A 69316-nucleotide genomic window follows, 5' to 3' on the forward strand; every position below is an offset into this window, starting at 1 on the left:
TGCTGCGGTCCGGTCCCTGAAAACAGGACCGCAACGCTGCTCGGTCCGGTCCGCTCCGGACCGCCGACGGCCGGTCCAAACGACGGCTCGGTCAGGGACCGGACCGGCCCGAACCGTGTCCACCCTGAGATATGGTGAAGAGCATGTTGCCGCGAAGCTGAAGGTAATGGCAGGGAAGGGAGATGTGCCACTGACAAAACCACCTAAAAGATCTCATTCCGGGACAGGATTCAAAGTTTTTTATACGGGATGCTTTGTTCTTCATTCATCTCAGGGATTTCACACATAATTACATGGCTCTCCATGCGGATGCGCGCACCGGGAGAAAGGTATGGTTAAATAAAGAAAGGCCTGCTGCACTGTTGAAGGTATATTCTGCTCTTTGAGAATTTCAGTCAAGTAGGAATGTGGGTATTTTTGCTTCAACGATTGCTAGAAACAAATTGTCATTATTATTGGTGACCTGTCGTGAACTGTATTTGAGAATGTTGAGCTAATAAACAACCGGAACCTCAGACTCGCTAGAGAATTATGTAATGGGTGACTATGAGTCTATGACCATACGATTGACGTCACTCGCGGTTGAACAGTTCATGAGAAATGAACACGTCTTCTCATCAACTCGACCACCTACAATGAACCTACATAATTCCAATACCGAGAATTCTAAAGTTCAGAAACTAGCAGCGATCTTGACCGTCGGATGCCACTTGCGACCTGGGAAAAAAAGAGACCCAATCAATAGATGTGATAGGTTGGCACATGCTAGTTGAGGACTCCCAATACTGTGTACGCGGAAGTTGACGGAAGAATACAAAAACAGGCATGTATCGTGGGGTCATGGCATGGGTAAGAGACTTGCTCTCAGTTAAGAAACAGGTTTGAAATTGGATGATTAATACCCCAAATTTCTCAATTGGCTGCCTACTTAATTCTTTCCCCTCCTGTCGATTGTACTGTTGCCAGGCTGCAGTTGTTGACGTTATTGTTGAAAATCTCGGCCCCAGATGCCGCCGCATGATGCAACGATGTCGACAGAGGAATCAGTATTGTAATTTATTTGATAAAAAAATCATAAATATAGGATACTCGGTACACATTTTTTTCTGCAACGAGGTTAATTATCAGCAAAGAAATTCCAAATTTAATTGTTCATAGATTTGACTCCTCAACTCTGCCTTAATTTTTCTCTGAAGAAGTGTTGCTTTCTGATCTGTACTTATCCTACCACGAGTCTAGGACACTTGCATGTTAGGAAGCCAACAAGGGCACAGCTAATCTCCGATGCTAGCGTAAAAAAATTAGTTCATGTCACATAAGCATGACATAGCTTGGGCGTCAACTTGAAGCTTCCCTCTCATCATTGTTGTCACTTACTGAATTAATTAACTATCAAGGACACGTTCTTTCTGTCATGTCAATGTGCTCGTGTGATCAATCTGTTCTCCATAGACCCAACCACCCTATGGGTTCTACTTGCCAAACTCTTGGTGACCTAAACAATATATTTTATCCAGATCAACTAAGCTAGATATAGGCTCCTACAAGATCACCATGTAAACTTTCTCATATGGTGACCACCACTCATATATGTCACCATTTGAGTAGCCGACTGAGTTGTAGTATAGGCATCACCAAAACCATTTTAATCTTAACATGCACACATTCTTGCTAGCTTTCATTTGATACCATGTGCATTCAAAGAAAAAGAGGCAATAGCTGCATCTGAACAAGCAATCAGCCGTCCTAACTTTATGTATCTCATACCTTACTCCTGATTTTGTTTCCTCTTCTTTTCAAATGCATGCGTCTCACGGATCAGGGTTTCTTATGTAAATATACACAAGTAGCTAGTCAAGTACTCCCTCCGTCCGGAAATACTTGTCCTAGAAATGGTTGTATCTAGACTTATTTTAGTTATAGATACATCCATTTTATCCATTTCTAGGACAAGTACTTCCAGACGGAGGGAGTACAATGCAATTCTTCCTTTAGAATAACTACAAACTAGGATTCATTCGCAGAAGAAACATAAGTAGTCCCTTGTTTCATGTGCATAAGGACTAGGCTCTACAGGTATCTAATATATGTAGATAAGCAGGTAGTTAGATACTTGGTGAAGTCACATACATAGAAAACTGAAACAAAAAGATACAGTCAACTTAAAGGATGAATCTGCATTCAATTGAACATGATAACCGTACAATTGGTACTCTAGGTCTACAGGTCAAATTGTTGCTGATTGTACACAGCTAATCACCATGTTCACCTCTAACCTCAAGATATTATGAATTGAGGTTCCTTTATAAGGAAAGAAGAGTTGACTTCTGAATTATGATCCATACATAGGCATGAATGCATACTACCACAGTGCCAATTTTGTATGTCTCATTGTAACACTTGCAAGTTAGCTTTCCTTCCTCCAAGTCAAACAAGTATATATGCACATGTGGCTATAAGAAAAATTGGAGACTAAGACAATCAACCGACTATAAGTATGAAATAATAATGGTTGTAAACCGAAAGATCCAACCAACTGATGTATTCAATTAATAATGCCACTTATTACCTAGGGAAATAGAAGTCACCCAAATTTTCTTTAGGAGAAACAAAGGAGGAAGCAAACTTGAAAAGACCCATCACATACACACACATATATTGTTCGGTGGAAGCCATCTATTTTTTGAAATCCAGGTTTTACCCACCCTCTTGAATTGCTGCAAATTTCCGCTGAGCCATCTAATTAATTGAGTGTGCAAAGTCCGGTCCATGTGCAAAAATTCAAACACCAAGCTTGAACGGCACTTTGGCCCCCAAATGGAAAATTAGGTAAATTAATTAAGCTTATATTAACAAGACAAAATGTTATTCTCTAGTTCTAGCTGGGTAAATGCTGGGTGCAATTACTGAGAATTTTAGCATAGAGATCTGTTGCAAATGGATGACGAAAGCCATGACAGATATCCATCGGTACCCCCGCCTCGCCTCCCCGACCGGGGGCTCCCGCCCTGCCCATCCCAGCGCCCCCCCCCCCCCCCCCTTCCCCTTCTCCTCCTCCCGCCGCCGCCGGCCTGGGCCACCAGGCCTTGCTCGTGTGGTGCCGGTGGTGGCGGCCCCGTTCTTCCCCCCGCGCAGCTCCACGACTCGGGCGGCTGGCGGCGGCGCACTTCGGCGGCAGCGGATCCGGCGGCGGCGTGGCCCCTTGGGTGGCGCGGTGTCGGGTGGCGAGGTGGTGGCGGCATGGCTTCTTGGCGACGGGGCGTCGCGGTGGCTGGCGGCGGTGCCCTCCTGGCCCAGATCACGGTGGCTGGCAGCAATAGAAAATGAAGGCTTCAACACATTGGGATCTAAAAACAAGGGTGACACTAGCTAGATCCATGATAACTGTACCGGTAACAGAGAGCACCAATGGGATCACCAGCCAGAGCCTAAAAGACCACCCCAAGCTGAACTATATAGTTACTAGACTCAGTTACTCACACTGTATTCTAGGAAAATGGTGCAGCTAACCTTGGATCACAGCACCACACTTTTTCTTAATCCCCATGAGATTAGCCATGATTAAGGTCAATGGTCTTGCATTTGTTTACTGTGTTGATATGTTGATTTCCCAAAGAATTCCATGCAAGTAGTCCACTACTGAACGTGCATGCCTGTGGAAGAGGGAAACCTTGGATCTAGGGGGGAGATATATCTAAGTCATGGTCCAAGCTTTGCAGGCCTATCCCAGTTTTTGATGATAGATCTGACTAACTAGCAAGAAATTATTGGCTTTATTAAACTTTTTTTTAATTCTGTTTAAAAATGATTTTTGTTGAATAAATTCTCTTTCTAACCACTCTGACTACTCTAATTCATTTTTCTGTGACATAATTACATAACTACTAATTAATAACAAGTACACTGCCAAAATTAAATGGACTTCTTTCTGGCAGGAAATTCTGACTTGTGTAGAAGACACATGGGGCCGCCATGTCCTCCACCTCTCACCAAATCTCATTACACGGATTCAAAGACATATATATGTATGAGCGATTATGACTGAACTTCCTCTGACGGACGGCCCTACAGGACTCAAATTTGGTCTGAAAGCGATTCCTTGCTTGAGGACAGTCTCTCTATCCATAATAGTGGGCGGAGGCGACGACGCCGACGACGAGGACTAGCAGGAAGCTTCATCAACGTCGGACGTACGCGTTCGACGACGTCCATAACACAGTCTGGACGCGCGTCCTAGTTATAACTGGCCTCCAGACAACAACAGCATGTTGCACACGTTGAAGCCTATTCCACACACATAAATCTGAGTCTCCTGTCCTCTGATATATGATTTTTTCTGGCTCTCTGCAAGTCTTCACCAAAGAGTGCGGCTGTGTTTGACATTTCTGACGCTGACCGCCTAATCAGCGTAGGTAAGCACCGGCGTACGGCGTTTGTTTATGCCAAAATAAATCTAGTCCAAACAGGAGGGGGTGGAAGAGAAAGAGAAGGTCGAGGCCATTGTCTAGGCATCTAGCTAGCTGCCTCTCTCCCTATATATACAAGGCCATGCCAAGGCTGGTAAAGGGCTAGAGAAGAAAGGGTTGGAAGGCTACGGAAGCTAACTGGAGAGAGAGGAGGAGGAGAGAGACCTTTGCCTTGCTCTAAGGAGAGCTAGCTTGTCTTCTGTGAAAGGAGATCGAGATGATCAAGGGAGACCAGCGGCAGCTTGGAGGTCATGAAGAGCGGCTGAAAGATCAGGTTTGGAACTGATTAATTTCTTCTCTTGATTTTGTATTTGTGCTGTCACATATGCTTCAAAGAGTTTGATTTTTTTTTCTTGAATGCTTGCTCATTTATTTGGATAAGTATGGTTAGGACTAGTGGTTAGGATTTGGCTGAGTTTCTCTCTTCTTGGGTTGTGGTTCTTGATCCATGAATGGAAGTCAGGGACTTCTCTTTCTCATGTCAAAATCAGTCAGGTGATCATCTTTAGGGACCACAGATCCTGGTGCTAGTAGAACAGTCAAATTAAACATGTGGATCAGCCAGGAATTGGATTTTTCAACAACTAGCTGCTTTCCATCCAATAAATTCATGGTGTTATTAATTGTTTGCTCATCGTATGATAATATAGACTTTCATGTTGGCGTTGCAGATGAGAGATGATCATCGGGCCTCTGATGGCAATTTTTTCAAGTTCTTGCAAAACCAGTCAAGCACAAAAAAAGAGGTACATAATTATTAAACGCGTTCAACAAACATAAACAGCACAACTTTTCTTAATTCGTTACGTAAGGCAGGGCCTGGTAGGCAGTAAAAACTAGTAATAAGTAGCCTTTAAATTTCTTAACTATCCTGAAATTCCTCAACTTATTCACGAAAAAGTACCTAAATCCATTAGCTATATATGTATATTTTCCTGTAGTTTTTTTCATCTTCCTAGGTGCGAAACTAGTTAGCTCCCAGTAGTCAAATATACATATGTATACACAAACCCAGCCAACTAGGCATTATCATATGTGATTTGCTTAACTAATGAGAAATGACTAATTGAAGTATCTCTGATGTGATGGTTTCATTGATTCAGGCTCAAGAAGACAAGATTGCGTCCACAAGGGCAGAAATGGGCGAAGTCAGAAAAGAGAACGAGAGGCTGAAGATTATGCTATCACGGATGGTGGAGGACCATCGCTCGCTTCAGAAGCAATTCGACGTTCTCCACCATCAAGGGCGAGGCAAGGACATCGCCGTTGGCTCACCGGAGCATACATCAGCAGTCGACGGCCCCGGGTTCGTCTCTTTGCACCTTGGAACGAGCGCCGGCATGAGCAGGCAGAACATGGGAGAAGAGATCAAGGGCAGCACTAATAATCCAGATGACAAGGGCATCTTTCTTGGACTTTCATCAGCCTGCGGAGCTGTTGGTGCAAGAACTGATGGAAGTGAGACGAAGGTGCGGCCAGATGTGGTGACGTTGAGCCCCGGAGGCAGCTCCAAGGAGGAGGCCGCGGAGACGACAACGTCAGCCACAGCAAGCAAGATGGCAAAGAACCCGAGAAGCACCGGCAGCGGCGCGGTGACAGAGGAGGTGGCCCAGCAGCCACTGGCCAAGAAGGCCAGGGTGTCGGTGAGGGCAAGGTGTGACACACCAACGGTACGTACATCTACATCACTCTAGGGTACCTAATTAAGAACTTGAATGGTAAATGCATGAGTGGGATGTGGAAACTCATATGCGTATATGATTTGAATGTATGGCTTGTTGGCGATCGATCAGATGAACGATGGGTGCCAGTGGAGGAAGTACGGGCAGAAGATATCCAAGGGGAACCCATGTCCACGCGCCTACTACCGCTGCACCGTCGAAACAGGGTGCCCCGTCAGAAAACAGGTTTGTATATTCACTGCCATACATCGCAAAATAACCCCAACACATGGTACCAAAGAAGCTGCGGCAAAGTGTGTTTCGCAAACCAAACATGACGAAGAACTATACATATGTTGGTTCCAAACATCGCAGTGCGACTTAATTAGCACTCCCTCTATTTGTAATTAACCCTAAACCAAAAATGCTTTTATGTTCCGCAAACCAAACTTGACCAAGACCTATACACACGTGTTGCTTTAATGTCAGGAGGTTGGCGCCGGCTAACAGATGCATTATACAGTTCATAAAAAAAAATTCAATGCTGAACTGTTGAAGCTCGACACTTACAGATCAAAAATGTCCCCAGATAACCCTTTTGTAGAAATTCAGGGAGATCTTTTTTTATACATTGCTGTCCAGCGAGATCTAATTATGCCATATTGGCAGAGCCATAGTATTATTATGTTTGCCCAAAAACTAGCATGATGTGTTCTCTTTTCTCGTATATTTCTCAAGTGGATGCCTAGTACAGTTCATATTTAGAGTATCAGGTTCCCCTAAAAAAAGTACTAGTACCAAGTGGCACGATCAACTAAATTAAGCCGCCATATGCATGGTCACAAATCCGGCGTCCAGACTCCATTAAACAGAAGAGCACGTAGCCGGAGATCAGAGCCTGACCTGATCACGAGGGAGGGCCGGAGCCGCCGGGGCGGTGATTGGGTTCCCTCCCCTGGCTTGCCCGGGCGCAGCTTCTCTGGCAACGGCAAGGGTGCCATTGGATTTTAGGCTGATCGCATCGAAACAAACTGGTCCAGGTCCCACATGCCAGTGGCCGATGGGGGTTTAGTATGCTAGAGCCTGGAAAAGACTCTGATGGGCTTTGGGTTGGGCCAGCTTTGCCACATGTGTGTGTGCGCGCGCGCGCGCTGCATGCCATTTCAAGCAAGTCCAACCTTTTTTCCCTAAAAAAAAGCAAGTCCAACCTCCCCTGAAAGTAAAAGGAAAAGAAACAAGTCCAACCAAAATAGAATCCCTAAAAATGAACTTATTTTTTTTATACTCCCTCCGTCCGGAATTACTTGCCGTGAAAATGGATGAAAGTGGATGTATCTAGAACTAAAATATGTCTAGATACATCCATTTCTCCGACAAGTAATTCCGGATGGAGGGAGTATATCTTACATAAAGCATACATGCCTTTTCAAGAAAATGTCTAATAATTCAGCAAATGTCTTCTCGGCGAACCAGTGCTATGCATCCGGAGCCCTCTTGCGATCAGTGTACTAATGTCGAAAATATATCCATGGTAAAAGTTCCCAAAAAAATTGAAAACAACTGAGTTCATAGACATAGCATATCTCTTTTTCTTTTTGCGGGTGAGACATAGCATATCTCTAACATGGCACAAAATTTCAAATATAAGTTCAGCTTGCGCAATAAATATAACAGATTCAAATGCGGTAGCATTAACATGCACAGTTCACATCTGTATGTGAATTGCTTACTATTCATAGCATGATTTGTATTTTTTGTTTCTCAGGTTATGAGTTCAATATATAATTGAAAATTCATGACATGATAGACGTAAATTGTGTCTACGTATGTACTCAACTATTTAAAGGATTTTCAATAACTTTTAGCATGGGTTTTTCAGCCAGTTGCACAAAAATTTCATGTATAAAATAAGTGTGCACATTGTGCGCTCGGTATAAGAACAAACGATCTTCTCACCATGCATTGGATTTGCACTTGAATTAATCAAGTTTTAAAGTAAAATTCTTCACTAATCAAAGATGCTTTAAAACTCACGCTCATATTTCTTCAGTGGCGCCATGCACACACACTACACACAGCATCCTTCCTTGCCATGATGACCAACTGACCATGCACTCTTTTTTCCTAGGTGCAAAGATGCGCGGAGGACATGTCGATCCTGATCAGCACCTACGAGGGCGCGCACAACCACCCGTTGTCCGCCTCCGCCACCGCCATGGCATCCACCACCTCAGCCGCGGCATCCATGCTCGTGTCGGGCTCTTCCACCTCGCTCGGCTTCCCCTCTGCCGCCTCCAGCCTCCACGGCCTTAGGTTCGGCATCCCGGGGGTGGCCAGTAGCACCTCCACTAACGAGCTGGGCGGCCGACCGTTCTTCCTCCCGGCCGCCGCCGGCGCGTCCATCAGCGCCACCCCGTCGTACCCCACCATCACCCTCGACCTCACCTCGCAGGCTGCCTCACAACAGGCCTTCTCCCTCAGCAACACCAACAGGTTCTCCTCCAGCTCCACCGGCTCTTACGGCCACAATACCAGCGCTGGTAGGTACCCTTCCACGAGCTTCTCCTTCTCCGGCTCCGGCGCGAGCAGCCTACCTGGCGCCACCCCCTGGCCGGCCGGTGTTGGATCGTACCTGAGCTACGGATCCTCGCCCAGCGCACCCTACAACGGCGCCGGCAAGAGCTCATTCGAGGCCGCGCTCAGCGGCATCAATGGAAGGCAACAAGGATCGGCGGCATTCCTCTACCAGCCGGTGCAGCAGAGGGCGGCTCCCGTGAGCGGCGGCAGCACGGCGCCGACCGTGCTCACCGACACGATCGCCAAGGCGATCACGTCGGACCCGGGCTTCCACACAGCGCTCGCGGCCGCCATCACGTCGTATGTTGGCAAGCCGGCTGCAGGAGGCAGCAAGGGGCTCGAGTGGGGTGAGCACCTCGGGCTGGGGCCGTCCAGTGCGGCAGCCGCGGCGTGCTCGTCGGCAGTGCTGGCACGATCGTCATCAACGGGGGCCGCACAGAGCAGTTCCCCAAACGGCAGGATGACATCGCAGGCGCTGTCGGGCTCCACGAGTGCTACTGCTTCGACATTGTGAAAACATGGAGCACATTAATTAGTTGGCTGAAGGTTCTGAGTTCTGTTTGTGGATTGATTTGAACATTTTGTGTAGATATATACTGACTATAGATTCATCATTCACAGCCTAAACACACGCCAAGAGTTTTTGTCTGCGACAAGTTATTTGCATGTTGCCTGGAAAAAAAATCTTTGCAGTGATCATAACTAGGCCTGCCGATTTCCCAAGTGTCCCCCATTGCTTACAGCCCTCTGCCACTGTCGATCTAGTCTCCTGTTGAATTAACACGCATTGTGGTATTCCCTCAGTCCCAAAATTCTTGTCTTGATACATCCATATTTAGTATCTAAGACAAGAATTTTGGGACGGAGGGTACAGCGGAAAATAAAGTAGTCTCCGTTTGGTTCATGTTTGGGATCTGAGTTATACTGTCAAAAATTCACGCCAGCGACTTTAGCACAGTGTATTTTCCACAGCTGCTCGACGCTTGCTACCACCACTGTGAGGGCATACCTTTTACGAAAATTACCCACCTGCCATTCCATTAGTCATTGCTCAACATGAATTCAGCTATTTAAGGATCATTGCTCAACACGGAAGAAACCATATGCAGCAGCATACATAGAGATAGAGGAAACAGTTGTGGCAGTACCCCAGACGCTCCTTAGAAGAAATCTAGATGAGGAGAACCTTTGAACTGGATAGTGACAAACAGTTATACCGTGACAGTACGTCTGATTTCATATTCAGAAACAATCTTTGTTGCTAGTGCAGTAAAAACTTGGTATGTTTCTGATTGATGCATTGCCATGTTTCTTTCAACTCATAAATGCTAGTGGAGTAATATATGATAGAACGGGACTTTTCTTACCATTTGACATCTTACAAATTCGTCATGCAGAGTTTAGTATTGAATTGTTAGACATTAGAAAGTGACACTCACACGGTCCTATCCTCAGAGCCTGATAAGTACGGAAATTCTACAGCCACAGGGCAACTTGCAATCTTATTTCATTGGTCTGCCGTGCCGTACGTTGCTTGATTTTCTTATCATTAGAGGCTGAAACTTGGTGGTTCACAATTACTAACCCCTAATTAGCAGAGATATAATTTTGGGAATCATTGACATTTTGTATTAGCTGGCATTTTCCTGCGAGGATAGGACAGGACAGCTCAGTATGCTGCAATGTGTAGGTTCGGTTTACGAAATTCAAAGAAGTGGTCCAACCAAGGATACACTTTGATTAACAAAACTCTGTTTGATGATGTACCTCTTATGCTTTCAGCTTCTGATGCTAATTCAAATAACAGCATCCCTGCTAATCAATCAATTGAGAGGTTTTATCTAGCTGGTAGTCTTAGGCCCTGTTTGTTTGGGCTTTTGCTTCTGCTTTTGCGGTTTTTCCACTTTGGCCAAAATGCCATAAAAGCTCCTAAATAGGTGCTTTTGAGCTTTTATGGCTTTTGGTAGCTTTTTCACTTTGGCCAAAAAGCCATAAAAGCTCCTAAATAGGTGTTTTTGGGCTTTTATGACTTTTGATATAAAAGCTGTAAAAGCAGAAGCAAGAGGCCAAACAAACAGGGCCTTAACATGTACCATATGCACAGCTTCTGCATGGTCTTGATGGGTTCAATCTATTGCAATATGCCACGCTATCTATTTACTACAACATCAAAGACTAAACCGATATTGATGTTCTTCAAACGAACAAGAATATAGTTACAGTACATGCATTTTCTAGTCCGGGTTACACAAATAATAAGCATGGTGCAAAAAAAAGAAGGTTTCCTTCCAGTAATAATACTGAACATTGAATATGTAAATTTGTATTCATTCATGATGTGCTTTTGAACTAGATCTGTTTGGGAATTAGGATTTGCATTGTCCCCATCAAAGGAAGCAAACCATCTTCAGTTTATCCCTTGTCTGGAGGCTTGAGATAAGCACATGGAGATGGAGATGATCTTTAGGTTTGTCATTTTCCGTTGAATAACACCCGATCGAGAGGCTTCCATGGAAAGGGTTTAAAGATATCTTAACTGGTTTATGCTTCGATGCCGTGGTTATAAGTTGACTCCTTTAATGTTGAACATCCACTTGTCATTTTCATATATATTATTTATAGAGCCGGTAAGTTTTCAACTTTGATAATTTACTTTAACCGTACGGAATCAACTCTAACATATAGGTCTCATGCGATGCAACCAAGAGATGACTAAAGAAGTTTGTCTTGATGACATCTCAAAAAATTCAGTGCTTAATGGAAACATTGACCTTCGTCAGTATAATAGCTGTTGCGTGTCAGTGCAAACTACTGGGATGATTTTATTAATGAATCCTAATCGTCATTACGGTTTAGAATTATATGAGGGCTGCTGTTTCATTTGCTCACTTTTTTTAACGTCATTTTACCACTCTTAACTTTTAGGAAAACTGCAGCCTTGTATACTTCAGGGAGGTTTAAATACATTGTGTGAGAATGAACCTATTGGATGTACAGTTAAACTTTTATTCTTGGAATAGATTAGACATGACTTCCGATGAGTCGTATTCAGGGTATGGTTCAGTTTGCGCCACATTGCTGTATATGTTTGTAAAAATGTACTAAATGCACAGGCATCCTTGTCATGCACAAAGTAATCAGCAGCTATATATGTATATCGATTCCTTTCTTTTCTTACGAGGTTCAGGTTACGTATTGTGGTCAGGATTATGCTTTAATCTTGTCCATCATGAGCAGCTTCTGTTACATAACTCTATTTAGTTAAAAGTAATTTGGTGGACACTAAAAAATGAATTATGTATACAACTGGCCTCCATTCCAGTAAAAAAAATGAGTATCAGCATGAGCTGTAGCTTTGTTTTCATACTGTACTACATAGTCACCTTGGCCACTACTCTCTGATATGCAATTCCCACATATTAAAAGTTCAGAACCACTATAAGTGGCAGATACTAAATTTCGCTAAGGTCACGAAATGATCGATGATCGAAAGCAAGACTCCCCTTGATATATTCCCAGAAAAAATAGAAGGATTGAAAAACTAGACTCTTCTGACTATGTATACAACTGGCCCCCATTTGGTCAATGATGTGAGATTCTATCATGGACGCCACTAGATCTAGTCTATTCAAGACACATGATGTAGATATATAGTCGAATATGACGTTTGTATATATAGTCTCCGACTGCTACCAGCCAGAGCATCAAAATTCTACATTAAACTCTGTGGACTACCAAGTCATGCATACCAACTCTCACATGGATCTACGGAGACGATTGCAAGCCCAAACAAACATAACCATCGCCATCGCAGCCAACTCAATTGCACAAAACTCTTAACAGAGAAAGAACATGAAGTAGGAACAGGGTCTGCATGACCTAATTACCAGAAGAAGATACAATTTCCCTAGAAAAGGGCAAAGAGCTTGTTGCCGCGAAGCTGAAGGTCATGGCAGGAGGGGAGATGCACCAATGACGAAACCACCTAAATGGTCTCATGCCCGGACAGAATTCAAAGTTTTTAGACGGAATGCTTTGTTCTTCATTCATCTCATGGATTTCACACATATACATGGCTCTCCATGCGGATGCATGCACCGGGAGAAAGGTATGGTTAAGTATTGAAAGGCTTACTGAACTGTTGAAGAAATATTTTGGCTACGAAGATCACCAATATTATCTGTCGAGGAAACAAATTGTCATTATTACTGATGACCTGTCATGAACTGCATTTGAGAATGTTGAGCTAATAAACAACCAAACCTCAGACTCACAAGAGAATTATGTAATGGGTGACTATGACCATACGATGGGCGCCACTTGCGGTCGAGCAGTTCATGAGAGACGATGAACACGTCTTCTCATCAACTCGACCACCTACAATGAACCTACATAATTCCAATACGTACTCCGAATTCTAATTAAGTTCAGAACTAGCAGCGATGATCTTGACCATCGGATGCCACTTGCGCACACTTTAATGGAAAAAAAATAACTCAATCAATAGTTGGCACATGGAAGTTGACGGAAGAATACAAAAACCAGGCATGTGTCGTGGGGTCATAGCATGGGTAAGAGACTTGCCTTCAGCCAAGCAACAGCTTTGAAACTGGATGATTATTACCCCAAATTTCCCAATTAGCTGCCTACTTAATTCTATCCCACCAGTGGCAATGAGTAGCCTTTCCCTTGTCTCCATGTGGATTGCACTGTTACCAGGTTCCACTTGTTGACGTTATTGTTGAAAAACTGCACCAAGTGCCGCTACATGATGCATCAATGTCGACAGAAGAATCAATATCATAAGTTACATGATAAAAATCTACATATATATGCAAGTGTCCTTGATGCACATATTTTTCGCAAGGAGGTTAGTTATCAGCAAAGGAATTCTCAAGTTAATTGTTCATAGATTTGACCCGTCATCTCTGCATTAATTCTCTGAAGAAGGGTTGCTTTCTGATCTCGATTTATCCTACTAGCTAGGACACTTGCATGCATGTTGTGAAGCCAACAAGGGCACAGCTAATCTTCGATGCTGGCATAAAAAATATTGGTTTATGTCACATAAGCATGACATAGCTTGGGCATCAACTTGAAGCTTCCATCTCTTCATTGCTGGTGCTTACTGATTTAATTAATTAATCGAGGACACGTTATTTCTGTCATGTCAATGTGCTCGTGTGAGAGATCTGTTCTCCATGGAGGACCCAACTACCCTATGGGTTCTACTTGCCAAACTCTTGGTGACCTAAGCAATATATTTTATCAAGATCAACTAAGCTAGATATAGGTTAGCTAGCTCCTGAAAGATCACCATGAAGTAATTGAATGATATGTACACTTTCTGATATTATCATGACTACTATTCATGTCACCATGCCAGAGAGTAACCGGCTATTTTGCAGTATGATTATCATCAAAACAATTTGACTTATTGTGTGCACATATTGTTGCTAACTTCTATTTGTGACCATGTACATTCCATGTACATAATTGCTGCATCTGAACAAAAGCTATCAGCCGTTCTAACTTTGTGTATCTAATACCTTACCCTGATTTCTTTTCCCATGCATGTGTCTCGTGAATCATGATTTCTTAAGTTAATATACACAAGTAGTTAGTCAAGTAGCATGCAATTCTTGCTTTAGAACTACAAACTAGGATTCACTTGCAGAAGCAACATAATCCCTTGTTTCATTTGCATACATAAGGTCTAGGCTCTGCAGACTGCAGGTATATACTATAGGGATAAGTATATTTTTCGTCCTCGAACTCTTCCGAGAGTTTAGAAGTCATCCCTCAACTCCAAACCGGATAGTTTTCGTCCCTCTGGCCGCTTCGGGCAGTTTTAGTACGCAGTGAATAGTAACACAATGAGCAGTAAAATTGAAAAAAATATCAAAAAAAAATATGAAATTTTACAGCATCGAAGATACTCTAGTGCGCAAGACCCGTGCAAAATTTCGTGGTGTTTCGACATTCGAGCAGCTCGTGACAAACAAAAAACTGTAAATATGTACATCGGTGAACAGTAAATTCAAAAAAGTAGCAAAAAAATAAAAAAAATATGAAACTTTTTGGCATCAAAGATGCTCAGGTACATAAGACGCGTGCAAAATTTCATGATCAAATGACATACGAGGAGCTCTCGCCAAAAAAACTAAATAGCGCACTTTTCCAAAAAGATAAATTTGAGCCAAATTTTGTTCTTGTTTTGCCACGAGTTTGTACAATGCCCAAATACCACGAAAATTTGCACGCATGTTGCGCACCCAAGCCTCTTTGATGCCAAAAAAATTCATACTGTTTTGATTTTGTTTGCTATTTTTTGAATTTACTGTTCACCGTATATATTTACAGTTTTTTTGTTTGCCACGAGCTGCTCGAATGTTGAAACACCACGAAATTTTGCACGGGTCTTGCGCACCAGAGTATCTTCGATGCTATAAAATTTCAGATTTTTTACATTTTTTTGCTATTTTTTTATTTTCACTGTTCACCAAGTTACTGTTCACCGCGTACTAAAACCGCCCGAAGCAGCACGAGGGACGAAAACTATCTGGTTTTGATAGTTGATGGATAAAAACTATCCGGTTTTGAGTTGAGGGACGATTTCTAATCTCTCGGAAGAGTTCGAGGACGAAAAATATACTTATCCCTATACTATATAATATATATAGATAGATATGTAGGTAGTTAGATACTTGGTGATCAGTCACATACATAGAAAACTGAAACAAAGTGATATGGTCAACTTGAAGGATGAATCTGCATTCAATTGAACATGGTAACCGTACAATTGGTACTTTAGGTCTACAGGTCAAATTGTTGCTGATTGTACACACAGCTGATCACCATGATCACCTCTAAACTCAAGATATTATGAGTTGAGGTTCCTTTATAAGGAAAGAGAGTTGACTTCTGAATTCTGATCCATACACAGGCTGACAGGCATGAATGCATACTACCACAGGGCCAATTTTGTATGCCTCATTGTAACAACTTGCAAGTTATCTTCCCTTCTTCCAAGTCAAACAAGTATATATGCACATGTGACGATAAGAAAAATGAGAGACCAAGACATAATCAACCGGCTATAAGTATGAAATAATAATGATTGTAAACAAAAAGATCGAACTAACGACTGTATTGAATTTGGAATGCACTTGTTACATAGGAAAATAGAAGTCACCAAAATTTTCTTTAGGAGAAATAGAAGAGGAAGCAAACTTGAAAAGACCCATCACACGCACATACTGTTTGGCAGAAGCCATGAATTCTTAAAATCAAGGAACCACCTACTCCTTGAATTGCCGCAAATTTCAATCTCTGAGCCACCTAACTAGTAGTGTGTAAAGTCTGGTCCGTACGTGCGCACAATTTCAAACACCAAGCTTGAATGGCACTTCAGCTCCCAAATGAAAAATTAGGGAAGTCGATTAAGCTTATATTAATAAAAAACAATGCACTTTCTCTAGCCGGGTAATGCAAGATGCAATGAGTGAGAATTTTAACGTCGGCTCTGTTGCAAATGGACGGCGAGAGCCATGAACTGTTGCATATATACGGGGGCAAGTAAGCAATTAATAATGAAGGTTTCAACGCATCGGGATCTTAAAAGAATGGCGCACTAAATCCATGATAACTGTACCGGTAAGAGAGAGCACCAATAGGATGACCAGAAGAGGCAGCCAGGGCCTCAAAGACCATCCAAATTAAGCTGAACTATATAGTACTTCACGCGGTATTCTAGGCAAACGGTGCAGCTAACCTTGGATCACAGCACTGTGCTTTTGTTAACCCCCATGATGAGATTAGCCATGATTAAGGTCAATGGTTTTGCATTTGATTATTGTGTTGATATGTTGATTCCCCAAAGAATTCCATGCAAGTAGTCCACTACTGAACGTGCATGCCCTGTGGGCTGTGGTATGGGGAAACCTTGGATCTAGGGAGATATCTAGTCGTAGTCCAACCTTTGCAGGTCCAGCCCAGTTCTTGATGATAGATCTCGCTAGCCAGCGAGCAATAATCATTAGTTTTCTTAAACTTCTTTTTGTGAGTAAATTATTTTTCTTATCATTCTGACTCCAATACATTTTCCTGTGACATATACTGTACTTACATAACTACAGTACTGACAAGTACGCCGCCAAATTAAATGGACTTCTTTCTGGAAGGAAATTCTGACTTAGACTAGGAGACACATGGGGCCGGCCGTCTTGCCCTCCCTCTCACCAAATCTCATTACATGGATCAAAGACATATATGCATGAGTCATTATGACTGAACTTCCTCTGACAAACGGCCCTACAGGACTGAAATTTAGTCTGAAAGCGATTCCTTGCTTGACGACAGAGTGTCCCGCTCTATAATAGTGGGCCGAGGCGACGCCGATGACGAGGACTCGCAGGAAGCTTCATCGATCAACGCCGGAGGGGGACGCGCTCGACGACGTATGTAACACACAGTCTGGACGGCCGCGCGTCATAACTGGCCTCCAGACTACAGCAGCATGTTGCCCACGTTGAAGCCTATTCCACACACGTAAATGGTCTCAGTCTCCTCTGCCGATATATGTACTGTATTTTTCTGACTCTCCGCGAGTCTTCACCAAAGAGTGCGGCTGTGGTTTGACATTTCTGATGACGCTGACTGCCTAATCAGCGTAGGTAAGCACCGGCGTACGGCGTTTGTTTAAGACAAAAATCTAGCTCGTCCAAACTGGAGAGGGGAAGACGGAGAGAAGGTCCAGGCCATGGTCTAGGCGTCTAGCTAGCAGCCTCTCTCTATATATACAAGGCCATGGCAAAGCTGGTGCAGGGCTAGAGAAGAAAGGGTTGGAAGGCTAGAGAAACTACAAAGAGGAGGAGGAGAGATAGCTTGTCTTCTCTGAAAGGAGAGCGAGATGATCAAGGGAGACCAGAGGCAGCTTAGCGGCCATGAAGATCGGCTGAAAGATCAGGTTCGGAACTGTTTAATTTATCACCTCTCTTGATTTTGTGTTTGTGCCTTTATATGCTCCAAAGAGTTTGATTTTTCTTTTCTTGAATGAGTGTACATTTATTTGGATAAGTATGGTTTGGACTAATGGTTAGGACTTGGCTGAGTTTCTCTCTTCTCTGGGATGTGGTTCTTGATCCATGAATGGAAGTCAGGGACTTGTCTTTCTGATCGATGTCAAAATCAATCAAGTGATCATCTTTAGGGACCACAGATCCTAATGCTCGTAGAAAAGTCAAATTAAACATGTGGATAAGCCCAAGAAATGGATCTTTTCCACAGCTTGTCATCCAATAAATTCACAGTGTTTATGAATTGTTTGCTCATCTTTTCGAAATTGTTTGCTCATCTTATACTAATATAGACTTTCACGTTGGCGTTGCAGATGAGAGATGATCATCGGGCCTCAGATGGCAATTTTTTCAAGTTCTTGCAAAACCAGTCAAGCGCAAAAAAAGAGGTACATAATTAATTATCAAACACGTTCAACAAACATAAACCGCAAAAAAATTCGTAATTGGTTACATAAGCCATAAGGCCGAGTCTGGTACTACATATCCCCCCTTCTATTCTTTTTTATTTCAGAAGCGGCAGTAAAAACTATAGCTGGCCTTTAAAAAATTAGTTACCCTGAAATTCCTCGATTAATTCACGAAAAAAGAACCTACATCTATTAGCTATTTTTATTTTCCTATAGTATTGTTCATCTTCCTAGTTGCAAAACTAGTTAGTTCCAAGTAGTCAAATACATACACAGCAAGCCAAGTAGCCAACTAGCCATTATCATATGTGATTTGCTTCACCAAATAATGAGTATGTAACTAATAACAGGTCTCGCTGTTGTGATGCTTTCATTGATTCAGGCTCAAGAAGACAAGATTGCCTCCACGAGGGCAGAGATGGGCGAAGTGAGAAAAGAGAACGAGAGGCTGAAGACGATGTTGTCACGGATGGTGGAGGACCATCGATCCCTTCAGAAGCAGTTCGATGTTCTCCACCAGCAAGGACGAGGGAAAAACCTCGCCGTGCTCTCACTGGAGCACACATCACCCGCCGACGGCGTCAAAGACCCCAGATTCGTCGCATTACGCCTCGGAACGAGTGCGAGCGCTAGCACGAGCAGGCAGAACATGGGAGAAGAGATCAGGACCGGCAGTAATAATCCAGACGGCAAGGGCGTCTCTCTTGGACTTTCATCGGGCTGCAAAGCTGTTGGTGCAGCTGGTCAAACTGAGATGAAGGCGCAGCCGGATGTGCTGACGTTGAGCCCTGGAGGCAGCTCCGAGGAGGACGCCGCCACAGAGACGACAACAACATCGAGCAAAGCAACGAAGAACCCGAGGAGCACCGGTGGTGGCACGGAGGCCGAGGAGGAGGTGGCCCAGCAGCCACTGGCCAAGAAGGCCAGGGTGTCGGTGAGGGCACGGTGTGACACAGCAACGGTATATGTACATATACGTAAACAACGTACACAAGTGAATAGAAAATTAAATGATTGGGATACCCATATATATGTGATTTGTGGTTTGGTGGTGTTCAGATGAACGATGGGTGCCAGTGGAGGAAGTACGGGCAGAAGATATCCAAGGGGAACCCGTGCCCGCGCGCCTACTACCGCTGCACCGTTGCAACAGGGTGCCCTGTCAGAAAACAGGTATGTATATTCACTTTCATACATCGCAAAACAACCCAAACACATGGTACCAAAGAATCTGTGGCAAGGTGTGTTCCGCAACCAAGCATGACGAAGAACTATACATGTGTTGCTTCGGAACATCGCAATGCGACTTACTTAGCACTCCTTCTATTTGCACACACTACTTGATCGTTACTTTGATAAGCAAAATATGAGTCGAATGTCAAAACAAAATGATTATCAAGAAAAGTCAAGCTTATACCTGCGAGAGGTTGGTGCATTATACAATTTCTACAAGAGATTCAATAATAAGTAAACATAGCTTACAAAAACATCTTATATTGTGGTACGAAGGGAGTATCAAGTGGCACCTGTGACCAACCAAATTAAGCCACCATGCGCACGATCCCAGATCCGGCGTCAAAACTTCATAAATCAAGCGCATGAGCACTGGCGCCACCAGGGAGGGAACCAGCGGATCAAAACTGGTGAGCACGGGGGGTCGGACTCGGAGATCGGAACCTGACCTGATCGCGAGGGCCGGAGCCGCGCCGGGAGGTGGGCGCCTCTCCTGCCTTGGTAACGGCGTCGCCGTCTGGCTCTCTCTGGCGGCGATGAGGTTCCCTCCTCGGCGATGGGCGCGCTGCTTCTCGATCGGCGGCCGGCAACGTCAACGGTGTTGTTTGGGTTTAGGTTGATCGCATCGAATTAAACAAACTGATCCCACATGGCCGATGGGGGTTTAGAAATGCTGGAGACTATGATGGGCTTTGGGTTGGGCCAGCGTCGCCACATGTGTGCTGTCTGCCCACTTGATCCAAGTCCACTCAAAAATAGAAAGATCCTAAAAAGAACTCGAAATAGAAACTTCTCCTAAAAACACTTCTTATTCTTTTTTAGGGGAAACACTCATTATTCTTTTAACTTATACAAAACCGACTGGAAGCATTACATGTCTTTCCAAAAATGACTAATGATCCATGCTCAATGTTTTTTTTTTTTGAAATCTGAAAACAGCTATGTTCATAAACATAGCATATACCTCTAACTGATAACAAAATTTTAAATATACCTTCAGTGTTTTTTGGTGCATGAAATATACCTTTACATTTAGAAATAAATATACAAAATTCAAATGTGGAAACGTTAACGCGCAATATTCATATCCCTCGTTTGAGTAATTAAGTAACTTTTCTCTTTTTTTCTTGTTGAGAGTCGAATTTTTAATTGAAATTTTTGATAGACGTATATTGCGTATGTGTACTAAATTATTTTCAGGATTCCTAATTGGTACACCGGTTGCACAAGAACATGTGTAAATGCGTGTGTACATATGTTCGCTCGGTTTACAAAAAAAAGACAATCTTCTCTTTATTTTTTGAGGGAAAAGACAATCTTCTCTTTAATGGCAGTAGCGGGGGATTTGCACTTGAACTAATCAAGTTTCAAATACTCCCCCTGTAAATAAATATAAGAGCATAGTATTCTAAATGCTTTTATATTAGTTTATAGAGGGAGTAACATTCTTGACTAATCAAAGATGCTCTAAAACTCACGCTCATCTTTCTTCAATGGCATGCGCGCGCGCGCACACACACTACACAAAGCATCTTTCCTCACAATGGTGACCAACTGACCATGCACGTACATTATGTTCCCCAGGTGCAGAGATGTGCGGAGGACATGTCGATCCTGATCACCACCTACGAGGGCGCGCACAGCCACCCGCTCTCCGCCTCCGCCACCGCCATGGCCTCCACCACCTCCGCCGCCGCGTCCATGCTCATGTCAGGCTCCTCCACCTCGCTCGGCTTCCCCTCCGCCGCCTCCAGCCTTCACGGCCTCAGGTTCGGCCTCCCGGCGACGGCCACGGACGCCTCCTCCAGCCAGCTGGGCGGCCGGCCGTTCTTCCTCCCGGCCGGCGCCGGCGCGTCCATCAGCGCCACCCCGTCGTACCCCACCATCACCCTAGACCTCACCTCGCAGGCCGCCTCGCAGCAGGCCTTCTCCCTCAGCAACAGCAACAGGTTCTCCTCCAGCTTCACCAGCCCTCACGGCCACAGGTACCCTTCCACGAGCTTCTCCTTCTCCGGCTCCGGCGCGAGCAGCCTGCCCGGCGCCACCGCGTGGCCAGCCGGCGTTGGATCGTACCTGACCTACGGATCCCCGTCCGGCGCGCCCTACAACGGCGCCGGCAAGAGCTCGTTCGAGGCCGCGCTGAGCGGCATCAATGGAAGGCAGCAAGCCTCGCTGGCGTCGCTCTACCAGCCGGCGCAGGTGCAGCAGAGGGCGGCTCAGTTGAGCGGCGGCGTCACGGGCACGGCGGCGCCTATCGTGCTCACCGACACGATCGCCAAGGCGATCACGACGGACCCGGGCTTCCACACGGCGCTCGCGGCCGCCATCACGTCGTACGTCGGCAAGCCGGCTGCAGGAGGCCGCAAGGGGCTCGAGTGGGGGGAGCACCTCGGGCTGGGCCCGTCGAGTGCGGCGGGCTCGTCGGCGTTGCTGGCACGGTCGTCGTCGACGGGGGTGGCACAGAGCGGTTCCCCGAACGGCAAGATGTCGTTCTTGCAGCCGTCGCTGGCACTCTGGGGCTCCACTAGTGCTACCGCTTCCACCTCACCTGTGAAAAGCAGGGAGCACATTAATTAATTAGTTAGCTGAAGGTTCTGAGTTGTGTTTCTGGATTAATTTGATCATTTGGTGTACATATATACTGACTGTAGCATAATTACTGAAAATGTGTCGATTGATTCATCATTCTCACCCTAAATACGCCCATAATTGCTGAAAATGTGTCGATTGCTAAAAATAACTTAATTCAGATCTCCATTACTTTCAGAAAAGAATATGAGACTATGTACAATAGCTTTGATCCAGTTACATAACTACAAATTGCACGGCCATATGATGCGTGTACATTATGCAGACACGGTTGTAACCTTCGCTAACGACCAAGTGCGTGCAAACCATTGTTCTGAACTTCTCTGATTCCTGAACAGCAGTAGCGTGTAGCCCCTGCCCACGCATGAAGTTGCCCAAGCACCGCCATATCCGCCGTGCGCCTGAACCAAATCCTCTTTGGAGGTGCTTACGATGGCTTCAAATGTGGAGAGAACTGCCTGGGATTTTCACTTGGAGATGACCCTCATAAACCGGCTCACGGAGCTAAACGCGGCCATGACATTGGTCATCATTGAAGGCTCCTCTTCAGGTTGCTCACTGGCGCCGCCGCCGCCAAATATTATCTGCAGATTAGAATGGTGTCACTAATCGTGAAGATGTAAATTATGGACAGCACTAGCACTTGATGAAATGGGTTTTCCAGAACGAGGTTGTCTAACTTGTACTATCAAAAATAATGGCTGATCCTCTAGCTAGTAGGCCCAGGGTGACTTCTTGTTCTCTGTCTTGTATAGAGTGTCAGTTGTTTGACAGCTTAATGTGTGTGCGGTCGGTCGCACAATGTCACAATGATACCTAGAATTCGAGAAATCAGTTTCCTCTTGGGTGCTTGCAGCTTCTATAGTCTATACACGGTCCAATAGCAGACTCGTTTTTTCGACAGTACTGATTCAACTTACCAAGTAGTACTAACAGGCACACAAACGCAGCATGGCGATGGAGAAAAAACTAATCATGAAGATAAAATCAGCTATACAGTGTCTAACCTCAATATCTGTTGCATCAGGACGACTTGAAGATTCTCTGGCGAGCAAATACCGATTGGGTCTTTTTGGATCATCATAAAACACTTTCCACTTTCTGAAACATGAATAACAGATATCTTCAGCCTATTACTTTACTGAACATTTAATTGGATTGTAAGAAAAAGGCAACAAATATCGACGCACTCAGGATAGCATCTGAAGATTGCACCGGTAGGCAACGGCCTCATCGAGTAAACAGTGGTAAAAGTACTGCAAAATGGGTGATGGATGTTAGAAAAAGACAACAGGGAAATACAGTGGACAAAAGAGGGAAGGAGATATGCACTAATACTACCGTTAAACTGCTTAATGGATTACCATAAATATTTTAATAAAATGAAATTTGTACAGATGACCATCATTTATAGGTATAGTATATAGTGGACCATACTTCAGAGCATTTCAGTATGGTTTCATGAAGATGCATCACTAATTCACTATTCATAACTCTTTGACGAGATCTGTTTCTATAACTTGGTACTTATTTATGTTGAGGCAACTAGAAACAGTTACATATAGTGGTAGAGAAGATGTTTCTCAGTCCATAGTCTGATACTTCTCAAGCCACATCCATACTCTGATATCCACAATCAACAACTGTTTATATCTCGGAAAATACCAATAGCACATATATAGAGGCAACAATGTACAGATGTTTCCGTTCACTTACCTTAAGAAATTTCTGCGTAGATTCCGAACATTATATCCCACTCCAACATCTCCACTAACAAGACGTGGGTTCCACATGACAAGAGGTCTTATCTTCAGTGGATTAAAACTGGAAGTTATTTCAAGATACCATATTGAGTGGAACATATATACAAATGATAATAGTGATGTACAGACTGTTAAAAAAATTATACAGGATGTGAACATAGATGGATGTGCCTGGGAAAATGAAAAATGGCATGCGATGGGTATGCTAAGCTGATGTGCAAATGAATATAGATCCTACAAATATACATGCATGCCAAAATGACCTGTAAATACACATGCTGATCCTATCCTACCAACTTTGCTTGGGACACAAAAGATGGAATTCATTTTCCTTACTATAAAGTATAAACTAATGCACATGTATCTGCTGAAATTGAAATTTTGATCAGGCATTAGTTACATACGGGATCATCAGCGAGTTGAGATGCGATGCGTTCAACAGATTCAAGCATCTGGTGGTCAGGGATAATCATAACAACAACTCCGTCATCAGTATCAACTGGCTTTCGGTCGCTAAGACTGCAATCAAGATAAGAGAATAGACAGATTTTAGATTCACAAGAAATGTCATGGCAATCATCTTTTACGCCTTCATGATAGAAGCAACTAATAACATCTACTTCTCTAAAGAAACTCAAATTGGTCCACATCTTGTCCTATCCTGTGAACCAGTCAAGTAAAATATGATATCCACGCCACAAATCATTTGGAGAGAATTTACTGGAGTAAATAGCATAAAACTACTACTTTACAGGCTAGGGTTCCAAAAAACTACCGGTTTTCAATTTTTCGCTGATAACTACCAAGTCAGGGGTTGGCTGTTTCAAAAAACCCTAAACACTCGTTGCTAGCGATTTAAACCGTTTTATGACAAGTCGGGCCCACTCCTAAACAATCCGTTTGTTTGACCGTTTGCTCTGACCGTTAACTTACATGTGGGACCCACGTGTAAGTTGCCTCTTCTTCCTCTTATCTTCTCTTCTCTCCTCCTGTCTCTTTCTTCTTCCTCTCCTCCTCCCGACAAACACCACCCACCGGCGGCCACCTCCACCATCCGTCGCGCGCCAGACAAGCTCGACTGCAGGAACAAACGCCGCCTGGAGGGCAGCCGCATCGCAGGGGCACGGGCCGTGGCATGGCCAGGGCTCGGTCCGTCGCGAGCCGCGCACCATGGCCAGGAGCAAGGGCGCCGCTAGCCGCGCCATGTCCGGTGCTTGGGCCGTCGTAAGCCGCGCGCCATGGCAAGAACGAGGAATGTGACGGCCGCGCCACCTCCTTTCGCTTGGCCGGCGACCTGGCCGCCGGCGAGGTGCCGGCGCCGTTCCCAGAGATCACGCAAAGGGCCCGATTGCTTTTTTCAGAAAATAGTCAAGGACCTGATTGCTTTTTTTAAAAAGTTACAGGGACCTGATTGCTTTTTTAAACTTACAGATATACTGATATATCGGCCCTACATGTAAGGTACCAGTCAAACAAACGGTTCTCTTACGTGCGGGTCCCAACTGTCATAATCACAATTAATTTTAAAGCATTCTGTTTTTAGGGTTTTTTGAAACAGCCAACCCCTTACTTGGTAGTTATCAGCGAAAAACTAAAAACCGGTAGGTTTTTGGAACCCTAGCCTGTAAAGTAGTAGTTTTATGCTATTTACTCAATTTACTGAAAAGATCTTAGCAACAAAATTAATGCGCTTCGCTATAAATACTTCTAGCAATAGCATGTAACATGAATAGAAAAAATGGACCATCACATATAACATGCGCACAAAATTTGAGTAAGGAATCCATCCACCACTGTGTGGGTGGGCTACTGGAAGTGAGGCAATACCTAGCACACTTGAACTTTGCGTCTTTCCACTGATGCTTGAGAAGGGCAGCCACCCCAGCGTCAGGGAAGACGGCCTTAACTACCTGTGGTAGATCAGACAGCAAGTTGAATATGAAGAACAGATATTCAAGGTACTTAAACGACAAGATTCACAATTGATGGGGGCCTTCAAATCAGGGGCATCTCAGATAGAGATCAAAGAGGGAGAGAACTGGGCATTTAAAAATCTGTGTGGGTGATGAAATCGGCCATGCAACTGCAGATGGATCAGACAGAGCAAAAGCTGCATTTATTCATCGCTAAATGACCTTGCATCCAAACCTGGCCAGTCTCCTCCGCGAGCGTGTCGAGGAGTATTCTCGACAGCGCCCAGACCTCGGCCTGCGCTCCTTCCTGGTTGAGGAACTCCAGCTGAGGGATCAGCAGCTCTGCCTACAGCAATGATGATAACACAAGAACAGATCATCAACGGTGAGAACGCGATGCGAGATCGCAAAACTGCATGACCGACACGAGAATATAATTGTGGATGGAACTTGAACATTGAGAGTTTGAGACTGTTCCGTTCCATGGCGTTACAAGTAAAAAATGCAGAAATTTCACAGCAGGTTAAGGCTGAACCAAACTGTCAGATCAGTGGATATATGGGCAATTGGAAACGTACGATTCCTCGCATGCCGCCGGAGTTGACGAAATCGGCGCTGGCCTTCCCCGACTGCCATATCGCGCCCTCCAGATCCGGCGGCAGGCAACTGAAGCCACAGAGACAGCGAGAAACAACGCACGCGGTCAGTCAGACGCGCCACAACCCAAAGCAACGCGGCGGCGTTTCCCGGAGTCGGAAGCGTGCCTCACCTGTCATCCTCCAGCACCGCCTGCCCCGCCGCGCCGTCGGCCTCCGATGTCGCCGGTGCAGCCGGCGCGGCCTCCGTGGGAGCGTCCGCGGCGTCGAACTTGCCGAACTTGGCTTTAGCTGGGGCAGGCCCGCGGCGGACGCGCAGCCGCCGCGCTGCGGAGGAGGCTGCGGCGACGGGCGAAGGCGCGAGGAGCTGGCGGGGGAGAGGAGGGGAGGGGCGCGCGTACTGCCGCGAGAGCAGCGCCGGCGAGGTCGCCATTGATTGCTTCGTGCGGCGTAGGCGAGAAGCAGTACGTGGCCGAGCCGTGACTGGCTGCTCCTCCGTGCTGCTTGGATAACGGTGGGTTTGGTTCGGAGACGGGATCACCGTCCGATGGAGAACTCAACGGTCCAGATTGTTTGGAATGATTTAGTTGCGTAAAAGTGTTGGTGTATGGTTTAGACCCTGGGGCCTCAGGGGTGTGGATAGGTCTCAGTCGACTTAACCAAGTCTCAATCAAGTGACATAACACATCATAAAAATAAAAAAAAAATCTTTTTTGCAGGAATCTCAATGAACGATCTCTCAGATATAGCATCGACGGAGACATAACCAAGTCTCACTACATTGAGATTTACCAAGACCGTTAGACTTTAAACCGTGCTTGGCATTACGCCGGATAAATCACAAGGGGCCACCCATTTGTCAATCAATTTGCGTTTCGGTTAATTCTTGCATGCCCGCTATTGCCCTTCGACCTCTGTCGACCCGAGCTCCCCACCTCCAGCTAAACCGCCATCCCGCCGTATCTGAGCCGGCACTGCCCTAGCCATCACTCTAAACACCTCCCCCAACCTCTACGGTGCCGGTACTGGTGACCCCAACCCCCTCCATCACAACTTCACAAGTACCCACACCGCTCAACCTCCGCCTCGGCTTTGCCAATGACTCCATGATCAGCAGCGGCATCCCCATCTCCGACTCGTTTCTCGAGTCGCCCTTACCAACGATGACACAGCCGGCCATGTCATTTCCGCCTCCGGCTCCACCTACCAAAATCAACTTACAGGCCTCCACTGGAGAATATCAAATGCATTATCATAATCCTATTTGTTGAATCGACCTTTTGTGTATTTTGGTGTTTGTTTGATCCCTTTTTTTACTACTTTTGCGGCTGATTTTCAACATCAGATTACAAAATAAGCACTTCACAAACTGAGCAGCGTAGCGTGCACTCATCTAGCTTATAATCAGCAGAGAAAGAGGTATAGCTATCTTCGTGATTATCGTTAAAATTCTACTGAGCAGTTACAACTTAGTACAAGCCCCACTGGAACCTTGATACACACTGAACTGAACTGTATTACAAATCGTAGCCATTCATTCTGAGTATATCTGTGAACCTGTGGTATTGTCCATCCGACCATTTTCGGATGCAGAGCAACCAAAGATGCATGGTAATATCACACCCTGGCACTATATTTCTAGTTCAGTTGTTGCAGGCAGTTGCTGTGCTCTGCATTTCCTTGCTGGTCGCAAACGACTTACCGCACCCGCACGTCTTCGTCGCGTTTGGGTTCTGGAAGTTGAAGCCGCCCCCAATGAGGGCGTCGCTGTAGTCCAGCTCCATTCCAAACATGAAGAGAAGGCTCTTTGGGTCGCAGACTGCAGGCACACAAAATATACTGTCTCATTAGAGTTCCAGTAGACCGTAGACCAGGTGGTTTGGCCTGATTAGGCAGAATGGGTTGTCACATGTACTTGTGATCAACAGCCTGTGGACTATTTTTTCAAGCCTTCAAGGATTTATTTGAACCGCAAAACTGTTACTCTAATCTCGAGCAGAAATGCAAATCAATGTCCTCTCAAACGTATATACAGTCAAGGCAAAGCAGTTACCTATTGTGAAACCCTCATACTCGATGACTGAATCGTCGGGGTTGGCGCTTCCTCGGCTCTCAAACTCCATGGTGTAAGACATGCCAGAGCATCCACCTTGTTTAACTCCAATCCTCAAACAGAGATCTTCATTCTTTTCGGACCTCATTCTATTCAGATGCTTCAAGGCCTTCTCTGTCAATGAGATAGCTGGTGCAATGCTACCAGGCGTTGCGGTCGCAGCTGCTGCAAAGTATGGTAAATGATTTTACTAAGTTGATGCTGAACAAAACCTGTCTGAAATTCTGCAGCATTTGCATAAAGCATTTAACATCCCGAAAATTGTAGGATATATCTGACTATCTAGTAGCCATCAAATCTTCGGTGTTTCCTCAACTGAATCCTTGCTCATGCAAGACAGATGAACTATGAGTGATGTAGGATGACTGGAAGGACCGGGTTATTGAAGCCAACTTCAATCTATGCCGAGATAATCGTGTTCACCAGTTGTGACACATTTCTAAAAATATACAAGTTTACAAGGGAAAAAACTTATAACGACAACATCTTTGCTTAATCCCCTTGGATGGATAGGAATCGTGCAAACAAGGCCTAAGTACCGAACTACTTATCTACTAACGACAGATACAGATAGCTAGATATATGCATACGGCATATCAGATATGGCTTATAATGATCAAACTGATGTATAATAATTACATTATTATCTATAAGTTTTATCTGGTACAAACAAACTCCAGAATACCACAGAGAAGAAAACAGAAACATGCCACACACGTACTCCCTCCGTTCCAAATTACTCGTCGTGGTTTTAGTTCAAATTACTCGTCGTGGTTTTAGTTCAAAATTTGAACTAAAACCACGACGAGTAATTTGGAACGGAGGGAGTAACTGCTTTCCCACCTGACAGGCTGATACTGCAACCAGAAGTAGGATTTCCTAGGAGCATGTGTCCGATCGACCCATGTTGTCTAAATTGTTTAATAGGGGTCGTGGACGGAAGATCTACAATTAGGATGGGGTCGCTCTGATTATAAGCCTAGTGGGGACAACCACTTTGCCACACAAGTTACTAGAAGGCAACTAACTTAGGCAATACAGGCAAGGCAACGCCATCAACTACGCACTCAGCAATCTCCCATCAACAATTTCCGGCTGCCTGAATCAAGATAGCGATGTGCGCTACAGCTACATCAAGATCAGCCCCTATGGCCATCGCTGCATATTTCTCACGGCAGGCAGCTACGCATCAATCCGGCTTCATTTTACCGGTTCTCGCAACAGAAGAAGTCTGGCAAGGGGATTCGATCCGAATCGTTCCAAGCTAAAACGCTCCAACGTATTTTCAATTTAAAAATATGCGTGGAGGAGAACATCTAACATCTGGTTTGACCACGGACCTGGAGGCGCGGAGGCGCGGAGGGAGACGGCGCGGGAGCCTCCGGCGCGGGCGGCGAAGCGGACCGAGGAGACAGGGGCGGAGGGCGAAGGGGAGACGGCGAGGTGGGGGCGCGCCGTGCCCGGGAGGCGGCCGAGGAGCGGGGGGGCCGTGGTGCCGGATGCGAGCGCCATGATTGGAAATTGGGTGGGGCTGGGGAGAGAGGGTGGGGGAAAGCAGCGACGACGACGCGGCCGAGAGAAAGAGAGGGAGGGAGCGAGGAAAGATCCTGTGGCTCGCGGGCCGCCCCGACTTTGGTGGCTTGTGGGCTCCGGGCTGTCTGCGGTCCACAATTATGTATTGTTTTCGAGATGGACTTTTATTTACTAACTTCTTTATTAAAGAGAATTTGAGTTGATTTACTATTTTTGTAACAACTATTTGACTTTATAGATTATAATAAAAAATGGTTAAAGACCCCCAAAATAACGGTACTCCCTGCGATCCTTAGCGTTACAAACCTAAGACAAGTAATATGAATCGGAGGGAGGATAATAGATCAAAACAACTTAAGAAAACTTGAACAACAATAAAAAAAAATTGGATAAAACTGAAAATTACACCAAGATCCGTTGAATCTGCGGGAGAAAGCCGGCACAAAAAGCTAGTACTTGAGTAGCCGCATGAGCCGTCCACTGAAGAGACGAGAACCTAAGACCGTTAGACACACAATTAAAGACATATCCCTTGCAATACATGTTTGTCAAATTATTGCTTTATCATTGCACTCCTGAAGAAGACCAAACACGCACGAAGCTGAAAGAACCACAAATCACAACAAACATCAAAGTGAACGCCAACACAAGAACATAACGTGTTCGGACAACAACCTACTCCCTCCGTTTGGAATTACTTGTCACAAAAATAGATAAAAATGGATGTATCTACAGCTAAAATACATCTAGATACATTCATTTCTTGGACGAGTAATTCCGAACGAAGGGAATACTAGACTAGGAGTCTTATCTAGAACTAAAGCGCTGCTAGCTCCATGAATAGAACTGAGAGACCTTTCCTTCATGTTATCTCGCGCTCCATCCTAGGGGTGCCGCCACCGCCACTGACGATAATGTGGGTTTAAACTCAAAAGGAAATCCATTTAGCAACATGTTAGGCATTTTATCTTTTGTAATTGGCACAAAATATTGCATCACTTGAAAATAAGGTCGTCCCACTTAGCATTCAGTAAGTCACAAATGTATAATATTTGAGTTGGTCATAAGCTAGGCCCCTATCTGGTGCGCCTTAGAAGTGCGCCATTACTAAAAAAAATTAAACCACATTTTTTTAGAATTGTTTTTTTCGTTTTTTCTTAATCTCGGGTCACTGTGGCTTAATCTCAGGTCAATATGCTTAATCTCAAGTCAAATCGCACTTCGTGGTCAAACTTCCCGGAAGGTCACCCACAGGCACTTGTTGATATATCTATCATATCAATCCTATTAAACCTTGTTGATGTCTAGGACTTTGTTCATGTTCATGAGTGTGATGAAATTTTGAAAAAATATTTCAAACTTCCCGGTCATATTACGTATCATATTTTGAAAAAAAAATCCAAATTTTTTTTAAACCAATTTTTTTCTGTTACTAGTGGCGCACCTAGCAAATGGTGCGCCACTAGTAAGTTTGAATTTTTTTTCATTTTCCCCCTCTAGATCTTAAAGGCCCTGTATCTTTCATTCAATTCGTATGTAACTTTTCGAGTAGATGATTTTTCATATAAAAAACTTTTTAATCCGAGTTCGTATGCAAAAGTTATGCACATTTTACTAAATTCCAGAGAGATTTTGCAAATAAAGTCGAAATTCATATTTGTAAATTTCTCAACAACTAGACCACATATCACATGAGAAACTTATTTTCTTTTATTTTTTTTACATTTCCATCATTTTCTTTTATTTTTTTTAAACTGAAAAGGCGGTCCGGGGGTGCATTTAGCACCAGTGTTACTAACGGCGCACCTGGTGTGTGGTGCGCCATTAGTAGTTTTGAAAAAACAAAATAAAAAAATTTGTTAGTAGTGGCGCACCATGGGATAGTGCGCCATTAGTAATATGTCAATAATGGCGCACCTGTATCTGGTGCGCCACTGCTATATAGCAGTGGCGCACCACATACATGGTGTGCCATTAATGTCCATATCAGCTATAGCCCTTTTCCTAGTAGTGACAAGCACGAGATGACATGCCGTCTTTAGGTGCGACTACATGGGGTATATATGAGGGCAGTACATGAGAGTCCTTGGAGGACAAGTAAATGAGTTATACTCGTACGCGTCGGTACCAATGCAAACGCCCACACCGTGTGTCCTACGTCTAGTCCAACACGGTACTAGAATTTGGATCATAATTTAATAATCTCCGCCTTGAGCCGAATTCCCTGGAGTAGTCGAAGAAAGTGAATAACTCCAGCCAAATCAGCATAAACAGATTGTGCGTCAAAGTCCATAGGAATAGTGAGAGATACCAACTAAGCCTGAGCAAAACTCAAACTTATTGGTAGGAACTGGCTTTGTCATCATGAGTACTTATCTTTCATACCTTCAAATCACCTTCAGCAACAACATCTCGAATATAGTTGTGACGACCCAAGACCGACGCTCCAGATGCCTTTCAGATATTTCATTGTTGTCGTGTGTTTTATTGTTTGTTGCATTTCATCATCGCATCATGCGCATTGCATCTGCATGTTTTTATAAAGCTTGCATTCGTTCATAGTGTTGGAGAACGTAGCAATAATTCAAAATTTTCTACGCATCACCAAGATCAATCTATGGAGTTTACTAGCAACGAGAGGGGAGGAGTGCATCTACATACCCTTGTAGATCGCGAGCGGAAGCGTTCAAGAGAACGGGGTTGATGGAGTCGTACTCGTCATGATCCAAATCACCGATGATCCAAGCGCCGAACGGACGGCACCTCCGCGTTCAACACATGTACGGAGCGGTGACGTCTCCCACGCCTTGATCCAGCAAGGAGGAGGGAGAGGTTGAGGAAGAAGGCTCCAACGGTAGCACGACGGCGTGGTGGTGGTGGAGTGACAGTTTCTCCGGCAGGGCTTCGCCAAGCACACGCGGAGGAGGAGAGGTGTTGGGGAGGGGAGGGGCTGCGCCTTGGGAAAGGTGTGGCTGCCCTCCCACCCCTTCACTATATATAGGGGCAAGGGAGAGGGGGCCGGCCCCCTTAGATCCCATCTGGTGGGAGGGGCGGCGGCCAGGGGAAGGTGGCTTGCCCCCCAAGCAAGGGGGGCGCCCCCCTTTAGGGTTCCCCCCAAACCCTAGGCGCATGGGCCCTAGGGGGGTTTGGCGCCCAGCCCACTTAGGGCTGGTTCCCTTCCACCTACAGCCCATAAGGCCCTCCGGGGCAGGTGGACCCCCGGAACCCCTTCGGTGGTTCCGGCACAATACCGGCATACCCCCGAACACTTCCGGTGACCGTATGGTGACTTCCCATATATAAATCTTTACCTCCGGACCATTACGGAACTCCTCGTGACGTCCGGGGTCTCATCCGGGACTCCGAACAACATTCGTTAATCACATACAAACCTTCCTTATAACCCTAGCGTCATCGAACCTTAAGTGTGTAGACCCTACGGGTTCGGGAATTATGCAGACATGACCGAGACACCTCTCTAGCCAATAACCAACAGCGGGATTTGGATACCCATGTTGGCTCCCACATGTTCCACGATGATCTCATCAGATGAACCACGATGTCGAGGATTCAAGCAATCCCGTATACAATTCCCTTTATCAATCGGTACGTTACTTGCCCGAGATTCGATCGTCGGTATCCCAATACCTCGTTCAATCTCGTTACCGGAAAGTCACTTTACTCGTTCCGTAATGCATGAGACTAAGTTACGTTGTGACGTTTGGTACAACCAAAGCATTCCTACGGTGTTCGGGAGTTGCACGATCTCATGGTCTAAGGAAATGATACTTGACATTAGAAAAGCTTTAGCAAATGAACTACACGATCTAGTGCTATGCTTAGGATTTGGGTCTTGTCCATCACATCATTCTCTTAATGATGTGATCCCGTTATCAATGACATCCAATGTCCATGGTCAGGAAACCGTAACCATCTATTGATCAACGAGCTAGTCAACTAGAGGCTCACTAGGGACACGTTATGGTCTATGTGTTCACACATGTATTACGATTTCCGGATAACACAATTATAGCATGAACAATAGACAATTATCATGAACAAGGAAATATAATAATAACCATTTTATTATTGCCTCTAGGGCATATTTCCAACACGTAGTTGCCGTGCCCCCCCCCCCTTGCCTTCGTTGACCGTTCCGAGACCATCTAGGTTTTTTGAGTCCCTCTTGTCTGGCCGCATAATCTCTCTGCACAGTGCACAGACCCCTCGCGTGCGCGTCCGAAACTTCCCCAAACTTGAACCGGGTTGTCGTAACCGATGGGTCCGGATCATCCCCGAACATCCGTAAAATATCTTCGCCTTTTTGTTCGGACTTCCCTAACATTTTTATCTCGGACCATCCGGTTACGATCGGAGGGACCTAACCACCCCAAACTTATCTGATTTGCTATAAACACTGAGCAACCCTAGTTTCTAGGGAAGATGTCCCATCCATCCTCCTGCCCACCGCCACCTACCTACCTTCTCTCTCTCGGGATCCATCCCGCCGCCACCTGGTCTCCCCTTGATTCCAACACCGACCAATCCCCATCGGATTCCATCGATCCAACCAGAAACTCCCCTCGATCTCCACCTACACCCCCATCCTGCCCCGCCTCGAGCCAGGAGCTCGTCCACGACCCCGAGCCACTTCTCCCACCGGCAACCGAAGCCACCGACCAGGACCCCGTCGTCCTCCAGCAGCAACCAGGAGCTCAAGCTCCCTTCTCTCGGTCCATGGCGCCCTCGCCACGAGCACGCAGGACCGCGCCCTTCCTCCCTGCTCTTCCTTCCCTTTCTCTATTTCTTCACCTTTCCTCGAGTTAATTGCACAGAAGTACCACAATTGAGACATCACATGCAGATTGGTACCACGATTGCTAATTTTTACGTGTCAGTACCAACATTGGTCCAGGTTTTTGCAAAAAAGGCTAAAAGGCTGATTTATACGCATTGACAGTGTACCTGACTGTTGGGGCCCGTCTGTCAGGTGCCGACGTGACATATTTTTTGCAAAAAAACCCCTTGCTTTATACATAATCACATAAATACCCGTTATTTTTGCGAAAAAAATGTTAATGTGAGAGACTTTTTTTTTTGTTCGGACTTGTTTGAAAGTTTCCAACGAACTGGACAAATAAATAAACTAAACAAAAAATCGCCCGCGCCAGGTTTCGAACATGCGACCTGCAGCACATAGGCGGACCGCGCTAGCCACCAGGCCACAACGAAGCTTGCGTTAGGCTATAGGCGGGTCGTCTTTATATTATAGTAGACACGCTGGGCTGGCGGCCGAGCCCAGCGCGTCTGCGTGCCGTGAATTACTTATTTTTTAATCATAATATCAATACATTTTTTTGCGATTACATATTAGTGCACTAAAATAGTGCAACTTTTATTAATACTTACTAAACATTTTTTTAGATAGGCTTCAATACATGATGAACATGTTTTCGAATTTGCATGAACATTATCTTAATGTACGTTGAGCACCTTTTCTGCGTATAGTGATCATTTTTCAATGCTTGATGAACTTTACTTTGCAAACAGTGAGCATTTTTTAATATATTGAACTTTTGGGTTGAACATTTTTGTAATTTAGGTTGAACATTTTTTTAATATATACGATGAACATTTTTGTAATTTAGGTTGAACACTTTTTAATATATACGATGATCATTTTTGTAATATAGGTTGAACATTTTCTTAATACATGATGAATTATTTTGACAATGTGTATTTGAGAAAATGTTCAGCATGTTTTAGAAACTTATTGCGTAAATCCTAAAAATAAGCGAAAACCAAAAACAAAAATAAAGCATAATAAGATAAATAAATAGAAAAGAAATCTGGGCGAACGAGCCCAGCACGCGCGTCAGTAAAACGCGAAACGAAAAAACAATTACAGGCTTTGGCTGGCCCAACCACCGGCCAGCCTTCGTTTGCTGTATAAAGAAAATCCTGCCTGGACAGTAATATGACCAGCCCTTTGGCCTGGTGGCTAGCACGCTCCGCCTACCTGCTGCAGGTTCGAAACCTGGCGCGCGCGAATTTTTGTCTCACGTTAACATTTTTCCCTAAAAATAACGGGTATTTATGTGATTACGTATAAAGTAAGGGGGTTTTCTGCAAAAAAAATGCCACGTCGGCACCTGACAGACGGGCCCCAACAGTCAGGTACATTGTCAATACGTATAAATCAGCCTTTTAGCTTTTTTGCAAAAACCTGAACCAATATTGGTACTGACACGTAAAAATTAGCAATCGTGGTACCAATCTGCATGTGATACCACAATTGTGGTACTTCTGTGTAATTAACTCCCTTTCCTCGCTCATCTCTCTCTGTTGCCTCTCCACGGCAGACGGCACACCATGGCCGGCCTCTTCTTTCGATCCGTCGCCGTGCCTTCGTCTCCTTCAAGCAGCAGCAGCCCCGTGCGCCTTCGACCACGCCTGACCACCGAGCCGCCTGCCTCGTCCTCCCCTGTGCCGCGTCACCGCGGGGCTCCCGCTCGGGAGGAGCACCCGAGCACGCCCGGCGCCGCATCGACCACGACCAGACCATGCCCCTGCTTCCTTCTCTCTCCCTTCGGTTCTCTCTCTCCCTCTGGTCTCTCAAACTCTCTTGCTTTCTCTGTTCCACGGGACGCCATGGGGGCACCTCGCTCGAGCTCCGCCTCCGCTTCTGGTTCGCCGCCGCTGCCGCCCCCCCGCGCCTCAATTCCGTCCCCGCGTCGTCCCTGCACCGGCGCCGTCCAAGCCCGTTCCCGGCCAGATCCGGATCCGTCCCCCTCGTCCATCCACGTGTTGCCGGAGGTCGCCGCCGTGCCCTGCATCCCGCAACGGCATCGCCAACCGCCGTCCCCTGCTTCACGAACGAGACGGCCAGCGCTGCCCCCTCGTTGACTTGGTCCAGCGCCAGCGTGGACGAGTGCCGCGTCGCCCGCGCGAGCCCTCCTCTGCTTCGCCTTCGCCGTGGGCCGCCAGATCCACCGACCGGCCTCAAGGCCCGATGTGAGCAGCTCCCCCGCGCCCTGGGCCAGATCTCAGTTTCGGCCCGTGTCATGTTTTTTTCCCTGGACGATTTTGCCAATTATCCAGTGAATTACTGTTTTACAGAGAAACCCTCATTGTTCATGCATATCATAACTCACAAACCGTGCATCGGATTAAAATGTTTTATATATGCAAAATGCTTAGATTTCCATCTAGGTTCATAATATGCTGATTTCATCTATGTTAAAAATGTTTAAACATGTTGTTTGCATAAATTACATGCCAAAATGGTTTATTTAATAACTAAATAACCGTAGCTCGGAATTAAATAAATTTTATATGTAATTGGGGTGGAAAAATGCATAAATTAACATGGTAGCATTACTTTGCATGTATAACAACTCTAAAATTGTGTATAGGGCAGAACAGTACTGAATTCGAAAATTGCTCATGTGGATTTTCCGGAATTGTTGTTTGTTGTTTTCGGCCTCATTTAAATTGCCTAGATAGGTAGATTTATTATGCTTCACCTCTTGCCATGTTAACCAACATTTAATATTGTTGTGTACATTAGCGAGAGAGAACTAAATAAATGAATGTGGTGTTTCATCAATATAGCTCCACTTAACTTGTAGTATTGTTTGTTGCACTTTGCCATGCCATGCCTCATTAAACCGGACATGCATCATACTTGGTTGTGCATCATGCCATGTCTATGCTAGCTTATTTACCATGTCGTATGCTTCTTTCCGGTTGTGCTCCTTCTCGATAGTTTCGGCTTCGTTGCGATTGTGAGGATTCGTTCGACTACGCTCGTTCGTCTTCTTCATGGATTTGGTCGTCTTCCTAGCGGGATTTCAGGCAAGATGGTCATTATCCTGGATACCACTACTATCTTTGCTTTGCTAGTTGTCTCGATGCTATTGCTATGTCGCGCTACCTACCACTTGTTTATCACGCCTCCCAAATTGCCATGATAAGCCTCTAACCTTTCCACCATCAAAGAAAAAAGTTGTTTGGCTATGTTACCGCTTTACTCAGCCCCTCTTATAGTGTTGCTAGTTGCAGGTGCAGTTGCAGATTGTTCCATGTTGGGACATGGATATCATGGGATATCACAATATCTCTTACTTAATTAATGCATATATATACTTGGTAAAGGATGGAAGACTCGGCCTTTTGCCTGGTGTTTTGTTCCACACTTGCCGCCCTAGTTTCCGTCATACCGGTGTTATGCTCCTTGATTTTGCGTTCCTAACACGGTTGGGGTTTATGGGCCCCCCTTGACAGTTCGCTTTGAATAAAACTCTTCCAGGAAGGCCCAACATTGATTTTACCATTTGCCTAATAACAACTAAAACTTGCATAGGAACTTTCTGGACCCCGAGGACTTAATTAACAACCCCGGACCAGTGCTCCTCATGAGTGTTGGTCCAAACTAGAGCCACTTGTGGCGCCACCTGGGGCAACTCGGGTTTTTGGCTGTCGTACGTAGTGTTCATCCGATCGTGGCCTGAGACGAGATACGCGTGGCTACTATCAGTGCATCGGCACGTCGGGAGGTCTTGCTGGACTTGTTTTACCATTGTCGAAATGTCTTGTGAACCGGTATTCCGAGTTTGATTGGGTTGTTCCGGGAGGAGGATTTTCCTTTGTTGATCGTGAGAGCTTGTCGTGGGCTAAGTTGGGACACCCCTGCAGTGTTTAATCTTTCGGAAGCCGTGCCCGCAGTTATGTGGCAGATGGGAGTTTTTAATATCCGGTTGTAAAGAATTTGACACCAGATATGAATTAAAACACACCAACTGCGTGTGTAACCGTGACTGTCTCTTTTCGAGTGAGTCGAGAAGAGAACACGGTGGGGTTATGTTTGAACGTAAGTAGTTCAGGATCACTTCTTGATCATTACTAGCTTGCGACCATTTGCGTAGTTTCTCATCTTACTCTTGTATTCGTAAGTTAGCCATCATACAATGCTTAGTCGCTTGCTGCAACCTCACCACTTATCCTTTCCATACCCATTAAGCTTTGCTAGTCTTGATACCCATGGTAATGGGATTGCTGAGTCCTCGTGGCTCACATATTACTACAACAACAGTTGCAGGTGCAGGTATGATCCGACGTGAGAGCGATGCTTGCTTGTTTTCGAGTCCTTCTGCTTCTTCTTCGATCAGGGGATAGGTTCCTGGTCGGCAGCCTGGGCTAGCAGGGTGGATGTCGTTTGAGTTTCTGTTTGTGTTTCGTCCGTAGTCGGATGTTGTTCTCATGTATGATGTTTTGATGTATTCTTTTGCCACTGGTATGCCCTTTGTATGTATCCCCATCTATTATGTAATGGTACGATGTAATGATATCCACCTTGCAAAAGCGTCTTCAATATGCGGCTCTATCCTTGTTGGGACCTTCGAGTTCCTCTCGGATAGGATCGCATATTGGGCGTGACAATAGTGATATCTGACATCAATGTGCTTTGTTCTCTCATGATACATTGGATTCTTTGTAAGATATGTAGCACTTTGACTGTCACTAAATACGGAGGGCAAGATGAATCTCCACAAAGCTCAGTATATAAATCTTTCAACCAGATAGCTTCTTTGCATGCCTCCGAAATAGCCATATACTCGGCATCAGTAGTGGAACAAGCCACAATAGACTGCAAAGTTGCTCTCCAACTCCCAGCACAACCACCAATGGTGAAAACATAACCTGTGAGCGATCTTCTCTTATCCAAATCACCAGCAAAATCAGAATCAACAAAACCAACAAGTCCATCTCTAGTTTTCCCAAATTGTAGATAAGCATTAGAAGTACCTCGCAAGTATCTGCAAATCCACTGAACTGCTTTCCAATGCTCTTTTCCAGGATTAGTCATGTATCCACTGACAACACTCAATGCATATGATAAATCCGAACGAGAATAAACCATGGCATACATAAGTGAACCAACTGCACTGGAATAGGGAACTCTAGACATGTACTCAATATTGGCATCTGACTTAGGACATAAGGCTGATGATAATTTGAAGTGTGCAGCTAACGAAGTACTCATCGGCTTGGCATTATGCATGTTAAAACGACGAAGAACCTTATCAATGTATCCTCTCTGACTTAGATATACTTTTTCAGACGGTCTATCTCTGGATATTTCCATGCCAAGTATTTTCTTTGCTGCACCCAAATCCTTCATCTCAAATTCATTACTCAATTGCTTCTTTAGTTCATTAATCTCTGGCATACTCTTTGCAGCAATTAGCATATCATTAAAATAAAGGAGCAAATAAATAACTGAACCATTGACACTTTTCAAATGAACACAGCTATCATAATTAGACCTTTTGAAACCTTGAGAGAGCATAAAAGTGTCAAATCTCCTGTACCACTGTCTAGGGGATTGCTTCAATCCATAAAGAGATTTCTTTAACTTACAGACAAGCTTTTCTTTTCCAGGAATAATAAAATCTTCCGGTTGTTCCATATAAATATCCTCTTCTAATTCTCCATGTAAGAATGCAGTTTTAACATCCAATTGTTCAAGCTCAAAATCATTCATGGCAACAATACTAAGTAAAGTGCGAATAGAGCTATGCTTCACAACAGGAGAAAAGACTTCGTTATAGTCAATACCTGGAATTTGACTGTAACCTTTAGCAACTAACCTTGTTTTATATATTGTCTCATCATTAGGAGAAACATCTTCTTTCCTCTTGAAAACCCACTTGCAACGAATAGGTTTCTTCTCTCTAGGTAATTTTACTAAATCCCAAGTGCCATTCTTTTCAAGTGATTCCATCTCATCATGCATAGCAGCCATCCACTTATTACTATTACCAGAAATAATAGCCTCGGAATATGAAGAAGGCTCAGCATTACCTTCAATTTCTTCTGCAACAGATAAAGCAAAAGAAACATATTGCACTCTTCAATTAACCTGTCAGGTTTATTAATAACCCGCCTAACTCTGTCACATGCGAGATTCCAACTGGGTGGAACAATAGGCTGATTTGGAGTGACATGTTCATCATCAACGATCGGTTCATCATGTGCATCAACATTTTCATTACCGGATGTATCACCTGAATCAATAACATGCTCCACCTGATAGTTGCTCTTCACTCTCAACAGGAACATTAGTAAATGGAACGTCATGTAACATAGTTGTTTCATTAAAGATAACATTTCTGCTAATAACAACCTTCTGGTTTTCAGGATTCCATAATTTAAAACCTTTAACACCAGACTTATAACCAAGAAAGATGGGTTTGGATGCAATCTTGTCTTTCCTGTCATATCGTTCCTTCCTTCCACTCGTTTCATCATTTGTATTAGGTCATTTTACATTCCTGAAAATATTATCCTATTCCTTTTCTGTATGTCCTCCCCTTTGTTCTCACCCCGTCCTTCTGTTTGTTCGGTTTTTATCCATTGTTCCTGTTCACCTTCTTCTTCTTTGCTCCATCTCGTCCATTGTCACGATGCAATATTCTTCGCCTTTCTTCCTCTCCTACGCTTCGTTCCTTCGGCTACCTTCATCATCTTTGTCCACTGTCACAATTTTTTATACTATTTCACAACATAACATATTTTTCTTTCTTTTTTGCATGGATCAAATTTGAATTTCACTTCTGTGAAATTACAAATTACAAGAAGGTGCCACTTGCAAAAGCAACCATTCCTGATTTCAGAAGCCCACCACCACCCTCCACCTAAAGTGACACATCACCATCTGAACTAAAAGCTTGCAGATACTAGTCCAAATCAGGTCATGAAGCAACCCAGCAAATATGGTTTCATTAGTAAAACTGCAAAAGCGATAAGCCCATACATAACAAAGGTCAAAGCCAGACAACAAACGGATGGTTCCGGTATGCAGACAGGCAAAACTTCGATCCTCACTGATGCTTTACAAACTTGTATTTGTATAATTATGCAGCCAATTGTATCATACTCGGTTCAAAGATATCACCAAAGCCCAGTTCATGAACAAAAGGAAAAGAAAAATAACTCCATTCACTTGCTTCAGTTAGCTCCAGCTCATGACGCATGGTTGAGCATTTGTCGTCTCACAACGCGATTTGCCTAGGAAAAAAAAGGAGAATAGACCATCACTGGAATTGTAAAGGAATTGCAGTAACCATGTATGTACTCTTCAGTGGGTCATTGGATTACTTGAAGGTGGCAAGCGGTGATCCTGCGGTCCTGAAGTAGTCAGAAAGATCGATATTCAGGTCATCGTACATGCTCAGGAATGGATGAACCTGGACGTCGAGGCAACAGATAGAAGAATTGGATCAAGATCAGTCAGCCAACTAATGATGCTTTCAAAAGTACATACAAAAATGGGAAGCAAACAGAATTTTCCTTACTGATAGGGTTTGGGCAGATGACCTATCTGCAGCATTTTTTTGGATACTGAAATCCAAAAAAACAATAAAAAAACAGATATTAGCCTTCTTTTGGACACTGATGTTCCACAAATAAATAAATAAATAAAAGATCAAATAATCTGCCCACAGATGAGATGAGACAAAAACAAAAAATATCTGGAAGTTCAGATAATACGTGTCCGCAAACATATAATGGTACTGTACCTAAGCTCATACTTTAGAGCTCTAGATCTAAAAATTGCAAATATTGCCCGAGTAACATTGATTAACAAAGGGGGTTCAATGGAGAAGCACAAATACCAAGCAGAAATGAATGAACAGAACTCTGGTGAAAACTGGTCTGATGGTGCAGAAGGTGATGGTTGGTCGACAACAGCTTCAAGAAGTTCATAAAAGCTTTCACGAGGAGGATATGGGAAATTGCCAGTGGCACATTCCAGCATAACTAGGCCCAAGCTCCAGATATCACTCAGATGACCATGTTTCTGCCCACTGATTCTTTCAGGCTGTCAAGAGTATACATTTTACATTGGTTAGCTGAAACAAAAAAATTGATGAACATCTTTTCATGCCACACTGGAAGACATGTCTACATAATTTAAACAAACTTTCACTCACCGCCATGTAGTTAAATGTGCCAGTAAATGTATCTCGCTGTGCAGAAGAACTAGAAATGATGGCACTAACACCAAAATCTGATATCTTTACTTCACCCCTATGATTTATCAATATATTCGATGGTTTCAGATCTCGGTGTATAACGCGCTTCTCGTGATGCAAGTACATCAGCCCTTTCAACACCTGCATGAGGAAGTTGCAATTGTCGATTGAAAAGGTCTATTTCATCTTGAGGCGACATTCTGATAGCCGAAAAAGGAAGAAGGGGAAACTTTGTGGTTGATTATGTGACATTTCACTGGCCTGCTTACAAATTGCAGCAAGGTAGGCCTCAGGAACGGTTCTAACAGCCTTGAGGAAATCAGCGAGAGAGCCACCATCCATATACTCCAAAGCAATAGAAATAACACCATTGACATAGAAACACTGATAGCATGTGACAACATACTGGCACTGTGTAAACAAGCTTATTTTCAACTCCTGGGCCATCTGCTTGCGTATGCTTTCCTGAATATTGAGCTGTATAACCTGCAGACATGACAACAGTGCAGCAATGGAGGTGAAGACCCTTTGTAACATATATAGGTAAAATAGCAGAGAGGATAGTTACAGTCACCACCATAATTTTGTAACGAAAAAAGTCGAAGGAACCAAAAATACATAGCAAACATATAAAGAAAAAAACATCAAATAATGTATGTTTGGGACAATACCTTGAGAGCAAAAAACTGGCCAGTCCATTTGTGGCGCACCAACTGCACGGTTCCGCTATTACCTTTCCCGATCACTTTGATTGAATCTAGATCGTCTATGCTCAACTGATGATTATTATCCAACGGCTTGATAGGAGGAGCCTAGAGAAGTCGAGTATGTCAACAGAAAGAAGGTGAGACCCAGACTAGATGAATGAAGAGTTATAACAAGTTAAGGACAAGAATGCAACTAGACAATTCCCACACAGAAAATGGAGCACTCTTCCACAGCATTTCCGGATAAATATGAGCAACCACTGGATGCATGATAAATGGCATCAGTAATAAACTGCATAGGCGGATATCCCCACATGAAAGATGACCGCATGTATTCCACCACCTAAGGGAAATAAAATAAATCCTAAATAGTAGTACTCCCATCATTTTTCCTAAGACGTTATTCTGAAATTGGTGGATAGGAAACCCCTCCTCCCTACCCTCTGATCCAATCAGACCTCCCAATTTTTTCTGCTCGTGTATACAAGGCCACTATAAAAAATATTCCCTCCATTCCTAAATATAAGTCTTTTTAGAGATTTCTATATGGACTACATATGGATGTATATAGACGTATTTTAGAGTGTAGATTCACTCATTTTGTTCCGTATGTAGTCTATATTGGAATCTCTAAAAAAGACTTATATTTAGGAACGGAGGGAGTACAGTTTACATCTATACAAGGCCGCCATCTCTTCTTGAGAAGAAATGATTAGATTTTTGCCTGAATGGCTGGTCTGAAAGAGGGGACATAATAATTTTTGACGGAAATAAAATAAAATTAAAATTAATGATAGTGCATATCATTATTTTTCCTAAATCGTTCTTCTGAAAGGGTAACCAGGGGAGGACAGGAACCCCCTGCTGGGCACCTGCCGCTAATCCAATCACGCGACCGGAAAGAAATTTAAAATCTGTTGATGGCATCAACGGAATTACAAAAAACAGTACGGGCTGCACCAATCTGCGAGGCAGGTCCAGCCCTACGCGTCTAGGACAAGACGGGCTGGGGAATTTTAATTTTCAATCTAGGGGGTGCCTGCCCGGGTTGAGTGTGGTTGGTTGGTTTACCTCGCCTTCCTCGCTCTGCGGGACGATGCGGAGGCCGTCCTTGTTGACGAGCAGGTCGCCGTCCTTGAACGTCCCGCTCTGCGTCCTGCCCCCCGGACCACGGCCGCCGCGAAACCAAACCAATCAGCACGACGGAACGCGTCCACGAAGAACAAAACAAACGAAGGAGGGAGGGGGATTGCTTACAGGAACTTGCCGATGGTGGAGTCCTGGGAGGGCAGCGCGAGCTTTCCCGGCTTCTTCATCGGCTTCGGCGGCGGCCGGCGGCCGGCTCGCTCGTGGACGGGCGGACGGCCGGAGCTTGCTAGGTGGCCTCGGAGGAGGGGACGCGGAGGGAAGGTGGGGGGGAGAAAAACGGCGGGTGGGGGTTGTTCTGCTTTGCTGAATTGCCGCGCTGCGCTGGGCTGGTGACGACTGACGAGCGACGAGTCTTGGTCCACCTCGTCTGTCTGCACTTTGACCTTTCTTCGCTGTCAAATTGCGCATTACGGTGCCCACGTAATTCCATGGATTAAATGGCTGGCGTAACGGGGACAATACTCGATGACAGTGTAGACGGTACACCAGAGGAATTATAACAAGGCGTGCGTATACGACTCGGCGCGCTACAGGTCGCCGGTGGTGCGAGTGCCATGGCAAGCAGGGAAGAGGGAAGGGTAGCTCTCACGCCGCCTCACCACCCAATTTGGGAGGCGCACACATGCCCACTACCCACCCCGGCCACATGGAAATACCGTGGAAAATGCGAGCCCCGGCTCCTCCTCTCCTGTCCTCTCCGCCGAGTTGAGCCATCCCTATCATCATCAATTCATCATCAACCAAGATGTAAACATTAAAGGCTAAACCGGCTACATGCAAATCTTGTCTGCGTATACATGGCAAGCCCAGTGCCAAGAGATGCTCAGCTCACCTTCGAAAAGCTCAACCATAATTTCTACTGCATTTTCATGCTTATTATTTTTAAAGATGGGTGGAAAGGTACCATGCAAGAGACCTGTTTACACAGCAAGCGTGCTGCTAGTAAGAAGAAGAAAAGTAGGTGACAAGAAAGGCCCATCAACAAGTAGTGTCAAACTTCCAGAGAACATCTTAAGGCTGCGATTTTGCAAACAAAATAGCCACTCCGTTAGAAAAACACCAGCATTCTAGACGTGCTAGCTTTGGGGACGACGACGACGATGCTACAGCCTACAGACGCCTGCAAACTCAAGCCACAGATAAAGATGAGGGCAAAGAGAAAACCGGCAACACATTCGCGATCCAACGGCTAACCGACGCGCTGGGGTTTCTCTGCAAAACCCCAAACCACGTCGCGCCAGTCGCCTCCTTCGGGAAGCTCCAGCGGAAAAAACCGTCGCGAGAGCCAAGGCGAACGCGTACGACAGGCGGGCAATTCTCACCGTCGACGTCCCACCTTCGTCTCGAGCGCTCACATTCCACGGCAAAATCAACGGCGACTCCAGCGAACCTGAGCAACTTTGTCTCTTGCGGTTCCTGTCCCCAATTGACAGCTCTGGACTCTGGTGGCTGTATCAGGCCCCGGATACAAAGATGCCACTCCCCAGCATCACTAGTGGCAACCCCAGGATACCAGACAGATTGTACTCTACCTACTGCCCTGGAGCTGCAAAGACAGGAACAGTTTATGCATACCATTTCCAGCATATCCACCCGCGAAAAATGTGACGCGGGAACACGGCGAATGTCATATCATTTCTAGCATATCCACCCGCGAAAAATGTGACGCGGGAACACGGCGAATGTGCCAGGGCAGGCAGGTGGGTACCAGGCAAGTCTGTCTAGCTAGCCAATCTCCAGCTGACAAAGGCCCGTGACAGGTTGCTACTACAGGCTGAACAAACATAGCTGATCTACAATGGCCCACTGCCTACGATACACTGCTGGCAAAGGGGGGAGATATATAGATGACGGCGATCAGCGAGCGCTAAGGCGTTTCCGATCTTCATGGGCTGGCGGAGGTCGGAACGGGAACCTTGCGAACTGGATCTTAAGGAATGGGCCGTCGAGCTTCCTCTCGTCGAAGCGGTATTCTGCAAAACAACAAATGTTGATGTTCAGTCTGTGCGGCCCAGAATCGCTTATTCTTACAAGTTGGTTCTAGCAAATACTACTTAGGAATTTTTTGTTGTTGCATGTGTTGATACATGAATAGCAAACATACAGAGACAACATTTGGTTTTTTATATTAAATGTGTAAGACACATGTGTTTTCAATACTTGCAAAGCTCCTATTGACACTTTATAAGTATGCTGTGATTATTCTTGTTCAAAAAAAAGATAATGTCTACACGAAAAGATATACTTCCTCCGTTTCTAAATATAAGTCTTTTTATAGATTTCAATAAGAACTACATACAAATGTATATAACATATTTTAGAGTGTAGATTCACTCATTTTGCTCCGTATGTAGTCTGCATTGGAATCTCTAAAAAGACTTATATTTAGGAAGGGAGGTAGTATGAAGGAATATAGAGTGAAAGTATCCAAAGCAACAAATGCACGCCACTGAAACAAGAACCTTGGAGAGCCTCCATAGCAGTCCCTGCACATTTTGCGTCACTGAACTCCACAAAGCACAGAGCATAAGCCTTGTCACCACTCTGCAAGAGGAAAGTGGTAAAAAAGTGAGTTCGAAATTGGGTTAGAAAAGGACATTTCACCAGTAATAAGGGGGCTCAACTCTCTGCAAATGTAGAAAGCAGAAGTAGCTATTTGTTCATTACCCAAGAAAATGAGGTAACACGTTGCAGTTGACACAAAATACCAAGATAAAGTTCAGGAATAAAAACTTGACATAATTTGACATCCATAATTTCTGTTACTTTTAGAGCCTTAGGTACTCAAAACCTATAAGTAATAACAATTAATTTCTGTCCTAATATCCCACGTACTTTTTCAAATAAATATGCTTCATTGCAATTGCTTACATTTCACCGCATAAACATATATTTAGCAAAATGGGGTTCGCATACAAATTCGCACATGCACGGGTTTGTAAGTGAATGGGTGACTGGTTATGAACTACCCAACTGTTTGGAGTGTGGAAAAAATGATGCATTGGAAAAAGCACGGGACATACACGTCTGGGCTCCTTGTGCACAAGTCTGAGGTCCTTGAAGCCAACGAAAGGACGGAACAAATCTTCCAGAGGTAGTTAAGGTTGCAAATGGAACTAATGAAAGACAAAAATATGATGCGGAGAATACTGATTACAAAGGATACGAGCTACTTCTCTCCTGGTGCAATCAGTTGGGAGACCATCAACAAAAAGAATGTTGGATTCATCTTCTGATGGCCGATCGACGATCAAAACAGGTTTGGGGCGCTCAACTTCCGGAATACTGACACTTTTGCCAAGTGAAGAACTTCTCTGGACTAAAGCTGGGTCTTCCAAAGGGCTAGGTCCCCGCGGCCTAGCTCCAGCTGGCAGTGCACCCAAGCCAACCAAAGCAGGATGGTTCACGCCTGCTGGAACATCCATACCATAAGCAGGATGGCTCGCGCCTGCTGGAACATCCAAACCATAAGCAGGATGGCTCACGCCTGCTGGAACATCCAAACCATAAGCAGGATGGCTCACGCCTGCTGGAACATCCAAACCATAAGCTCTTGACTGTAGTGGTACCTGTGGATCAAAACAATGTGCTGTTTGACAAACCAAAAAGGAATTTACCTTGCTCTTGCTAGTAACTATAAATCTGCGAAAGTGAAGTTGTCTTACATCAACTCTAGGTACATTTGGTACTCCTCGCAGAGCAGCCATTTTTGAAGCATAATAGGATGATTCTTCAGGTAGAACGTACCCAGGATAACCGCCCAGTGGAACTGCTTATAAAATAAAATTATCCCATGGCAACAAAATCCATGTTAGGCATTTATAATGCGGTATAAGTGTCATTTTCCACATCAAAAGAGAAAGAAAAGGAAATAAAGAGATAAAACAGAAGGTACGTCTCATCATAACAGGCATATATGCATGTATATGAATGCAAACTACATACAACTTCGTACATTCATCTTTCACCATGTATAAATATGTCCATGGAGATTTGCTTATTCTTGCACTTCTGACAACTCAGCAACTTCGACAATCTATCCAAACGAATGCAACTGAAGTAACCACTAAGTTGATTGAACAATGGGTCCACTGTCCACAGTTGGCACAAGGGAGTGCTTCCAAAATTACAACTATATATATACTCCATAAGTATATCTTGTGTTCCAACATTCAATAGACAATAGTAAAATCATATAAAAAGGTAACAACTAACAATGGCAAACTGCCTTGACAACCATAGAGGTTCTTCCTACGTATAAAAGTTCAATTCAAGAATGATTTCCATGGACCACATGGTATCAGATACGACATCACATTCCCTCAAAAAATAAAAGGTACAGCATCACATTAACCCTCACAACATAAACCGCCTGATTCAGGGCAATCTTACACTCCACTATCTTTTAGCACACTTCATATTCCTCCAAACCTACTTACCAAAGCCAGTTCCAAATAGCAAAATGATCACATGGATAGTGGGAAAGCTATCCTTTCCTTTCCCGCGATCACTTAAAACCAAACAAAGAACACTCTATGACACATGGATAGTGTCATAGAGTGATCTTTTAGCACACTTCATATTCCTCCAAACCTACTTACCAAAGCCAGTTCCAAATAGCAAAATGATCACATGGATAGTGGGAAAGCTATCCTTTCCTTTCCCGCGATCACTTAAAACCAAACAAAGAACACTCTATGACACGAATAAGCAATTGGTACCGAAGGGCCAAGATTTGTGGTAACCATGTTTACTGGAAAATATCGGAAGTTACCATGCGGAATTTTCAAACGAATTTCCAAATTTCCTGAAAAAGTTATAGGGAAACTGTGACCGCAAGTCTTACACATATGCAACCGTGGTGCAGTGGTAGCTCGCTCTTGGTGTTGTCCCCTTGGAACGCGAGTTCGACGTGCCTATCCCACTCCTCTAGTTTTTTCGATCTTTAAAACAAATATAAATCTTGTTGCGCGCGCAAGTGACAGTAAATATTGAACATAGTTTGCTAAAAACGTACCGTTGGAGGATTCGTACCGGCGACGTCTCGCTTGCGAGCGCGCGGAGCTACCACTACAGACTGTGCGAAGATTAGCATCCGATTGAGATACTAACTTATTTATCACCAGATTTTTCATACTAAAATTGGACAACATTAAAACGATTCGGTATCTTTTTGTCTGGCAACACGTTTTCTGGAGGAGGGCGGTAAATGCTGGTACTCTTGTGGGATACGATTCATGTGCGCTCCGTGGATTACTCTTGCCATGAAGAGCCATAACTCATCCAGGTCAACACAAACTCAGACATCACAGGTCACACCTATCTGGACCATAGAGGCATATGTGTACTATATATATACCATCAGCCATGCCCTAGCAGTGGCAGTGTGGTCTGGGATGCTGGTAAAACTCGCGGTAGGCTAGAAACTAACACCACAATGGAACAACCCTACCACAGAGCACCAGCAGATTGATACCAATCCAGAATACACACAGATTCATCCCAGTCGAACCAATCTTGCCGCAACAAATGTTCCCCTCCTCTGCAATCTACAACCCAATTACCCAAAACCTCACCCCGCGCGAACCCTAGGAATCTTCAGCGGTGGCTACAGACGAACCGGAGAGCGGAAACCCACACCCCCTTCGCCCATCCTCTAGAGATTTGCCTCCCCGACTCGAGACGCGGCGAGAATCGAACGAGCGGAACAGGAGACCCGGCTGCGTGGGGGTCCGGGCAACGCGTACCTCTGTCGTGAGAGGAGGACGGGAGGTACGAGCGGTAGGGATCCGCCATGGGGCCGGCGTGCGGCGGGAGCGGGGGTCGGCGGAGGCGCTGGGCGGCGGCCGGCGGCGAGCGAGCGAGCCAGCAGGGGTTGGGTTTGGGTTAGTTGGGTTTGGGTGGAGGTACGGAGTGGGGCGACTTTGGGGGAGCCCTGGACTCTGTTGGTGGAGCGGTTTCGTGCGCGGTCTGGGCTTGTTCGTCTAATCAGGACACGGCCCAGATCTCAGCTTTTTTAAACAACGGCCCAGTTCTTTCCGTGGGAACGCGTGAGCATTCAGAATATTTTGAAAAGGAAAACATTCATATTTGGGGATCACCCACTAACCAGTGATTGTATTACACCAGAAAAAAGTCATCCTTTCCAAAGACTTCGTACTTTTATGTGTTGTAAAAAAAGGAAAAAGAAATGGTGTACATATGTGGTGTGATCATTGCTCATGGCATGACAAATTCTTGTTGTCGACTCGTTGTGCCAAAAATATGTATATTCTTTTTGCAAAAAAAAATGTATATTCACCTGTTCCTCATCTTCTTATCTTCTAGTACTTCTCACCTACCCTTGCCTGCCAACCGCTATCTGTGTGGTTTGGTCCTTCTCATGGAGCGGGTTGTCACAATTTGGTATTGAGAGATGAATTCTTTTCCACCGAATATGCCTCCACATGTCGTTCCTCTAATGTCTCGATCGATCTGTAACATATACATATGTGGGAGTACATTGCATCAGGTGTGATTTCGGTTTGGTGAATTCACACAAATCCCCTTGCTAAGTTGAATCGGCTTGGAGTGTGAGCAACGACGCCAGCCAAGCCCTTTGACTAAGACCCGCCATGTTCTCACACAATGGAGAAGACCATGAATCAGGCCAATAAGTTACTGTGCATGATCCTCGAAGCGAATCGACAACCAGACCATCATCTTGGAAGCACCTTGAGGGTCAACTCCAATTCAATCCTCAGATATCACTCAAAATATAGGGCCTACGCAAGCAACTCAATCTCACGCAAGCAACATCCATAAGGCCTGCAGGACGCTAGGCCGAGATAGCGTTCTCAGACCCGCCGCATACAGGGAACTCCTATTTAGCGTGCCGGGCGCTTGAGCAAAGGTGCAGAGCGCACCCCTAGCTCCCCCCACGCTCGAACTTGGGTCGGCCCAGGTGCGGGGCTTCCTTGTTTTTTTGTTTCTTTTTTTTGTTTTACGTTTTTGTTTTTTGCTTCTCTAAGAAAGTTTCAGAATTTCAAAAATGCTCACTAATGCAAAAAATATATTCATGAATTAAAAAAAGTTCACAAATTCAAAACACAATGAATTTTTTAGAAGTTTAGTGAACACTTTTGAATTAAAATAAACATTTCTGGCATTTTATGAACAAAATTTGAATTAAATGAACAAAATTTGAATTTTATGAACGAATTTTGAATTCAAGAACATTTTATGAATTCTATGAACATTTTTTTATTTTCATGAACATTTTTAAGAAATTCATGAACATTTTTGAAAGAATGATGAACATATTTTGAATTCGATGAACACATTTTTTATTCAATAATTGTTCACCCCATTTTGAAAAAATGTTAAAAAAAGAAACAAAATGAAATAAAAAGAAAAAAGAAAAGGAGAAAAAACCCACAAAATCAAAAAGTGTATGTACTAGAACCTTCCCAAAACCGGACATGACCTAGTTGGGCCGGCCCACATGTACGCAGCGGGGGTGCCGGGGGTACGCACACGATCGCTACCGGGCTAACTACTCACGGAATAGGATCCCTGCCGCGTCCACATCAGCGACTTAAATCAAAATCAACAACACTTCAAAAAAAGATCAAAATCAACATTACAATAATAACTTTTTTTAGGCAAATTACAATAATATCGTGATATGGTGACAATACCAATATTACCCGAGGCCGGCCCGAACGCTGTTCCGCCAAAGATACACATATAAGACCGCCCCGAAATGCTGAGAAATCAAAGCCCGAGCCCAGGCCGAATACACTTTTGGGCTGCAAAGCCCAAAGCCCAGTTTTTTCGGGTCGGGTCGTCATGCCGGGCTGTCCCTGTAATTTTTGTTACTTGCCGTACTCTTTGTATTATCATGATATTTGATTAATAGATCGGAAGTTTTTTCGAAGAAAACAAGGGAAAAGATTCTGATCACCCGGCGGATCCCACGCTAAACGTCCACCGCCTTCTCTATGCGCCACGTGCCCATGCGAGTCTGCACCACCGCTCTTATTTTTCCTTATCTCCAACGAACAGATACCATCCATGTCTCCTTCCCAACTTCTCCTACCTCAAGTGCATCAAACCAAATGGCGTTGCTCCGCCACCCGCGCCCTTCCTCTTCTCCTCCCTCCTCCTTTCTCTCTTTCCACTGCGAGGCACGCCGCTGCCGGAGCACCGTCGTCACCGTCCTGGAGGAGCACCGGTGTGGACATGCATGGCTGATGCTTCCTCAAGGTCAGCTGCAAACGCTGGTACCGCATGTAGCAGCAGTTCCTGCAACAACGACGCTGTTGTAATGGCGACTGGACACGATGAAGTTTTTTGCAATATGGTCTTTGTTGAATAAAATTGCAACAAGTAGTTTGTTGCAGAAATACAGAGAAGAGGTCGGAGATGCTGCTGTAAATTTTGCAACAAGGGTCTTTTTGCAAGAACACAAAGAAGTGGCTGGAGATATTGCATGTTTTTGCAACTGAGATCTTGTTGTTGCAGGAATTAGGTTTGCAACAAGAGTCTTGTTGCAGAAAAAGAAGAACAAATTTTGCAATTAAGATCTTGTTGCAGGAACGAGGTTTGCAACAAAGGGCTTGTGGCAGGAAAATAGAAAAGAGGAACGAACGGCTCATGTCATACAATCGGACGACTTGTGAGCCGGCGGATCTTTTTAAAAGATCCGTCGGCGGACGTGTAGCAGGCCCAGAAAATAAATATTTTTTTTGGGTTCTTTGTGCGAAACTATTTTTTTTCTGAAACTTATATCGAAATGCATTTTTGTTGTGTTAGATTGTGTAAAATGTCCGGCCGAGCAAATTGACCGTGGTAAAAAATCTTCCTTCGGCGGTTCCTTCCTCTGCAATCTTCCTCCCATTCGTTCGGTACGAACTTCGAGGCCTCGCTACAGTCCAAATGGCGACGGCTCCACCACCACCACCACACCTCCCGCCGCTGCCCGCCGGTCGCCGCCTCGCCTCCGCCATCCGACGCTTCCCGCCGGGCTGCGGCCGCCAGCAGGGCAATGCGGCCCAGCGGCCTAGCCGCCCGGTCCCCGCCCCCTCCGCCGCCAACGACCCACCACCGCCCAACCCCTACGCGCGCGCGGCCACCAAACCCTCGTCACCCCCCGCGGCGGCTCGCCTCCCCGGGGCCAAGGGGCACGATCGCGGCGGGGCGGACGGGCCGATGGCCGGGACCAGGGCTCCGGCGGCAGCGGAGGTGGTCACGCGCCGCCTCTCGGCCGTGCGGAGGTACCCTCCGGGCTGCGGTCGGCGCGTCGCGGCCCCCAAGCCAGAGGCTCCGGTAGCGGTGGTGCGCGAGGAGGACGCCGGCGCCATCGACCTGCTGGCGGCGGTCTGCGACGTGGAGGCCGAGGCGCTCGCCGCTGATCGGAAGGCCGACGGCTCCGATGGCGAGGGGAAGAGCGGAGGGGACGGCGTCGGCGGGCCGGCGGGGTGCGGCAGCCCCGGCCCGCCGCGGGACATGGCCGAGATCGCGCTGGTGCCGTGGGCGCAGCACGGGCAGAGGTCGCAGCAGCGGCGCAAGTCTTTCGAGGGGGGACTGTGAAAGTGTGAAGTCCTTTGTTTTGCTGAACAGGGGTGCCTGATTTTGACACATTTTGAGACCGTCCATGGCTTGCTAGATGATGATCCACGGCGACCGCGAAAGAGTTGCTCAGTTACTGTTGCCCACCGTTGGTTTTGTAGCTCTCTTTCTTTGGGTGAAGATCAGGATTTCAGGTTCTGGTCACTGATACATGGGTTTCTGTTTCATGTTAAGCCCATAGTACTTAAGTGCTGATGTTAGTGGTAGTCAAGTGTTTGGTCAGAAGGTATGATAGCGGTATCTAGGTGTCGGAAGAAGCTCCGTTCCGTTGATGTGGTATGCTGCTGTAAGCCTGTAGTTTTCAGATGCCAGCAAACATGAAGCACCTTTGTGTTCAGTACTCATCTGATGTGCATTATCTTATTATCGATGAACTGCGCCCAGTTGTTTGCTTGGATGCATAATTAGGAGTATCTCAGTCATAAATTTCACAATGATCCATATTGGAGACGCGAGATTGTGTTATGTACATCGATCGTCTTGTGACCTGCTAGCTTACTGAACCTTACATGTGCAAGAGTAGATACTCTTTCTACTTCCAGTTATTTTCTCAGAATTCAGTTATGATTTGAACACTTGAATGATGTTACTGTTGATGCCTTGCTTGATAAGGGCATCATTGTCCTTGTATGCTTCATTATGTTATAGTTGCACTGTCATCATCTCCGTAACTGTTCCCCTCCTTCATGTTCCATAGTTAAAGGATCTGCCATGTCTAAAAGAACTGCATTTCACTTTTAAATGAAAGGATGCCAATAATTACAGAAATATTGTCCGCATTGCGCCCGTATCTCACTCATGATGAACTGCCTATTCTGAGATTTCTTCTAGTTGTTGTTATGTTCAAATATGCATACACTGTTTCACAGATTCTAAAAAGGCTGTCCTATTGTTAGTATTTGAACACACTGATTACGACATCCAACTGATTTTGCTGCTAATTAATAAATACTATCATGTACCTTTCAAGTGCTACTGTTCCTCACGGGAAGAAAGGTATAGTTGATTTATACTTGTTGCTGTTACACCTCAGTTCCTCTTTGGCATGTTCTCTCTGCATTTACATGCCTCAGCTCTGAATATACCATATACGGCAACTATGTGCTACTATTTTTGGCTTAGTTACCGCATCTGATCTATATTACCCATGCAGTGGTCCATGCTCCCTTCTATAATTGGGTAAACTAGAGATACAATCAATCTATTAAATTGTTTTATCACTTCATCATGGAATGCTAGTTCAACACTCTTTTAGCTCTTGCACATAATTTGTGTAATTTTCTCCAAATTGGATTGCTTTTGTTCCTTCTACGAAACAGCAAACTTCGGAATATGTTATACAGGTCTGGATATGGTATATCTTTCAAGCTTCGGTTGAACACTCAACACTGACACCAGAAAAGGTTTATTTACTGTTCTAGCATCATTTGGTAGCCTTCCATATATCATATTTCTGTCATCTTTTTGAGACTCTTTTCAAATGATTTTGACAGGATAAAAGGTCGCTGCAACATTTTGAACTGCTGTGACTAAAGCCTCAGTGCTTACTGAGTTAGGTGCCTTTCTCTTTGGTTGTGTTTGCTACTTGCATCACTGGTGGTTTATATGAGTTAGGTCTGTCAACATTGATGTTAACCTCATGGAAGATGATCATTTCTCTATATATTCTTGCAAATGGTAGGTCCCTGTATTAACTGTAGCCATTGATTTTTATATATAGTATATTATAAGGTATTCTCATCTTCTTCTATGTGGTGATGTCAACCTTCTGTAAGGAACTGTCTAGAAAAGCAGTGGATGGATCAGTTTAGTAGCTTTGGTCGGTTATCAGAAACTTGCAACTATTCTATTGTTACTTTGTCATTTTCACAATCTTATGTATGACATAGAAACACACATATCTTTCTTTCCTTTTCTGCCTTAAAGTTATCAAACCAGGTAGGACCCTTTATCAGCTCTTCTGATTTCAAGGTGATGCCATGCTTTATGTGTTTCAGATGAACCTTAATTTAGGATGCTTCTATCTTTTTTATTTATTATTTTTGCGATTAAAATACAAAAATAATTCATCATACCTGTTGATATACTCTTGGACTCTTGGTAGTTAGATATGGTTTCTGCCACAATCATGATAATCTCAGCTAACATAGCTGTGCATGGTGTGCATAGTTGGTTAAACTAAATAAGCTGTATAGGCCAAATTGTCAAGTAATGCATTATTATTTAAACGAGTAAATGAATTTTGTCGCTTTGTATGGAAATGCAAGTTCCATCCTATCTTTGTTTAACATTTTTAACACAGTGCTGTTTTCCTTTTCAAGATTGTGCTAAAAAATCTTTGTTGGATATTGCTGCATAGAGTAATATTTTTTTAGAAAAGGAGGAATACCCCCGGCCTCTTCATCTGGACGATGCATATAACCATTTTATTAATTATTAACACAAGACCTTACAAAGTCATACAACAGTAAGACCAAAGCCACCATCTAAGCAACATCTGTCGCTACTCCTATCCAGTTAATGAAGGGGCGCTGATAGTCTAGGTCTAATACCAAACAGACCTCGCAGCCAAACCTAACATCTAAGACCTGAGGTCCCAACTAGGACGCCTGCCGGGTATGGGCACCCACCAGTCCGGCGTGCTCCTCAACCAGGACGCCTGCCGGATATGAGGTCGCCGCAGCCACCTGCCACCAATCCATCTTCAGAACTGTACTGCTGCATAGAGTAATATACAGAAAGAAATACGCTCTTCCATACATGTTCTACTTCTAAAACATCAATTTCTTTGCTATCGCTAGTGTAGTAAAACATCAGTTCTTTTTCACATAAAAACGGTATCATATCCTGTATTTTCTTAATTGTAAAACTGTTGCTGATGTATCTCACCCTGGATTTTTATTTTATTTTTGTGTTTGGAAAATGCAGTTAACTTTGCTTCCAGCTCGCCACTATAAAATGGCAGAAGCCATGAAGATACCTACAGCATACAGTTTATATCTCCAAATCATCCAGACTACCATGTCCTTTATCAGGTAAGCTCACCTTAGCTTTCGTATGTGCCCAACATACTTTAAATTGGTAATATTTCCAGTATATCCCTGAATCCACATAGAGCATGCTAAAAATGAAAATCCATGTTCCTTTTGGAGAGAAAAAGGCCCACCTACAGCTCAGGTCCCACTAATCATGCAATGCATTAGAATCTTATAAGAACTCTTTTGCTCTAATTCAATAATAGCAGTGTTACTGGTAAACAGGAGTGTACTGCATACCATCCTGGTACCACTACCACCACCAAGCCACTGCTTTCGCCGTAGCTTCCAAGTAGCTACTCTAACTTCAACCAGGCAAGAAACCTATCCCATGGATTCCCTCTACCCTCCTCCTCCCCACAGCATTTTCGCAGAGCTGACGCGTGCAGCACCACAGCATTCACTCACTACTGGCATTGATGGAAGTCGTCCTCCAGACAGACCTCCCAGCTGCACATTGTACTTGAGAAAGATCTGCACCGCACAGACCACACCCTCCAGAATCCACAATCTATTACACCCAGCACCAGCAGGCCCTGTGAATGATCCATCCTTCCAGTTTGGACCCGATGCACGAGTCCCAACCGTGTATATTGTGCCGGTACTCCAGCATGTGCAATAACTGGCTAGCTAGTGGTTGCGTGGTGGCTGTTGGCGCCTTCATTCGTCTCATGTTCATGCCATTTCTATTGCCAATGCGTTGTGATGTGCACAGCATCAATAGACCCCCTCGCTCAACCACCGCCCTGCTTCCCTATCAGCGCAATAAATAGTCGCCATTGCGGATGGACGACGGAGGAGTTAGTGTGGATAACCATGCGGTGGGTGCAGGGCATGGTGATACTGATGTGATGCGACAACCATGGAATGGAAGGAGACCGCCGCTAGCAAATTTGCTAAGATCACGTACTATATTCAGCGTGTTGTTTGATGGAGGACAGATTAACATCGGTGCACAGAAACTAGAGTGCTGCTCTGGATGGATGACGGCTAGGTCCCACCAAGAGTACTGGGTTGGGTGCTTCCTGGTCTTTGCCAGGGCGGCTTGTTCATATGGTGTAGTTATGGACTGATAACAAACGCATTAACCACTGCAAATTGTGTGTGTGTGTGTGTGTGTGAGTGTGTGCAGGCACACACTTATATAAAGGTCACACACGTTCCATTAGAGCAGACCGTGCTTCTCCTCACAAGATAACCACACACTCGTCTTGGTTCTGCAATGGAGGTGAGGTGCCTGCTGCTCCTGGCTGTCCTCCTCCTGGCGGGGGCTCATGGCGGGGAGGCGCAGCCACTCGTGCCGGGGGTCTTTACCTTCGGCGACTCGTCGGTGGACATAGGTAACAACGACTACCTCCACACCCTCATCAAGGCGGACTTCCCTCCCTACGGCAGGGACTTCCCCAACCGTGTGGCCACCGGGAGGTTTTGCAACGGCAAGCTGGCCACCGACATCACTGGTCAGTTTGCACTCTCTCTCTCTCTCTCCCAGTTATATGTGTTCTTCAGCATCTACGTACATGGTGGTGCAGTATTATGATTGCACTTGCTAATACTGTATATCTCTTGTTACGACTTGTGTTGTTGCAGCTGATACCCTGGGGTTTACTAGCTACCCGCCGGCGTATCTCAGCCCGCAGGCGTCAGGGAAGAACCTTCTGATCGGCGCCAACTTCGCGTCTGCTGGATCCGGCTACTACGATCACACGGCACTTATGTATGTAAGTATTATCGATCATCGGCCTCTCGAGGAAACGACACCGTGAAAGGAGCTCTAGTTGAGATGTTCTGCCTGCATGCTACTTCATGTTCATTGATCAATGATCATCAGCTAGTCGATCATAAATGGATTAGTTATCTGTCACCACCTCATTATTATTTTTCTGGACAACAGTAGCACTTTACAAATTTGTTGTAGAGTTTAAATGGTCTCCAGTTAACTTTGGAAAATTAATTGCGTGACCCAGCATGCCATCCCTTTCTCCCAACAATTGGAGTACTTCAGGGAGTACCAGTCCAAGCTGACGGCGTTTGCTGGGAGCAGCCAGGCCAAGTCCATCATCAGCGGCTCGCTGTACATCGTCAGCTTCGGTGCAAGTGACTTCGTCCAGAACTACTACATCAATCCTCTGCTCTTCAAGACCCAGACCGTCGACCAGTTCTCGGACCGCCTCGTCAGCATCTTCGTCAACAGCGCGACAGTAAGCCACGCCGTGCCAGCCTAAACAAACGACCCATCCTCGACACAGCTCCGGTGGTCATATAATCGATCATGTAATAATGTATAAATTTCTGAAACTGAAACTGAATGCAGCAACTTTACGGCATGGGAGCGCGGCGCATCGCGGTGACCACGCTGCCACCCCTGGGCTGCCTCCCCGCAGCGATCACGCTGTTCGGGCACGGGAGCACCGGGTGCGTGTCGAGGCTCAACAGCGACTCCCAGAGGTTCAACGGGAAGATGAGCGCCGCCGTCAGCTCGCTGGCGAAGCGGTACCACGACCTCAAGATCGCCGTCTTCGACATCTACACGCCCCTGTACAGCCTCGTCACCTCTCCTGGAGATCAAGGTACCACTACTGTTACTCGACCTAAGGCCTCTGGGTGCCATGCATGGCACTGTTTGTGCTTTCCCGGCATTGCAGCCTTGCGCTCTATCGTTCATGCTCAACTGTGGGCGCGTCTCTGGTGTCAGGGTTCACGGAGGCGAAGCGGGGATGCTGCGGGACGGGGAAGGTGGAGTTCACGGTGTTCCTCTGCAACCCCAAGTCGGTGGGGACGTGCCCGAACGCGACGACCTACGTGTTCTGGGACGCCGTCCACCCATCGGAGGCGGCCAATCAAGTGATCGCCGACGCGCTCCTCGTCACCGGCATCGACCTCGTCACATAATAAACCACGCACTGGTCATCTAAGGTCATCGGTCGGAGGACGACGATGGCGCAAGCTTTTCAGGCGTCCTGAGGGGAAAATAATGTGTGCCCAGAGCTCCCGTTGCCAAGCGTGCCCATGTGGCGGGAGGGGTTACTTTCTCGGGCTGTGCCACTCACTATATCGCCAGCGTTGTAGCTAGGGACTGGGACACATGGAGACATGGCTTATACCTACGAAAAGCTCGAAGTTATGGGTGCAAGCACTGGATCTTTTCTTTTCTTTTTCTTGCATGTCCTTCAAATTTGATGATCACCGTGTTTTTTCACAAATGATTGCATGGCTCCTTTTGAACAGAAACCGTGTTTCCTTCAAGTTATATCTATGTGCTGACATGCCAAACAATTCTTTTTTGCGTGTGGCTTTAATGAACGGGCAAAGAAGATATAATTTGTAGGACCCCCCAGTCACCAGGAGGAGCCTCCGACTTGGCCGGCCCATCTAAGGGTGCAACGAGAGAGAGCTCTTCCTGGTTTTAGGAAGCTTCCTAGCCTTTTTTTTTCATTTTTCGATTTGGTTATTTCTGGTTTTGTTTGGTTTATTTTCTTTATTTTTCTTTTTTATGTTCCTTTTCCTTTCTTTTATTTTTATTTTTCAAAATGCACAATATATTGGAAGATACTTTTTTAAGATATTCGAAATCACTCCCATATTATGTAGACACTTTAATGTACTCCATACACGTTCCGTAGAAACATGTTGGATACTGGAACTCAAATCCACACAGATTACTTGATTCACATCCGTTTTACCATTCAAGAACTGCTCGTGGAAAACAGAAACAAAAGATAACTTTTGAAAAAAAGGAAAATTAAAGTATTATACATTACGATAAAACATTCGTTATTACTAAAATGTTCATAAAATTGGAAAAACGTTCCCGGACTTAATAAAGTTCACAAGTTTGAAAAATAAGTCATAAATTATGAACTATTCGAATATAAAAATAGTTTTTTTCAAAACTGATGATCTTTTTCTGAGTGTTGAACGTTTTCCAAATTTGATGAAATTTTTTCAGAAACGGTGATTTTTCAAAATTGACGAACTTTTCCAAATTTGACAACTTTTTTTTCAAAATTGATGATTTTTTTAATCGATGATTTTTTTTTCAGATTTACAAACTTTTCCCAAATTGGTCATTTTTTCTGAATTTGTGGGCTTTTGAAATTCATGATCTTTTTCGAATCTATGAACCTTTTCAATTTCGCAATCTTTTTTCAATCTCGTGAACCTTTTTGAAAAAGTCAACTGGCCAAATGGTGCGCATCATCTGGTGAACAGGGTAACTGCATGGAACCTGTTCAAAATGACCAAGTGAACAGGGACGACTTCGTGAACGAATGTGCATGACTGAGCGATCGAGGCAAGAAAGCTGGATTTGTTTGGGCCGGCCTAGACGAGCTGCCACATGAGCGCCAGTTGGGCAAACGGGTGCTTAAGGCACTGACTAGGGCTCTCCCTCGGCGAACGTTTCCCCCGTTCACTAGTGGGGAGGGCCATGGAGACCCCCTGTTGGCCCGAAGGCCCACTAAATAGTTTTTGTTTTGAGAAAAAAATACCATGACAGAAATCACAAAAATGAAAAAATGCCATAGTAGTTGCCATGTCATCACCTAAAAAATTGTGTGCAAAAAAGTGGCAGTAAAAAATTCCACCTCTCAATATTAAAAATGTCTTCCTCTTAAAATAACAAACATGCTCATCCTATTAAATGACATGCTCTTATAACAAAACTGCCATTCTCTCCATCATTTTATAATAATAAATGCCATCCTCTTATCTTATAAGTGAAAAATGGCATCCTCTTATAATAAAATGTTATATCTTAAATAATACAAATGCCATCCACACAATAATAAAAATGTCATCCTATAATAAAAAATGGCGTGCTCTTATAAAATAAAACGGCCATCCTCTTATAATAAAACAAATACCATCTTCTTATTATAAAAAATGTCATTCTCTTATAAAAGAAAAGGAAATCCGGTTATAATAAAACCGCCCTTTGAGAAAGTATAAGAGAAATAAGGATTTTTGGATGAATAAAATAAAAATAAAAAATGCTAATTTATATATAAAAAATCTGTTTCAACACGAATGTTCACGAACCAGCTCTCCAGCCCATTGGCAAAAAGCCCCCGCACTCTCGCGAGAGGTTGCAAGTACGAGACCTTCCCCCTCGCGCGCCTCCGGCCATCCAACATGGCATTCCCCTGCATCGACATCTATGCGACAGCGATGGGGGCGCTCGCTGAGGTTGGCCTCTCAAGGAACGTAGTACAGATAACATTTCTGGATTTGTTTGTATGCTCATATTCAAGCAGCTTATACTTATATTCTGACCCCAATCATTGAACCCACCAACTGCATTGCGATATTCCTGCCGACGCTGTAAAAAAAAATTTATTTCTTCAGACATAATCAAAAATGCGTGCGTGTACTATAAATGAACACACTTCCCCACCAGGTGAGAGAGTAGGGATGACACCCGCAGGGTTTGGGTACGGGTGGAGCCACCCCATACCCTTACCCGTCCCATTTAAGCTTACCCATCACTCGTACCCATTCCTGCTAGTGGGTCATTTTTTTTCTCATACCCGTCATCCGACAGGGTAAATGGGTACCCGCGGGTAAAAAATACGCATGTTTGCACAACATCAATTTGAGCGGCACATAATCATAAACGAAAAGATGCAATCATAATTTATAAACAATAACACATAATAACATCAATACATACTTAGAAGCAACAACACATCATAAACACACCACATTTAATAAACATCAACACTTTCTTGTAAACAACAACGCATCAAAACGTCAACCCATAGTCATAAGCAGTAGTACATAGTCATACGTTTTTAAGTTCACAAACTCATGACAAAAGGTAGAGGTAATTTTCCCGTGCTTGTTAGATTTTATAGGATACATGGGTATGCGGGTATGGGTTATATGATCTCATACCCGTACCCGCTCTATCCGATGGGTTTGAGATTTCCCTATTTACATACACATGGGTAACTTTTTATTCCATACCCTTACACTAATGTCCTTTTTATGGTACCCTGTACTGCTAGGGAGGAGACGGAGCATTATACAATCATCCACCGTTGATTTCATGAGGGTAGTTTAGTCAGGTGATTTCATCCCATCGGCGAGTCGATCTGCTCTTTGTACTTATTAGAAGAGAAACAAGCGATTACTTTGGTTATTGTGACGCCCCCGATTTGACCGTACACTAATCATGCACGCAAATGTGTACGATCAAGATCAGGGACTCACGGGAGGATATCACAACACAACTCTAAAACATAAATAAGTCATACAAGCATCATAATACAAGCCAGGGGCCTCGAGGGCTCGAATACAAGTGCTCGATCATAGACGAGTCAGCGGAAGCAACAATATCTGAGAACAGACATAAGTTAAACAAGTTTGCCTTAAGAAGGCTAGCACAAACTGGGATACAGATCGAATGAGGCGCAGGCCTCCTGCCTGGGATCCTCCTAACTACTCCTGGTCGTCGTCAGCGGCCTGCACGTAGTAGTAGGCACCTCCAGTGTCGTAGGTGTCGTCGTCGATGGTGGCGTCTGGCTCCTGGACTCCAGCATCTGGTTGCGACAACCAGATAGAAAGGAAAGGGGGAAAAGATGGAGAGAAGCAACCGTGAGTACTCATCCAAAGTACTCGCAAGCAAGGAGCTAAACTACATATGCATGGGTATATGTGTAAAGGGGCATATCAGTGGGCTGAACTGCAGAATGCCAGAATAAGAGGGGGATAGCTAATCCTGTCGAAGACTACGCTTCTGGCAGCCTCCATCTTGCAGCATGTAGAAGAGAGTAGATTGAAGTCCTCCAAGTAGCATCGCATAGCATAATCCTACCCGGCGATCCCCTCCTCGTCGCCCTGTTAGAGAGCGATCACCGGGTTGTATCTGGCACTTGGAAGGGTGTATTTTATTCAGTATCCGGTTCTAGTTGTCATAAGGTCAAGGTACAACTCCGGGTCGTCCTTTTACCGAGGGACACGGCTATTCGAATAGATAAACTTCCCTGCAGGGGTGCACCACATAACCCAACACGCTCGATCCCATTTGGCCGGACACACTTTTCTGGGTCATGCCCGGCCTCGGAAGATCAACACGTCGCAGCCCCACCTAAGCACAACAGAGAGGTCAGCACGCCGGTCTAACCCTATGCGCGCAGGGGTCTGGGCCCATCGCCCTATGCACACCTGCACGTTGCGTACGCGGTCGGAAGCAGACCTAGCCTAGTGGCGTTCGAGTCCAATCCGGCGCGCGCCACTTAGTCCCTGACGTCACGAAGGCTTCGGCTGATACCACGACGCCGGGATACCCATAACTACTCCCGCGTAGATGGTTAGTGCGTATAGACCAAATGGCCAGACTCAGATCAAATACCAAGAACTCGTTAAGCGTGTTATGTCGAAGTAACCGCGGACGCCGTCCAGGGCCAGGCCCACCTCTCACCTAGGCGGTCTCAACCTGCCCTGTCGCTCCGCCTCAAAGATCCACTTGCGGGTACTCCTACGAGCCGACCCGACTTTAGTCATCACATGTGTCATGTATATAGTATATAAGTATATACCCGTGATCACCGCCCAGGTGATCACGGCCCGATAGTATAACACAGCAGACGAACAAGAATGTAGGGCCACTGATGGAAAACTAGCATCCTATACTAAGCATGTAGGATTGCCGGTAAAGGTAACAACAGTAGTAGCAAGGGCAGGCTATGCATCAGTATAGGATTAACGAAAAGCAGTAACATGCTATACTACTCTAATGCAAGCAGTATAGAGAAGAATAGGCGATATCTGGTAATCAAGGGGGGGGGGCTTGCCTGGTTGCTCTGGCAAGTAGGAGGGGTCGTCAACTCCGTAGTCGAACTGGGCAGCAGCAGCGTCGGTCTCGTAGTCTACCGGAGAGAAGAAGGGGGAAGAAACAGTAAATACAATGCAAACATAAGCATGACGATGCGTGACATGACAATGAGCGGTACTAGGGGTGCCCTAACGTGGCAGTAGGTGGTACCGGCGAAGGGGGGAACATCCGGGAAAGTATTCCCGATGTTTCGCATTTTCGGACAGATGAAACGGAGGGGGAAAGTTGCGTGTTCGATAGGTTAGGGAGGTGTGGTGGACGAACGGGCTACGTATTCGGATTCGTCTCGTCGTTCTGAGCAACTTTCATGTACAAAGTTTTCCCATCCGAGTTACGGATTAAAAGATATGCTTTTCTAAAGATTTAATCATTTTCTAGAAATAACAGATTTAATTTAATTCGAAAAATGCTTATTGCATCAGCAGGACGTCACCCTGACATCAACAGTCAACCAGCCAGTTTGACTGGTCAATCTGACGCCTGGGACCCACCTGTCAATGACAGTGGGGGGTTCACAGTGTTAAGAACTAATCTAATTTAGCCAACTAACCTACTGGGCCCACCTGTCACGGGGTAATTAGGTTAAACTAATTAAATTAATTATTCTAAAACATGGTTTGGCTAATTAAAGGGTGGGTCCCGTCTGTCTGTGGTACTGGGCGGTCCAGTCAGCAGTTGACCAAGTCAACATGGTCAACAGGGCCCACGGGACCCACCTGCAGCGACCCAGGGATGGCCCCAGGGCCAGCCACATCAGCGGCGTCGGCGTTTAGCCGCCGGCGGCCACAAACGCGGCGGCGGCGCACGGGAGGCCGCGGGATTTGGCTACAGGCCACCAAAATTGACGCGGGCTGTTGCGTTCGAACGGGGAGTCGATGCCGCGTCTACTAGGACCGGTGGCGTCGCCGGAGTTCGCCGAAGCTGACGGCGGAGAGCACCGAGGTGGATGCCGGAGCTCGGGCGTGGGCGGCTACGGCGAGGAGAGGCACAGCCGGGGACAGGGATAGGTGCGTTGGGGCCCTGGAGACGTGCTGAGAACGACGACGCGGTCGGACGCGAGCCACGCTTGCGGTGGCCGCGACGGAGAGCTCGACCGCGGCGGCGGGAGGGTGAGCGCGACGGGGGAGCGAGCTACGGGATGCGGTGAGCTAGGAGGGGAGGAGGAGGAGGTTCAGGGGCTCACGGCCGTTGCAGAGACGGCCGGGGAAGACTCGATGTGCTCGGGGCGGCGCGGATTCCGGCGATGGCGACAACGGAGCAGAGGAGGGGGACGAGGTCGCCGCGGTCACTGCAGGGGCTTCGAGTTCCAGCCCGAGGTGGCAGGAGGCGTAGGGGACGACGGCGGGGCTGTTGAGCACGTCTACGAGGTGATGGAGGGTCGGTGGCCGCGTCGACGGCGAGCAGCGGCGACGAGCTCGAGCGACCGAGGTCGGGATCGAGCATGAGGAGAGGGGAGAGGTGAGGTGGATCTGATGGGAGGGGGAGATCTGGCAGGGGGCGAGTGGGGAGGAGAACCCGAGGAGGCGCGGGTGTGGCGACCTTATCCCCTCCTCGACACCGGCGAGGGGGTCCGGCGGGGACGTGCCCCTGTTTAGGCGCGGTCGGGGGAACAGCGCACGGGGAAAGAAGACGACAAAGGGGGGCGGGGAGTGGGCCTGCGACGGTGGTCAGTCGGCTGGGCTGGCTGCCAGCTGGGCCGGTTGGCCCAGTGGGGGGTTCCTTTATTTATTTATTTTTGTTTCTTTTCTGTTTTCCTTTCTTTATCTATTTTCTTTTCTATTTTATTCTTTTAATTTCTGTTTTATAAAATATAAATACAACTCCTAAATTAATGTTATAATTTATTCTACTGCCCTAAAAAGTTTGACACCTAATTAAAATAGTTTGCATTATTATTATTTTTAAAAGGCATTTAATTAATTGTCATAGCTGCTGTTTTAATTACTTTAGAGCCTTTAAACATTTTATAAAAGTGTGGTTTCTCCACAATAATTACCTATGCATTATTTGGCAACACCCCAACATTTTAGTTTTAATATTTGAAAATCTTTACCGTTTGACTTCATTTTAAGTTTGAATTTCGAATCGATTTTGAACTAACACGAGATTAACAACAGTAACCGTGGTGACGTGGCATCATTAACGTGGGATTACTGTAGCCTAATTATCCGGCGTCACAATTCTCCTCCACTACAAGAAATCTCGTCCCGAGATTTAAGAGGGGAAGTGACGGGAAAGGGATTTGGTCACGAAATTCGAACGAGCGTTCTCGATCTTGGTTGCTCTTCTCGAAGCGGTTGATCCATTACGTTGATGTCTTCATTTTCCTGCTTCAGGTCATCATGATGAAGCTGGCATCCTTCCTTCGGGAACTCCATCGTACTTACGAAGGACAAGGGGTAACTTCGGAATAATAGGCCTCTGAACGGTTGACTATCTGGTTGATAACATCGGGGAAGGTGGCGGAAAGTAACTCTCGAATGGAAATTTAAGACAATATCGAGAGCAAAGTAAGGAGGTATCGTGGGGAAGTTTCGAGCGGGCAGGCAATCGTTTGATGCCTGAAGGGTTCTGAGCAACGGGAATAAGTATTGTGTCTGATACCAAAATTGAGCACTAGGAAGGTGACCCGTGAATTACTTATGAAGTCAAGCAAAATGAATAGCTTTGGCAACAGGGGTGTACAGGAGAGTCAGGTTTCGATCCTGTGGAACTGTGGGTTATGGGCCCACCATGTGGGTTAAAAGTAGAAAGGCCGTTGGCATCTTACACGGTCATGATAGCAAGACATGTCAGAGGGTAGCCTATCAGTTATGTTGGCAACAACGTTGGTACCAAGGGCGAGGGACAAAGAGAACCATTTTCCTGCTCGTTGAACGAGGCGGACCAATAGGCAAGGTTCTCATCCATCGGTGGTTACCAGAATGTCATCAACAAAAGCAACAGGGTCTTACTGTCAGAGTTGTACACCGAGGTGTTTACATAAGCGGGAGAATATTACTGCTTAGACCATATAGATCACCAGAAAGGTTAACCCAAACAATGGAAAGGAAAATATGATTATCAGATTAAACAGAAGAATGGAAAGGAAAATGTGTTTAAACACATATTTCAAGGGTATATCCTTCCCAAGGACAACCAGAGCATGATATCCATGACATGATATAATGTAGAAAACTCTTTAGGTACGGGAGAGAAAATTTCATGACATTACCCATACAGCGGTGTTTGGATAATTGCGCAGGAAACATTTAGCATTGTGCTTCAAATGTTCCCGTTGAAAATCGGAGTACCATAGACATGCTTCGAGATAGCATTGACATGGTCAACAGGTGAAGATCAGACTTTGGAAACAAAAAGGATCCATCAGGAACAACTTATAGAATAAGTCTTACAATTTCCTCATGGAAGAATAGCTAACCTTGCTAAAAGGGAAAACTTATAACAATAGGTCCTCCGGCCAGGTGTGTTAGGCATGACATCACCTTACCGGGTCATAAATAGACCAATGTTACAACTCTTGGAAATATGTTCCAACCATCATATCTGACCGAGATTCAGATCTGATTGGTGTCAGGATACCTCAGACTCAGGATGTCTGAGAAGAAAAGTGCAACACAAATTGACGGGATGACATTGTAAGATTCTCGGGAAATGAACTATGAAAGCAAGTTCCGAAACCAGAGTTCATCATTAAACCAAAGAGAGGGTTAGGAGGTGGCTGATGGACTCAGCGACATTCCATTGAGATTTCCAAAAGATGGATTTCCACAACTATGTGAACAAGGAGATAACATTAGCTAGATCGAATGACTTAATGATGTATGCTCGAGGAAAACATACACAGTTAAACATTGATTGAAATGTGCACCCGAAATATGGGCTAGGTAGCACGATCAACGTTCGAATGATGATTCATTAAGCCATAGATGTAGAATGAAACTATAGACCAATAACTTCAAAGCAATAGGGTTGCTAGAAGTTTAGAATTTACACGTCACAGAC

At 45.1% G+C, this 69316-nt stretch overlaps 7 protein-coding genes across 9 annotated transcripts; 3 read left to right on the forward strand and 4 right to left on the reverse strand.

Moving 5' to 3' along the window:
• The first annotated feature begins 3934 nt into the window (after positions 1 to 3934).
• Positions 3935 to 9373, forward strand: LOC123166902 (probable WRKY transcription factor 61). Of its 2 annotated transcripts, XM_044584717.1 has the most exons (5): positions 3938 to 4740; positions 5138 to 5212; positions 5570 to 6136; positions 6260 to 6373; positions 8256 to 9373. In XM_044584717.1, the coding sequence occupies exons 1-5, from the start codon at positions 4684 to 4686 to the stop codon at positions 9216 to 9218; spliced, it is 1776 nt and encodes a 591-aa protein (XP_044440652.1). In that variant the 5' UTR covers positions 3938 to 4683; the 3' UTR covers positions 9219 to 9373. The 2 variants fall into 2 exon arrangements, with proteins under 2 accessions (XP_044440651.1, XP_044440652.1); XM_044584716.1 differs by lacking the exon at positions 5138 to 5212 and having other exon boundaries at positions 3935 to 4740.
• An 8071-nt stretch (positions 9374 to 17444) lies between these two features.
• LOC123164641 (probable WRKY transcription factor 61) lies at positions 17445 to 22141 on the forward strand. The gene is made up of 5 exons (XM_044582184.1): positions 17445 to 17672; positions 18096 to 18170; positions 18574 to 19152; positions 19251 to 19364; positions 21009 to 22141. Exons 1-5 carry the CDS (start codon positions 17616 to 17618, stop codon positions 21999 to 22001), a joined length of 1818 nt encoding a protein of 605 aa, XP_044438119.1. The 5' UTR covers positions 17445 to 17615; the 3' UTR covers positions 22002 to 22141.
• Positions 22142 to 22161: 20 nt separating this feature from the next.
• LOC123164642 (uncharacterized) lies at positions 22162 to 26783 on the reverse strand. Its single transcript, XM_044582185.1, has 9 exons — positions 26459 to 26783; positions 26268 to 26355; positions 25925 to 26035; positions 25604 to 25686; positions 24181 to 24295; positions 23730 to 23821; positions 23204 to 23269; positions 23021 to 23114; positions 22162 to 22597 (listed from the first exon to the last, which is right to left on the reverse strand). The coding sequence occupies exons 1-9, from the start codon at positions 26716 to 26718 to the stop codon at positions 22481 to 22483; spliced, it is 1026 nt and encodes a 341-aa protein (XP_044438120.1). The 5' UTR covers positions 26719 to 26783; the 3' UTR covers positions 22162 to 22480.
• Positions 26784 to 27689: 906 nt separating this feature from the next.
• On the reverse strand, positions 27690 to 30027 carry LOC123164643 (uncharacterized protein slr1417). Of its 2 annotated transcripts, none has more exons than XM_044582187.1 (3): positions 29739 to 30027; positions 28339 to 28563; positions 27690 to 28104 (listed from the first exon to the last, which is right to left on the reverse strand). In XM_044582187.1, exons 1-3 carry the CDS (start codon positions 29908 to 29910, stop codon positions 27929 to 27931), a joined length of 573 nt encoding a protein of 190 aa, XP_044438122.1. In that variant the 5' UTR covers positions 29911 to 30027; the 3' UTR covers positions 27690 to 27928. The 2 variants fall into 2 exon arrangements, with proteins under 2 accessions (XP_044438122.1, XP_044438123.1); XM_044582188.1 differs by having other exon boundaries at positions 28339 to 28560; positions 29739 to 30007.
• Positions 30028 to 41768: 11741 nt separating this feature from the next.
• On the reverse strand, positions 41769 to 45528 carry LOC123164761 (mitogen-activated protein kinase kinase 2). The gene is made up of 9 exons (XM_044582319.1): positions 44936 to 45528; positions 44750 to 44834; positions 43643 to 43783; positions 43233 to 43457; positions 42930 to 43112; positions 42612 to 42817; positions 42291 to 42336; positions 42094 to 42182; positions 41769 to 42003 (listed from the first exon to the last, which is right to left on the reverse strand). Exons 1-9 carry the CDS (start codon positions 44992 to 44994, stop codon positions 41988 to 41990), a joined length of 1050 nt encoding a protein of 349 aa, XP_044438254.1. The 5' UTR covers positions 44995 to 45528; the 3' UTR covers positions 41769 to 41987.
• A 706-nt stretch (positions 45529 to 46234) lies between these two features.
• On the reverse strand, positions 46235 to 50760 carry LOC123164762 (nuclear speckle RNA-binding protein A). The gene is made up of 6 exons (XM_044582320.1): positions 50575 to 50760; positions 48493 to 48596; positions 47994 to 48396; positions 47851 to 47912; positions 47290 to 47371; positions 46235 to 46800 (listed from the first exon to the last, which is right to left on the reverse strand). Exons 1-6 carry the CDS (start codon positions 50621 to 50623, stop codon positions 46685 to 46687), a joined length of 816 nt encoding a protein of 271 aa, XP_044438255.1. The 5' UTR covers positions 50624 to 50760; the 3' UTR covers positions 46235 to 46684.
• A 7874-nt stretch (positions 50761 to 58634) lies between these two features.
• LOC123167779 (GDSL esterase/lipase APG) lies at positions 58635 to 60705 on the forward strand. The gene is made up of 5 exons (XM_044585643.1): positions 58635 to 58934; positions 59065 to 59195; positions 59442 to 59675; positions 59789 to 60044; positions 60170 to 60705. Exons 1-5 carry the CDS (start codon positions 58697 to 58699, stop codon positions 60364 to 60366), a joined length of 1056 nt encoding a protein of 351 aa, XP_044441578.1. The 5' UTR covers positions 58635 to 58696; the 3' UTR covers positions 60367 to 60705.
• Positions 60706 to 69316: the final 8611 nt, after the last annotated feature.

This window comes from Triticum aestivum, chromosome 7D, assembly GCF_018294505.1.
Source record: "Triticum aestivum cultivar Chinese Spring chromosome 7D, IWGSC CS RefSeq v2.1, whole genome shotgun sequence".
Classification (NCBI taxonomy): Eukaryota; Viridiplantae; Streptophyta; class Magnoliopsida; order Poales; family Poaceae; genus Triticum; species Triticum aestivum.

What these genes read in the sequence shown, in the direction of transcription:
- LOC123164643 (XM_044582187.1), bottom strand. Translation starts at nt 29,910, where the DNA reads ATGGCGCTCGCATCCGGCACCACGGCCCCCCCGCTCCTCGGCCGCCTC. An exon ending in CCGCGCCTCCGCGCCTCCAG is followed by an intron (nt 28,564 to 29,738) that starts GTCCGTGGTCAA and finishes CATACTTTGCAG; the next exon opens with CAGCTGCGACCGCAACGCCT. An exon ending in GTATGAGGGTTTCACAATAG is followed by an intron (nt 28,105 to 28,338) that starts GTAACTGCTTTG and finishes GTGTGCCTGCAG; the next exon opens with TCTGCGACCCAAAGAGCCTT.
- LOC123164761 (XM_044582319.1), bottom strand. Translation starts at nt 44,994, where the DNA reads ATGAAGAAGCCGGGAAAGCTCGCGCTGCCCTCCCAGGACTCCACCATC. An exon ending in TGTTCATTCATTTCTGCTTG is followed by an intron (nt 42,337 to 42,611) that starts GTATTTGTGCTT and finishes TTTGGATTTCAG; the next exon opens with TATCCAAAAAAATGCTGCAG. An exon ending in CATCTGCCCAAACCCTATCA is followed by an intron (nt 42,183 to 42,290) that starts GTAAGGAAAATT and finishes CTCGACGTCCAG; the next exon opens with GTTCATCCATTCCTGAGCAT.
- LOC123167779 (XM_044585643.1), top strand. Translation starts at nt 58,697, where the DNA reads ATGGAGGTGAGGTGCCTGCTGCTCCTGGCTGTCCTCCTCCTGGCGGGG. An exon ending in GCTGGCCACCGACATCACTG is followed by an intron (nt 58,935 to 59,064) that starts GTCAGTTTGCAC and finishes GTGTTGTTGCAG; the next exon opens with CTGATACCCTGGGGTTTACT. An exon ending in ATCACACGGCACTTATGTAT is followed by an intron (nt 59,196 to 59,441) that starts GTAAGTATTATC and finishes TGCGTGACCCAG; the next exon opens with CATGCCATCCCTTTCTCCCA.
- LOC123166902 (XM_044584717.1), top strand. Translation starts at nt 4,684, where the DNA reads ATGATCAAGGGAGACCAGCGGCAGCTTGGAGGTCATGAAGAGCGGCTG. An exon ending in AAGAGCGGCTGAAAGATCAG is followed by an intron (nt 4,741 to 5,137) that starts GTTTGGAACTGA and finishes TTGGCGTTGCAG; the next exon opens with ATGAGAGATGATCATCGGGC. An exon ending in GGTGCCCCGTCAGAAAACAG is followed by an intron (nt 6,374 to 8,255) that starts GTTTGTATATTC and finishes CTTTTTTCCTAG; the next exon opens with GTGCAAAGATGCGCGGAGGA.
- LOC123164762 (XM_044582320.1), bottom strand. Translation starts at nt 50,623, where the DNA reads ATGGCGGATCCCTACCGCTCGTACCTCCCGTCCTCCTCTCACGACAGA. An exon ending in GTCCTCCTCTCACGACAGAG is followed by an intron (nt 48,597 to 50,574) that starts GTACGCGTTGCC and finishes TTTTATAAGCAG; the next exon opens with TTCCACTGGGCGGTTATCCT. An exon ending in CAAATGTACCTAGAGTTGAT is followed by an intron (nt 48,397 to 48,492) that starts GTAAGACAACTT and finishes TTTGATCCACAG; the next exon opens with GTACCACTACAGTCAAGAGC.
- LOC123164642 (XM_044582185.1), bottom strand. Translation starts at nt 26,718, where the DNA reads ATGGCGACCTCGCCGGCGCTGCTCTCGCGGCAGTACGCGCGCCCCTCC. An exon ending in CCGGCGGCATGCGAGGAATC is followed by an intron (nt 26,036 to 26,267) that starts GTACGTTTCCAA and finishes TCATTGCTGTAG; the next exon opens with GCAGAGCTGCTGATCCCTCA. An exon ending in GCAAAGTTCAAGTGTGCTAG is followed by an intron (nt 24,296 to 25,603) that starts GTATTGCCTCAC and finishes TCTTGATTGCAG; the next exon opens with TCTTAGCGACCGAAAGCCAG.
- LOC123164641 (XM_044582184.1), top strand. Translation starts at nt 17,616, where the DNA reads ATGATCAAGGGAGACCAGAGGCAGCTTAGCGGCCATGAAGATCGGCTG. An exon ending in AGTCAAGCGCAAAAAAAGAG is followed by an intron (nt 18,171 to 18,573) that starts GTACATAATTAA and finishes TCATTGATTCAG; the next exon opens with GCTCAAGAAGACAAGATTGC. An exon ending in GGTGCCCTGTCAGAAAACAG is followed by an intron (nt 19,365 to 21,008) that starts GTATGTATATTC and finishes TATGTTCCCCAG; the next exon opens with GTGCAGAGATGTGCGGAGGA.